Below are 72,089 nucleotides of genomic sequence, written 5' to 3' on the forward strand. Positions count from 1 at the left end.
GCTCCACCCCAGCAAGCTCCTCCACCTCAACAACAAGAACAACAAACTCAAAGTGAAAAGATAAAGGTGCCTCCCTACCCCTTTCCCTACCAACCTTACAACCATCCGAATCCCTTCATCCTCCCCCGTGACGACTTTGTCACGGGAATCTTGCAAGACTTGCACTACCGTCAATATGAAACCAAGGTGGACAACTATTATGCTCTCTACCCCCAATACCACGACATGGTTCAAAAGGGACGGATAAGTGAAGAAGGAGCTTTTCCTTCATGGGCTCAAATGGAGTTGCTCTTTCCTAACTCGAACAAGGCCAATGAAGGGGCAAATGGTAAGCAAAGGGAGGAGAGTGGGGACTCTTGTGGAGGTGATACAGTGAAGATTGAGAGCGAAGAAGATGAATTCATGGATCCAAGCTTGAGTGATGCTTCTAGGGATATTTGGGATACCGATATTGAAGGAGATGATGCCGATATCTAGGAGATTACTTCATCACTAGGTGGAGCGGGCAAGAGGCACCCACTTTAGTTCAAGTGAAGTTTTCTCATCTCTCCTCTTTATCTTTATTTTTCATGAAAAGAACTTTGCATCTTGTTTGTTTGTATTTTATTTAACTTTGACTCATTGTTGGTTTAGTCCTAGCAACATCAAAGGACTCACACCTCGGTTCCTTTGAGGTGTTCTTTATTGTTCCCACTTTTGTAAAATCCAAAATGACAATCTAGTTTCATGCATAGCATTGCATGTGCATGAACTCCCCCATGCTTTGACATCAGCAATAGTGTCTTGCTTGGTTTGGGGAAGTTAATGCATACGCAACGGGAGGTAATTTAAATTATCCTCTCCGTCATAACAAAAACCATGCATCATGTAGTATAGCTTAGTGTGGAATTGCATTTAGTATAGAAATCATGCATCATTCTTTGCATAATTTCCATCATTTTGGCCATTGAGGACAATGCCCATATTAGTGTGGGGATGGGAATTCTAACTCTTAACTTTTATTCAAAAACCATAAAAATTGAAAAATTTCAAAAATCATAAAAATTTGAAAAATTGGAAAAAACCAAAAACAAGTTCATTTCCTTTGTATATATTGTCTTGTATATATTATGTTTGTTTCATCCTTGTTCACTTTGATTGACTACGCCACATCCGAGACATGAGGATATTGAAGACCGCATGGTATGATCTTTCCAATCTCCTTTTTCCTCTTTATGTTAATGACTATGTGGCTTTATTTTGATTGATGCGGTAAAACAATGTGAACTTAGGACTTGCATTTAGTTTATATGTCATATTAGTTGGTAGAATCATTTGCATTAGGATGTTTATATGTTAGTTACATCATGGCATGTAGTTTGCATGTTAGAAAAATTTTGCGAAACCGTCTACTTGGGAAGCTTGACAAGTGTATATAGGCCCTAGTAGATGCTTTTTATTCTTAAGACTTTGCTTGTTAGAATGCTTGTAAAACACCCTAGGATGTGTCATGCTAGTATCCTTTGACCCATGGTTTAAGGCCTAGTCAAGAGTACCTTGTGGTGTGATAACTCCTTGGCTACCGTTTATTCCAAGGTGACCCTTGAAACCATGCATACTTCTATCATCCATCCATATTCTACCATACATTTTTGTCATCAAAGGGAATGGGCACAAAAAAAAGAAATTGATTTGAGTTCAAAGAAATGAAAAGTGAAAGAAAGTTTGCAAAAATGCATCAAAAGAAAAGAGGAGCAAAAAAATAGAACTCCTAAAGCTTCAAAAATAAGGCACCCTCGTTACTAATTGGGGTGACTTTGAAAATGTTCAAAAAGAAAATGCAAAAAGTTGTCAAGTATTGAAATGCCAAAAATCAAAAAGAAATGGCAAGAAAGTGTTCTCAAAAAGTCAAATGCCAAAGAAATTTGGGGGGGAAAACAAAAACAAAAGCAAACTCCCAAAAGTGAAACTCAAATATCTATCGATCCCTTTATCCATCGTATCCATTTTTGTGCATGGTAGAGAGGGGACGACCCTTCTTCTTGTCTAGGCAAGATGGGGAATTCCGCGATCCTCCAGTGTTTCTAACACCATAGGGAGTCTATTCTTGACAAAAGCATTTAACGATTGAGGACAAAGGTACCCTAGCTTGACACAACTTGGAGGTGATTTATTGGTATCCTTCTAGGCTTAGTAGTTTGAACAAATTGCATCTATGAAGGATTGTGCACCCTTGAATTGCTTCCCTTGTAGATAATTTCCGCCACTTAGATGAGGAAAGTGGCTATTATTTTTGTAGATGCATCCATTATGTGATTTTGTGTGCTTAATGTTTGGATGTGTCGCCATTTTGGCAAGACCCACCTTGCCTTGCAAGAAGGCATCCTACCTCATGGTTGTCTTGTTGTGAGTTGAAGGGGCGGAGTGAGACCCGCTAATTGTCTCATATCGGCTATTATTATTAGGTTAGGTTAGTATTGGTCCTAGTCTTTGTCACCTCTTTACTCGGGACGAGCAAAGGTTCGGTTTGGGGATATTTGATGCGACCATAATTGGCGCATATTTAGCCCCCGAATTACCATTGTTTCTATGCTTTTTAGTGCCTATTTGGGTCATTTCTTATCTTTAGATCTTTGTTTTGCATATTCTTTGAGATTTTGATCCCTTGGTAGGAAAGGAGTAAGAATCTTGCATTTTCATGGCAAAACAAGGCTAAATTGATCATATTCAATGACCAAGCATCAAGGAGAGACAAGACTAGAAGGCCTTTGTACATAGCATAGTAGAAGAGCATTGTTGAGAAAAGGATCCTTGAGTCCCAAAGGAAATCCCCAAGGAATTCATGAAGAAAAGGGAAGAAAAAGAAGAAGGAAAGTCTTGAGCTACAATCCGAACGGATTGTAGAAATCCGTCCGTCCTCGCCGATCCGAGCGTCCTCACCAGGAATCCGCTCGGATTGCCCATGCCCAGTCCGTGCGTCTTGTTCCTTGATCCGCTCGGATTGTCCATCCCAGATCCGGCCGTCCCGACTCCCAGCCGCACGGATCACAGCACAGCGCAATTTCGTTCTTCAAGCTACGAAATGAAGAAGCCCTTCTCTCGGACAATCCCGGAGGCTCCTTGCTCAACTTAAAAGTGTAATTACTAGTTTAGCCCTTAGTTAACCCTAATGCATCCTCCCTAATTCTCACTATAAATACCCCATTAGTCTAATTAGAGGGGCATGTTCTTCTTATCAATAATTAGTGTAGTTAATATCAATCAAATCTCTCTTCAATATTGTAATCAAATATTAATCAAGTTTTAATCCAAGTTTTAGTTCCTTAATCTCTCTCTTGTTCTTACTTTATTTTGGGTAATTGAAGATTATTTGGGTTATTATTGGGAGATTGACAACCTCTCAATCTAGGATTCAAGTACTTCTATTATTCTTGCTTTATTATTGGAATCATTAGTAGGTATAATCTCTTAATCCCTTTTTAATTATTGCTAATTACTTTCATTTATTCATCATGTTTCATTATGTTAGTATGATTGACAACCTTTCTAGCATGATCAATATGATAATGAGTGAGTAGTCTCTTAGCTAGGGTTTAATGGGTGATTAGGGGAAACCAACATGGGGAATGATTCATGCTTAAATTAATATGCTTTCATATCTTATTTGCTTGCTTGTTTTGATCTTAATGCATGCACATGTTATATTTGATGAAATGCTAAGCCTATGAATCCTTGCATTTACTATCATCTTCTATCCTTTCAACTTGACTTGTAAGACATAACCCAACTCGAGTCTTGTTAGACCATGCATGTGTTAAGTAGGGAAGACTAAGTCGACTTGTAGGTGTTGTACAATCCAAGAGATTCGGCTCCGGGACCCAAACTTTCCTAGGATTGTAAGATATAACCCAACTCAATCCATCACAACAATAATTGCTTGCTTATAATTTGAGAACATGTTTGTATGATCATATCCCATGATTCCCCTATGAACCCATGACACCCTAGTGCTTTTAATCAATTGTTTACACCCTTATTTCATTTACCTTGATAGTTTATTTTCATTGCTATTTTAGTTTAGTAACCTTCTACATCAACCCAATTTGTGACACCCCTAGACACCGCTAGTTACAATAGAATCTTCATTTCAATACCCGTCCCTTGGGATCCGACCTTTACTTGCCTCTTTACTAATTGTAGAGTTGTTTGTGAAGTATAAATTGTGTTTTGTATCGACCATTGACCAACGACCACATATGCTTAATTGTGAACACCAAATGGCTCCGATCAATGAGGAGCGGGGATTTGGTGGGTACGGATGCGGTCCCCCACTGGCAGGGCTGGTCCAGTGGACAGCCGGTGATTGAGATTGATGGAACTGGTGTGATTGTGTGTGTGACGGTGTGAATATCTGTTTATCGTATTGTTGATATAAATATAGATTGTGTGATTAGTACTGACCCCGTATTGTTGTTTGTAAAACCTGCGGTGATCCATTCGGGGATGGTGAGCAGTCATTGAGCAGGTATGAGTTGAGTTACATGGGATAGCTGGGATATGCCACCGTCTGATGATAGAAGTCTTCCGCTGTAGCATAGTAGTTTTATAAACTTTGCAGTTAGTTGTTTAGACAGTTGGTTTGAGAACTTGTATCCGTATTTGGTACTTGGTTTTGATTTGTAAACCTTTCACTAAAGTTATACTATTTAAATGTTGTTTCGTTATTGTCTTATGATTATCATGCCTCGGGTAACCGAGATGGTAGCATCCTTATACCTGAGTGGTCCTGGTAAGGCACTTGGAGTATGGGGGTGTTACAAATGGTATCAGAGCGACGATCCTGAAACCTATAACCAATGAATATAGGGAGTCAATTAAAATGAACCCGGGGTAAAGGTTGTAGGAGCTAATGCAAAGGCTTGGGAGACGTCCTAAAGTCGCGAACTCGCCCTACAACTTTGAACCGGTCACATGGGATATGAGTCGGGATCGCTATGTGTTTACCTTGTGTATTGTGTATCTATATAGTAATGTGTGGTATGAACCAGTGGATGTATGATTGTGGAGAATGGGGAATGTGTAGATGAAGATGGTGACGATGTGATTTTGTATATGGTTGGTTGAAAGCATGTTGCATGATAATTGGTTTACATGTTGGTTGGAATCGTTGGAAAAGTATATGAGAATGATGAATGATGTGGTAGAAAAAGAAAGTAGTTCATATATGATAATATGTGATGAATAATGATGTTGCAGAATGAATGATTTATAATGAGGCAATCCTAATAACATGTGATTAGGGGGTGTGATAAGATTTGTTTTCATAATTTCGTTTGCATAAAGTTATATAAAAAGTTCATATAATTGTCTACTATCGTATCATATGCGCTTGTTAGATGAAGTGTGTGATTGAACTAAATGAATTGATTGGAAAAGATGAAGTGGCAATATCATGAGAATATGAATTTCTTGATTATGAAAGTGTTTATGTGATGAAGTGGATTTGTAATATTGTTGTATTAACAACATGGAAATAGGATTTGTAATGTATGGGTGTGATTTATGTTATGAAAAGTCATAAAAATTAAAACATGCGGGTAGAACATGATTGATAAGTTGAATGTTATATGAGCATGATAAATGTTAATATTTGGCTTTTGGTAAGTAGTAACATGTAGAAGAGGGATTCAAGGATATGTGTTTTGTATATCGTGGATGAAAAGCATGATGGTTGTTTATAATATGGCGCTTGATAACATGAAGTAGATTATTTTGTTGATTGTATGAGGAGTTGCGCAGATTTGCATGCGTAGTTGTAATTATAATGTGGAGATAATAATGAATGCATAGTACGTTGGGGTATGTGAGATAACATGCGGGTAGTATTCGCGAGTCTTCATGACTCGATCGAGTGGGTCTGATTCGATCGAGTGGGTATTTGACGTTTTTATGATCAGAACCGTGTTTTTGGGTACTCGATCGAGTATATAGGGGCACTCGATCGAGTAGGGGGGGCACTCGATCGAGTAGGTCAGAGATCAGAAGGTCTGTTTGGGTTCTGGAGTCGGGGCACTCGATCGAGCATGTTGAGCACTCGATCGAGTAGCCTCAACTCGATCGAGTAGGTTATGGTACTCGATCGAGTGGGGTCTGTGCAGGTCATATGCGTGTTTTGGGTCATATGTTTATCTTTTGACATTCGTTGCATATTATGTTTAATTCAAAGGTGTTGTATTACTTCTTTATGCATTATTTTACATGTATGTTGGTCCTGATACGTAAGTTACCCAATCTTATGGTGTAGTGAGTGGCACCTGTGGTGAGTAGGAGTTTGGTGGGAGGACATGAGTTATATGTGTTGTGATAGATAGTGGAAAAAGAAAAGGAAGATTGGTATGGTTTATTGAGACATAGAGCATGTTTTGTGAGATGAGATGAGCGATATGTTTGTATGTTGAGTAATGTAAAAGTAAATGAATGTGGGCAAGGGATGATGTGAGTTTATGGAACGTGAGAATGAAAAGATTGAAATGAGGGACGTAAATGGTGGCAGCTTGAGATGCGTAAAGAATCATGGAGGGGGATGGTTAGGAGTCGTGTGGGTTAAGAATATGCATAGTGAAAGTTTGTTTTAAAGGGGTTGAGAAGAGTGGTATATAGTGAACTTTGTGGAGACATGTCGCGAGGTGGATTTGTAGACAGTGAGTGAGTTTGGGGAGATTTGGTTTATTAAGAGGTGAAACTACTGTGGGATTTCCTTGGGCAATTAACGGTATGAAAGGAATTTTGATTTCTAGAGATGTACAAAGGAGATGCAATTTTCAAACAGTAAACGTTGATTCTATGGATGGATTAGTGGCAAGGGTGATTGATGGCATAATAAGAGAATATTTATGGTAAGAAAGAGTGAGATGATATCGATATGAAATAATGAGATGTGAGTTTTGGAGCAATGAGAAAGTAACCGGAACACTAAAGAGTTAGGTAGAAGTGATAAGGAGTTGAATGGTTAATTGATTTTGTTGAATGTGAAGAGAAAAGAAGAGTAAAAAGTAAGCTAAGAAGAGTGTTAACCGGAGTTATGTGATAAAGAAATAAGGAATCGTCGAGATGTGTGATATTATCATGAGGTTGTTAGTTAATGGTCATGTGGGAGCTTCAGGACAACATGATTAATCATGAGTTACGAGGAATTAAGGGAGTAAGAAGTTGGTAGAATATCTGCATGATATGAGATTTTGGTGGAGAGTTAGATGATGACACAATTAAGGATAGTATTGGGAAGAATGTTGAGGTAATGTTGTTGATGGATTTGATGTTCGTTATTTGGGATGCTAACCTCAGATAGGAAAGAAATCGTGATGTTTAGAGATGAGTGTAAGAGGTTTGATGCCCGGACAGTGGTAGTGTTATGGTTGTGACTAGTGGTTAAGGGTGACGGTATATTAGAAAGGCAGCAATTCTAAAGAGGTTGATTTTGTAGGGACCAGATTGATAAGTATGGTTGTGAGAGAGTATAAGATGTGGTTAGATGAGGCGGGTGCTAATAGTTGAGTAGTAATGGTATGGTTATACTTGGCATGAGGTGATGGTTATGAGAATGGGGGAATATGTTATGAGGGGCATACGAGTTAAGCTCGAGTGAAAGGTAACTTTTATCAGGTGGTAACTTACGTGATCAGGATTGACCAGGTGGATGTGATTACGGGTCTATGATATGTGTAAATGTTTGTGTGAGGTTTTGACCTCACAAGAAGTGGTATGGTGTGATAATTATAAAGTTGTTATATGATTGTTTTGTAATTTATGCTGGGTACGGTATACTAATGGAATGAGGTTCAAAAGGTAATAATTTGATTGATCTGGCATGGATAGTTAAAATTGTATGTGTATGGATGATACTTGTTTATTCCGTGAAATGGTAAGGATGATGTTCGTGAGATTCTTGTTAGTTTATTCCGTATAATATGTTGTGTTATAATCTAGTAAAACGGTTTTGAGTAAGTTTTTCTTGTCCGAGAAGTTATGTTGAGTCAGTGCTTATGGGATTGTGTAAGTTGTGATGACTATCGATGTGGTTGTGGCGCCTCGGGTGGTGATCCGGGCATGGTACTTCATGTTGTGATGCGGGTATTTTCGCACTACAGTGTGGCTGTTGGTGGCGGTGTTGCGATGCCGTCACCGGTTGTAGTGGAATAGGCGAGATGATTATGATGCGAGTTTTCGAAAGTACATACCAGTTAAACATAGATTGTTGTTTTATTTGCTGCTGTTCCTTGTGAGTTTTGGTTGAACATGTAGACTGTTGTTTTGTTTGTTGATGTTTCTTACCAGTTTCAGTTTGGGAATGAGGGTAGAGTATGGTAGGAAGGAGAGTTGTATATGTTTTCGTTGTTGTCATGGTATAGTGATATTCTGTTGATGGGACACAGTTGTAAGAAGTTGTTACAGTAATTTTGATCTTGTTTTAAGATGAGGCATCGGTAGTCATAGTCATGGCAAGTGATTCGTAGAACATGTGTGGTAATGATCTGATATATGCAGGTGGTTCATAATCCTTTGTTGAGACAGTGAGTGTAGGGTGTTGAGTAATTAGTGTCGTGTTAAGTTATGTATGAGTCTTGCGGTAATGAAAGAAAGGAACTTGAGGATCTAGTGTGAGTGTACGTAACGAGTGTGGATCGTGAGTTATGCTTTTGGGAGATAGGTGCTTTACATAGAGAGGTATGCCATGTTGCGGTAATGTGGAAGAGTTGGAGTATTGGTTATGCTAAGGGTTTTATGGTTTTGGTTAAATGGAGTGCAGAGTGAATTGAAGTATGAGAACTGTTTAAGTAAGAGAGTCTTGGAAATAGGAATGATTATAGACATGAGGTTATAGGCGGTTATCTTTGACATATGGTGGTGATGAGGATAATGAGATGATATAACTAAGAATTTAGTATTAGTGAGTTACGAGAACGTAACATTTGTTTTAAGAGGAGTAGGATGCGGTAAAAGAGAGTTTCATGTTTGTGCATGTTGTAATATAATTAGAAGTAGAGTGTTGGTGTAGCATAAAGAAGGAAGTTGAATATTTTGTGGTTGATGTTGTAAAAGGCCATGGTCGAGCTTGTAGTAGTGTGATGTTTAGGAGTGGGAGAATATTTTATATAGTGTTGACAGTTGGAGGATGATGTTATGAGTCTGAGTAAACTTCGAGGACGAAGTTCCTTTTAAGGGTGGTAGAATGTAACATTCCGTTTGATGTCTAAGAGTGTCTTGATATTGGATTTGATAGTGGATGATATTATGGAGCTAGTAGCGTTAGAGGATGGTAGTTGGTTATGTATGGAGTTGGTGTCGTGAGAGATATATATGTGGTAGATATGATATCGTGAGTCATGTTGGGGAAGTAAACATAGTTGGTGGAGTGGGTGTTAAGAGTTCATGTTTTATGTTTGGCCGAGTTCTTGAGTTCTTAGCTATGTTGTTGTGTCTTGATCGAGTTAGTATGGTTGTTTTTATGTATGGGATGAACTTCGGGGACGAAGTTCTTTTTAAGGAGGGAAGACTGTAATACTACGGATTTATGAGTCTCTGGGTACTCTATCGAGTAGGTACTCTGTCGAGTAAGGGTGAGTTACATTTTATAAAAGTTTCTGACCTGTTGGGTACTTGATCGAGTAACGCAGATACTCGATCGAGTAAGGGGGCACTCGATCGAGTACCTTAGCTACTCGATCGAGTAGCCGGTTAACGGGGAGTTATTTCTCGGGTTTTGTTAATAATGCGATTAGGTATATAATCTTTTCCGTCATTGTTCTTAAACACTTTTTCAAAACCTAATTACTGTCAAGAGAGAAAACAAAGTACGTTCTTCGCTTTAATCGCATTGTTAGCAAATCCCGGAGTTTGGAAGGTCGGATTTCACCTTTCGTTATACCGTTGAGATCCTTGCGTCGAGGGTAAGATCTATGTACCGTTTTTATAGTATTTCCTTTAAGTTGTTTAAACCCTAATATGGGGATTTGGGGGTTTTGTTGTAGATAATGATTGGTAGTGATTATGTGTATGTATGATAGGAGGAGGATTTGTAGAAGAGGCTTTTTGATACAGCTGTTGAGACCGTCTGATAGTTGTGCTTTCCAGGTAGGATTTCCTACTCAGTATTAGTCCCATAATGAGATGATTGTTGATGTGTTGAGATTGATTGTTTAATATCGTAATTGTATTGTGACGGTTGTGATTGTGATTGTTGTCTCTGGTTCTCGAGATGCGTTCTCGGCTGAGTGGAGTCACTTGCGGGAGTGGCTTCACGCCCTAGTTTCGCCCTTCGTGGAACCCGCCACGGAAGGGATGTGCACATTAATGAACAGGGAAATCGCTCAATATGAGGAGCGGGGATTTGGTGGGTACGGCTGCGGTCCCCCATCGGGGTGGTGGGTCCAGTGGACAGTCGGTGATTGAGATTGATGGAACTGGTGTGATTGTGTGTGTGACGGTGTGAATATCTGTTTATCGTATTGTTGATATAAATATAGATTGTGTGATTAGTACTGACCCCGTGTTGTTGTTTGTAAAACCTGCGGTGATCCATTCGGGGATGGTGAGCAGTCATTGAGCAGGTATGAGTTGAGTTACATGGGATAGCTGGGATATGCCACCGTCTGATGATAGAAGTCTTCCCCTGTAGCATAGTAGTTTTATAAACTTTGCAGTTAGTTGTTTAGACAGTTGGTTTGAGAACTTGTATCCGTATTTGGTACTTGGTTTTGATTTGTAAACCTTTCACTAAAGTTATACTATTTAAATGTTGTTTCGTTATTGTCTTATGATTATCATGCCTCGGGTAACCGAGATGGTAGCATCCTTATACCTGAGTGGTCCTGGTAAGGCACTTGGAGTATGGGGGTGTTACACAATCACCACACATATTATGTAAGTAATACTGAGTAGGGAAAACCCCTGCCTGGAATGCAACACAAACAACAGCTGTCTCAAAATTTTTCTTCTACGAATCCTCCTCCTATTCACATAATCATACAATCACTACTAACACAACAAATCATAAAAACCCCCAATTCCCAAAATTAGGGTTTAAACAAAGTCAGCCAACTGCTATAAAAATGGTACGTGGATCTTACCCTTGACGCAAGGATCACTATGATGCAAAGAACAACGAAATCCGACCTCTCAAGCTCCGGGATTTGTCAATAAAGCGGAAGAACAAAGCAACGTACTTGAGAACTCTCTTAAACAATGAATTAGGTTTTAGCAAAAGTGTTTTAGGAAGATGACGAAGTTATAATATATTAATACGCTTTATTAACAAAACCCGTCAATTAACACCCGTAACCTGACTTACTCAATTGAGTAAGTCTCGTACTCGATCGAGTGCCACTTACTCGATCGAGTGCCAAGGCTACTCGATCGAGTACCCTACAGGCAGAACACTATTTCGTAAATCAAAACACCCTTACTCGACAGAGTAAGGCCCACTCGATAGAGTACCCTGAGACTCATAAAACCGTAGTATTATAGTCTTCCCTCCTTAAAAAGAACTTCGTCCCCGAAGTTCAAACCACAACAAAATAAAAACACACTAACCCTCCCCCGACACAACAACAAAAATAAAGCTCAACATAAAACTCCCAAAACATACGTACCAACCAAACTCAACCCGACTCAAACAAGTACTAACTATATCAAAAGCAACACAAAAAGATGTAAAAATTCTTTGCGACCATCTCCTACCTCCCTAAAATAAACAAGGTTACGTCCCCGTAACCATACATACCTGATAAAAAAGAAACGGATAGCGCTCTCTCATGGCCTCTTCCGCATCCCATGTAGCTTCCTCAACCTCATGATTAGACCAAAGGATCTTAAGCAAGACTGTCTCACCATGTCTAGTCTTCCTAACCTTCTGGTCAAGAATCTGTTTAGGCACCTCAAGATAAGACAAGGACTCATCTAGCTCTATGTTCTCCACCTCTAACACATGTGACGGATCACTCACATACTTCCGCAGCTGGGACACATGAAACACATTATGTACCTTATTCAAAGCAGACGGTAAGGCCAATCGATAAGCAACCTCTCCAACCCGGTCTAAGATCTCATATGGTCCTATGAACTTCTGACTCAGCTTGCCTTCCTTACCAAATCTCATGACCCTACACATAGGAGACACTTTCAGAAGAACCTTGTCCCCAAACCGGAACTCTATATCCCGGTGATGTAGATCTGCATAACTCTTTTGTCTATCCTGGGCCGCTCTCATCCTCTCCCTGATCAGCTTAATCTACTCAACCATCTCATGTACTATCTCTGGTCATAAAACCACTGCCTCAGCACTGTCGTCCCAACAAATCGGGCTCCTACATCTCCTCCCATATAAAGCCTTAAATGGCGTCATGCCAATACTGGTGTGATAGCTGTTGTTGTAGGAAAACTCAATCAAATCTAACCTCTGTTCCCAGCTATCACCAAAATCCATCACACAAGCTCGTAACATATCCTCAAGAGTCTTGATTGTCATCTCAGTCTGACCATCTGTCGCAGGATGAAATGTTGTACTCATCTTCAATGTAGTTCCCAAAGACTCCTGCAACTCTTTCACAAACCTTGAGATAAAGCTCGAATCTATGTCAGATACTATGTCTTTAGGCACCCCATGCAATCTCAGCACATTCTTCTGATAAGCCATAGCTAATTGTGCCTTAGTCCATGTATCTTTCATTGGCACAAAATGAGCTGACTTGGTCAGTCGATCCACTATAACCCATATCATGTTGTTACCCTGTTGACTCTTTGGAAAACCCACGATAAAATCCATAGAAATGGACTCCCACTTCCACTCAGGTACCTCAAGAGACTTAATCTTACCTTGTGGTCGTCGCTGCTCCCCTTTAACTCTCTGACAAGTCAAACAACGGGCCACAAACTCAGCTGTTTCTTTCTTCATCGCAGGCCACCATAAAGTCTTCTTTAAATCCTTGTATAGCTTGTCACTACCTGGATGTACCGAGTATGGTGTACAATGAGCCTCTGTCATGATTGTCTTTTTCAGCTCCTCATCATTAGGGACACACCACCTCCCATCAAACCTCAAACTACCATCTGTTTGAATAGAGAATCTGGACACTGTCCCTTTCTCTACTCCAGCTCTCCACTCCACCATCTTGGGATCCAACTCCTGTTTACCGCGAATATCATCATAAAGATCATGCTCTACTGTCAAATCTCCCATAGCATCCCCTTTCTGGATCATATGTATCCCAAACTTTCCAACCTCATCTCTCAATCTTCTCAAAGATATGGCTGTGCACAAAGAATGTACACTCTTCCTGCTCAAAGCATCTGCAACTATATTGGCTTTCCCTTCATAGTAGATAATATCCATGTCATAATCGCCAATCAACTCCATCCACCTCCTCTGTCTCATGTTCAACTCCTTTTGAGTGAAGATGTACTTGAGACTCTTGTGATCTGAAAATACTTTAAAGGTCGCCCCATATAGGTAATGTCTCTAAATCTTAAGAGCAAACACAACTGTACCCAACTCCAGATCGTGTGTAGGATAATTCTCCTCATAAGGCTTCAATTGCCTAGAAGCATAGGCAATCACTTTACCATTCTGCATCAACACACATCCCAACCCATTCTTTGAAGCATCTGTATACACTTCAAAGTTCTCACTCCCTTCAGGCAATGCTAAGATTGGAGCTGTGGTCAAACGCTCCTTTAATGTTTGGAACGCCGTCTCACAACTCTCATCCCAAAGAAACATGTTGTCTTTCCTCATCAAAGCTGTCATAGGTCTAGCAATCTTGGAGAAATACTTCACTAACCATCGATAATACCCAGCTAAACCAATGAAACTCCTGATCTCAGCTACCTACTTTGGTGCTTCCCACATGGTAACTGCCTCAATCTTTGCAGGATCCACAGCTACCCCTTCCTTTGAAATCACATGCCCCAGAAAGGCAACTTTCTCCAACCAGAACTCACACTTGGACAACTTTGTATATAACTCATGTTCCCTCAAGGTCTGCAACACAATCCTGAGATGCTCCTCATGCTCCTCCTTAGTCTTAGAAAAGACTAAGATGTAATCGATGAAAACCACTACAAACTTGTCCAAAAACTGACTGAAGACTCTTTTCATCAAATCCATAAACACAGCGGGTGCATAAGATAACCCAAATGGCATCACTACATACTCATAATGGCCATACCTCGACGTGAAAGCTGTCTTTGGTATGCCCTCCTCTCTAATCTTCACTTGATGGTACCCCGACCTCAAATCAATCTTAGAAAAGACTGCTACACCACTCAACTGATCAAACAGGTCATCTATCCTTGGCAAAGGATACTTGTTCTTCACCGTCACCCTGTTCAGCCCCCTGTAATCTATGCACAACCTTAAGCTCTCATCCTTGTTTTTCACAAACAGAACTGGCGCTCCCCACGGTGATACACTAGGTCTAATGTATCCCCTCTCAATCAGATCATCTAACTGCTTCCTGAGCTCCTCCAACTCCTTAGGACCCATCCGGTACGGTGCCTTAGAGATTAACCCCATCCCCGGTTTCAGCTCAACACTGAAATCTATCTCCCTCTTCGGTGGCAACCCCGGAATCTCCTCTGGAAAGACATCTGGGAACTCCCCCACAACTGGTATCTGCTCAACTGTCGGACTCTCCATCCTGTCATCTCTCACATGGCACAAGATTAACGGGCACCGCTTCCTCAGATAGGACTTCATGGTCACAGCTGCAATCAACTTAACTTTGGGTTTGACAACAAACCCACGATAAGACACACTAATTCCCATAGGACCTCTCAGAGAAACTTTCTTTTGATGACAATCTATCTTAGCTTTGTACTTTCCTAACCAATCCATCCCAACTATCATCTCAAAGCCCTCTAAAGGAAACTCTAGCAAGTCTACAGGTAGCTCAACTTGCCCAACTATCATGGATACATCTCTATACAACCTCCCACATGATACATACTCACCCGAAGGTATGAAAACTTCCCCTCTTACAGACTCATACTCTTTCAGACCCAACCTTTTAGCATGACTCGAAGATACAAACGACTGTGACGCCCCCGAATCAAACAAAACAAAGGTATAAACACCATTAACAAGAAAAGTACCAGTGATAACATGAGCGTCGTCCCCAGCTGCTTTCTTCTCCATCATAAACAGCTTTCCACTGGTCTTCTTCTCACCTCCTTGGACAGTACTAGCTGAGGTAGTCGGCTTAGCACCCGACCCCTGGTTGTTGTTGGTGTTCGTAGCTGGCTTCTGATAAGAATTACCGCCATTGCGGTTACCTCCACCGTTGTTGCTCTGGCCTCCCCTGTTATTCCATGACCCAGCCGGTTTGTTGCTCGCATAACTCTGTGCAGGACCCTGTGAAAAGCTTCCCTGTCCCGGCCTCTGGAAACCCCCACTCACCGCACTGGTGCACTCATGTCTCCTGTGGCCTACACCGCCACAGTTAAAACAGGTCATCCCCCAGCTACTGCTACCACTCCCATGGCAACGCCCATAGGAAGCCCCAACACTAAACCCCGAACAAGATGAATATGCTCTTCCCTGAGTGTGGTTGCCCTTCTTATAATTGGATTGGCCACCACCCTCGCTCTCAGTCTTTCTTTTCTTACCACCTCTCTCTCTGGTCATCTCCACCAACCTCTCAGCCCTCCCAGCTCTCTCATAAGCTTCCTTAACATCTGTAAGGACTCCCACAAGTAGCTTCTCCATTATCTTGGGGGTCAACCCCTTCTCAAACCTCAAAGCTAGGTTCTCATCACTCAAACCCTTATCCTCAGCGTACCTAGCCTTCTCGTTAAAATTACTGTAGTACTCAGCCACCATCATGCTAGATGCCATCTTAAACTCATCGAACTCCTCTCTCAGCTTACTCCTCACATGTTCCGGTACGAACTCTCGCCTCACGGCTCTCCTAAACTCATCCCAAGGTATAGCAGGTAGCCCCTACTTCATGTACATCTCCCTAGAACTCACCTTAACCTTATCCCACCACTCACCTGCCGCTTCCCTCAAGTAGAACGCAGCTTGTTCTACTTTCAACTCATCCGGGCAGTGCACCAACTCCAGGATATTCTCTATCTCTCTGTGCCAATTATCTAGAAGAATTGGCTCCCCGGTCCCCTTATACTCTTTCGGGTTGAACCTCGCTATGTGGATGTTGATCTTTGAATGATCAACCTCCTTATCCTTTCCAACTCTTTTCAACGCTTCCATAAGAGCATCTTGGTGCTCCAACATCTTCACTATATGATCGATATTCATGCTCTGAGCTCTAACATATAAAGCGGTTTTCATTGGCGGCATCTTCTAACTATATAAGAAAACGTAGATATAAACACGCATACTATAACCCAAAACACGTATATAACCTGCAAAGACCCCACTCGATCGAGTAACAGAACCCACTCGATCGAGTTGAGGCTACTCGATCGAGTGCCCAAGCTACTCGATAGAGTGCCTCGACTCCAGAACCTAGTCAGACTTCTGCCCAAAAACATACCCGACCGAGCTGACACGCCACTCGATCGAGCGGCCCCTACTCGATCGAGTGCCCCTATGTACTCGATCGAGTACCCAAAAACACGATTCTGCCCAGAAAAACACTAAACTACCTACTCGACCGAGTCACACCCACTCGATCGAGTACCTCACCTACTCGATCGAGTGCCCCGCACTCGATCGAGTCATGCAGACTCGTGTATACTACCCGCATGTTCATCTCACTTTCCCAATATTATATGCAACTACTTATACTTTCAATAAGATAACAACAACTACGCATGCATTTCTACGCATCTCTTAATGCAATCAACAAAACGATCTATTCATATTATCAATATGCCACATCATAAACATACATCATGCTTTTCATCCAATTCAACATACGATTCACACATCTTTCAACTTCTACTCCATACCTCCAATTTTCCACATTCAACATCCAACAACTCATTACACATGACACTATGTACACATATAAACCAAAAGACAACACATACGACCCTGACACATACCCCATGTGACCGGTTCAAAATTGCAGGGCGAGTTCGCGGCTTTAGGACGTCTCCGAAGCCTTTGCATTAGCTCCTACAACTTCTACCCCGGGTTCATTTTAATTCTCTCCCTATGTTCATTAGATTCATTGGTTACAGGTTTCAGGATCGTCGCTCTGATACCACTTTGTGACACCCCCATACTCCAAGTGCCTTACCAGGACCACTCACGTATAAGAACGTCATCATATCGGTTTCCCGAGGCAATGATAATCAAATGACAATAACGAAACATAATTTAAATAGTAATAAAGTTTAAGTGATTACAATTCCAAAACCAAACTAACAAAAGTACAATAGATGTTCTCAAAACCAAAAGTCTCAAACTACTAAAGTACGACAGCGGAAGACTCTAATCAGCTCGTGGTGACACATCCCAGCTAGCCCAAATGCCTCTAATCAAACCTGCTCAATAACTGCTCACCATCCCCGAATGGATCACCACAGTTTTACAAAACAAACACTGGGTCAGTACTAATTACACAACATAAATCACAATAAAACAAGTACCAAACAGCTCAATCGTCACATCGAATCCCAACTCCATAATAGATCTCCTCATAACTGACTACACACTAAAGTGTGTAGCCCTGCCAGAGAACCCATCACAACAGGTACTCCACACCGCCAGTGGGGGATCGTAGCCGTTCCCACCTAAGCCCCGCTCATCTCCATCGAGCGATAAACCCAAGTCCATTAATGTGCACATCCCTTCTGTTGCGGGTTCCACAGAAGGCAAATCATGGGCGTGAAGCCACTCTCGCAAGTGACTCCACTCAGCCAGGGACGCACCCCGAAGAACACAGACAGATAAACAATAACCATAACACCCAAATCAACAGTTGTCTGAACCAATCAACAATATACAATCACAACCGTCTTAATCAATCAACAATCACTAACTACAGCACAATCACCACACATATCATGTAACTAATACTGAGTAGAGAAAACCCTACCTTGAATGCAACACAAATAGCTGACGATCTAGCAGCTGTCTTAAAATCTTTCTTCTACGAATCATCCTCCTATTCACATAATCATACAATCACTTCTAACACAACAGATCATAAAAACCCCCAATTCCCAAAATTAGGGTTTAAACAAAGTCAACCAAATGCTATAGAAATGGTACGTGGATCTTACCCTTGACGCAAGGATCACTATGATGCAAAGAACAACGAAATCCGACCTCTCAAGCTCCGGGATTTGTCAATAAAGCGGAAGAACAAAGCAACGTAATTGAGAATTCTCTTAAACAGTGAATTAGGTTTTAGCAAAAGTGTTTTAGGAAGATGACGAACTTATAATATATTAATCCGCTTTATTAACAAAACCCGTCAATTAACACCCGTAGCCCGACTTACTCGATCGAGTAAGTCTCGTACTCGATCGAGTGCCACTTAATCGATCGAGTGCCAAGGCTACTCGATCGAGTACCCTACAGGCAGAACACTGTTTCGTAAATCAAAACACCCTTACTCGACAGAGTAAGGCCCACTCGATAGAGTACCCTGAGACTCATAAAACCGTAGTATTACAGGGCATCGGCTTTGATCTTGCTTCTTTGGCTTGATAACAAAGAGGTTGGAAACTTCTTTGTCACCATGTAATTCACCAAGTTGGCGCACCATGGCTCCATCATCCTCAAAGAATAAAGAGATTCATGAGGCAAACTCCCATCAACGACTCCCATTCTTTGCATTTGTTGATCATTAAGTTGTAGTCGACTTAGGTGGTCGACCACAACATTTGCCATTCCCTTTTTCTCTCTTATCTCGATGTCAAATTCACTTAATAGGAGAACCCACCTCATAAGCCTCGGTTTGATGTCCTTTTTGCTCACAAGTTGAGTGATGGCCTTATGGTTGGTATAAACAATCACTTCAACTCCTAACAAGTATGATCGAAATTTCTCAAGAGCATATACTACCGCCAAGAATTCCTTCTCGGTTGTAGTGTAATTCCTTTGTGCGTCGTTGAGAACGGAGGAAGCATATTGGATCAATAGGAAGCTTTGTCTTCCTTTTGCCCCAACACGGCTCCAATGGCAAAATCGCTTGCATCCGTCATGATCTCAAATGGCCGATCCCATTTGGGTGCTTGGATGATTGGGGCCGATATAAGTCTCTTCTTCAACAAGTCAAATGCTTCCCTACAATCATTAACAAACACGAACTCCACATCCTTGTGCAAGAGTTTGCACAAGGTATTAGCGAATTTGGAAAAATCCTTAATAAATCTTCGATAAAAACCCGCGTGTCCCAAGAACGACCTCACGTCTCGAGTATTAGATGGATACGGCAAGGTTTTAATCATATCCACCTTTGCCGTATCCACTTCAATCTCACTTTTCGACACTATATGCCCTAACACGAGTCCACTACTCACCATTAAGTGACACTTTTCAGAATTTAGAATAAGGTGAGAGTCTATGCACCATGATAGAACCAAGCGAGGTGGTCTAGACACGAGTTAAATGAGTCTCCTTGGATAGTGAAGTCATCTATGAAGACTTCCAAAATACGCTCTACATTGTCTGAAAAAATGCTCATCATGCAACGTTTGAAAGCGCCGGGAGCATTGCACAATCCAAAGGGCATGCGGCGGTAAGCATAAGTACCAAATGGGCAAGTAAAGGTTGTTTTCGATTGGTCCTCCAGGTGTATGGGAATTTGAAAATACCCGGAGTACCCGTCCAAAAAATAATAGTACTCTTTTCCACCTAACCTCTCTAGCTTTTGATCTAGAAATGGTAGGGGGAAATTGTCCTTCAAGGTGACTTGGTTTAGGCGGCGATAATCAATACATACCCTCCATCCCGTTTGTAACCGGGAGGGGATCTATTGTAACACCCCCATATTCCAAGGAGCCTTAATAAGACCTTCCCTAGCATATATATAAGGGCGTTACCGCCTCGGTTGACCGAGGATAGCAATCATCAAAAGTCGATAAAAGAACAATTACAGTTTATTACAAGGTTAAATAAAACTACTGATATAAAAGATACAACTCAACATCCTTATGTGAACTATCCCTATCGTAACTCGTGAAAGACCCATCCCTGCCAAGACTCCAGCTAATATCCAAGACATCACCTGTTAAGACTGACAGCTCACCATAAGGGATCACGACAGACATAACAGAAGCAAATAAGAAACAACCACACAAGGTCAGTAACTGCGGACAAACATCAAGGACACCCAACTCACTACAGACACAACAAAATACACACACACGCCACAACTACTCCAATCAATCACCATCACCGACTGTCCACTGGACCAGCCCTACCGGTGGGGGACCGCAGTCGTACCCACCAAATCCCCGCTAATCACAACGAGCGATAAACCCATGTCCATTGATATGCTCATCTCCTCATGTGGCGGGTTCCACAGAGGGAGAATCAATGGCGTGAAGCCACTCCCGCAAGTGACTCCACTCAGCCAGGGACGCGCCGCGAAGATCACAGACAGCTATACAATAATCACAATCACGTCAACCGAGATAACGCAACACCAACCGATTATCACAATCTATCAATCACATCGACACGACATTAACCAACTCATTTCAAAGACAGACTAGACACCCAACAGTACTTAGTAGGCGAACCTACCTCTAGCTAAGCGCAGCAACTCCGAGTCCGATCACGCGATATCAATCAACTAATCAACACACCTATACAAGCAGTACAAACACCTATTACTATCACTACAACCCTAACTGAAACAACAACGACAACGATGATGATGGTGACATACCTACGCATAACATACCGGCGTCAAGACCGCTACCCGACTCAAGCAACCCATCCCTATGGCACAAGCATCCTCGAAGGCCTCCATGGAAGGAACTAGGGTGAAAGGGAGAAGGAGAGACGACTTTTAGGTTTTTGGGAAGAGGCGCAAATGATTTGCGATTCCACCAAAACACGATTATAAATCCCCGTTGTAAACACGCTACTCGATCGAGTAACTAACTTACTCGATCGAGTGGCCTCCACTTGATCGAGCCTCCCCTTTACTCGATCGAGTGGCCTCGACTAGATCGAGTACCACACACCCAATGCTTACCATGACACAAGATATCTCTCGTAAGGTTTCTCAAAGACCAAGACATGTCACAAAGGTCGGTCAACGTCAGTCAACGGGTCCCTAAAAGGACGGGCATTACAGTCTTCCTCCCTTAAAAAGAACTTCGTCCCTGAAGTTCGACTCATCCTCCCCCGAAGTACACGACACAGAGATCAAGGCTTTCACCACCGTTTACCCGACATGGGTTGCCATAACTGTTTAGAAATATTATTCCCCCCTGTGTGCGATCATCAAACATCATCATCGTCGTCCACTCTAACATATGACCCACACACGGCCCTCAACTAATCATACATACCAACCATAAGGACAGCCAATTCGACTATCACTTACACCACTACATCACCCTATTCAAACATGTACTAACACAACCACGAGACTATACTTTCATTCATCACCGGTCAGCAATTACCACTTACAAAACACACAACCCAACGGTTTTGTCACACATTCACAACAACACATGTTCCTGACTTACACCACATATGTTTCATTATACCCGATTACTCTGACCTTACAATACAATTCTGCTAATAACATTAACTTCTCAAATCATCATGATCGAATAACTACTGAAATAAAGTGTATAACATGCCATTTCATTCAACGATTGTAACCAATTGTAAATTCTTACCCAATTGTACTATTATTACTCATGAAGTTGGCCCAACACCCTTATAGAATTATTCAAACAACCATTCACGTACTTCAAAATACCACAAAATATTGCAAAGTTCTTGTAGATATGTCATTTTTCTTTTGCGACATTACTCTTCCCCTCTAAAAAGGAACTTTGTACCCGAAGTTCACCGTCAAACAACTTCCCTGTCCCTCCAACTGATACAGACGACATTACTTTGACATTACACAGAAACCACCAAACAAAATTGATTCATACCAACAGAACTTACGTTTTGACATTACTTAATTACAACTCATACAACATAAAATCAGAGATATTACGTAATACACTGTGGATATATAGATACAAAATAACAGCAAATACAACAACCATTTGTTATTTAACCATACCGACCAAGCGACAATATTATGAACAATGTATTCGATTTATCAAACTTGACCGTATACAGATTACAAAGTAACGTAAATACCACTAAAAACTGTATGAATTGATCAAAATGCATATCTGAATTATGATAGAATCAACACTTTCTAGACATTACTTAACCACGACCCACGACCCACAAGATATAAATATATATATATATATATATATATATATATATATATATATATATATATACAGAGATTGAATCATGTGAGGCACTCTTCTTAGGGTGAGGCGGCTGGACACCTTCTAAACCGTCGGATCTAACTCACCAGATGATGCCACGTGTCCGTATATAATTCTAACCAACACATTTTTCCCTGACCCTCAATCATTTACTTCGTTCATTTACTACGTCCTCTATCTCTCTCCTCAACTCGTCTTCATCATCTTCATCTCGTCACTCGCCATATTAAGGCTTTGCTACCGACCGCCATTACTACCGAGCTCCCGACCGCCATTACTGCCGAGCTTCCGACCTCCATTACTACCGAGCTTCCCACCGCCATTATCCTCCTCAACTTAGGTACTTTCGATTCAATAGGTTTCCTTTCAATTCATCCGTAATTTTCATTTCGTCTTCTCTGATTCATCTCATTTTCGCCATTATCACAGTCCTTTCAATACTAATTACTTTGTTTTCATGTAGGTTGTAATCGTCATTAATCATAATCAAGCACAATCGATTTAGGTACTTTTGATTCAATAGTATTCGTTTCAATTCATCCGTAATTTTCATTTCGTCTTCTCTGATTCATGTCCTTTTCGCCATTATCACAGTCCTTTCAATACTAATCACTTTGTTTTCATGCAGGTTGTAATCGTCATTGATCATAATCAAGCACAGTCGATTTAGGTACTTTTGATTCAATAGTATTCATTTCAATTCATCCGTTATTTTCATCCCGTGTTCTCCGATTCATCTCGTTTTCGCTATTATCACTGTACTTTCCTTCCGTATTTTTCATTCTAATGATATCTTTTCCAAATGAAATCATGTACAACCAAGTAACAACATTTATTTGACACTAGTACTAGATAGTAGATACTCTAGTCTCGCGTGAAGTGAGTTTTCGTTACGAACTCTGTCGATGCTCATGTTCTTTTTCAAGAAAATTTAACTTGGTTATGCTTCAAGTAATCAAGATTTGCTTTCTTAATGTCAATGACATGAACAGATATATGAAGCTTAAATCACCAATCAATCGCCTTATTTCATTCGTTACATTCAAGCTCAACTAGTTTCATTACTTATTAAATTATGAATCCTAGAGCTTAATTTGTGAATCCTAGAGCTTAATTTGTGAATCCTACACCTTAATGTTTTAAATTCTTAATTCGTGAATCCTATCGTTTATTTTGTGAAACTTGGACCTGTTTTAGTGAAACTTTGAGTTTAATTGGTGAAATTAGAAGGTAATGTTTGATTATTCTCTAGTTTCGTCGATTTTTCACCGTTTCTAGGGTTTTGAGATAAAAATGATTGATTCATTCTAACCTAACATTGTGAATTTTCGGTGTATCTAACAATTAACCAATTATTAGCTGTAATTTAGCTGTTAGAGGCTGATTATGATTGATTTCTAGGTAATTATTTGGTTTAATTAGGTTTTGCGCTAGTGATTAGCAATTATTTGAATTTGATTTGGAAGCTTGGGAAATGAACGATGATGCAAATGTTTCTCTAGGAATATGATTTTTGGTACGAGACATTTTGCGACGAGGTCTTTACGGATTTGTGTTTGGTATTAGGGAAAATTGAGGATTTTTGGCAGTTTAGGTGGAAATCTAACTCTAGGGTTTAATAAAGAATGTTTAATACATTGAAGAGCTTGATTCAGTCCCGTTAGTCGTCAAGTTGTTTGCCTTGTTTGGAGAGATACTGTATTTTTGAGAGTGTTTCTGAGCTATTCTTAACTTGTACTGTATCCATCTATTTAAGTGAGGTTTGTGATGAAGGCGACTAACGAGGAATAAGCTAGCTTGTTAGTCTTCTTTCAAAAGCAAGCGTAAGGGGTCTTGTTGTGTTCCTTGATATTTGTTGCTTGTACGAACAAGGATCGCAAAATTGTTGAGATGGAACTTTAATATATTAAGCGGTTATACAAAGAGCATTTTGCTAGCAGCTATTCTAAGTTGATATTGTTGCCCTTTGTTTGGATGGGGAGTTTGAAGGGAAAGGGACGGGAATAATTTCCTTTGTTTTGTTAGCAAATTTGAGTTGGAAGGGAATGTAAATGGATCTTCCTGTTTCCCTCCTATGCAACAAATTAAATTCCTTCCAATATAGGAAATAAAGGTTTGGAAGGTAAATGAGATTGTTCCATTTCCCTCTCTTTTCCTCTATTTTACATCCAAACAAAGAGTTAGAAAACAAGTTTTGTACAAGTTCGTCTTATAGTAGCACATGGAGAGACTTTCAGGATTTGGGACGAGTTCACTTTAAAAGCCACCCCTTAACATTAAATCCTTGTCTTAGAAGGACGGTCTTACTATGTTTTTGCCTTACAGCAATTAATTTGATTATTGACTCTCTGTTCGCAGAGGAGACCTTGTTGTGAGACGACAGTCATTGCTTCCACGGGTTCTTTCAGTATCAGAAGGGGCAGCAGTGGCAAAAAAACCATTCAAACCACCATTTGCTAAAGACTTCAGCACTAGCTCTGTGGAGCAACTCCAAGCATGGCTTTTGGCTCGGAAGAGGTTTGTCCCATGGGGCTCAGCAAGTCCGTTTGTGGTTAAGGTTCCAGAAATGAATACTTTGGAGCTCTCTACAGTGGACGAGAAAGATCAGCCCAAGGAAAATGTACCATTACCAACTGGTATTGAGCCGTTGATTTTATGGCAATCTGATGAGTTGTTGCAAGGCTCTGCATCTTCTTGCCTGGCGCTGATAATGGTTGATGACTTGCTTGTTCGTTTCCTTCGACCACATCAAAGGTATACATTCAAACCTATAACATTTTATGGTAGCCATGAGCTATCTTAGTCAGCATATACTAAATGATAGTTTATTACGAGTTAGCATTGTTTATCACGTTCCATCACGTGAATATTTTTAGAAGTTTGCTAACACAATTGCAGTTTGAATAGGTGAGAGAGAATACGAGAGAGATTTTTCATTTTTTATTACTATTTTTTTTTTAATGTTTTGTAAGGAGCAGCATGTTGAACCTTTGTTATTCATTTGGACAGAGAGGGTGTGCAGTTCATGTTTGAATGCGTTTCTGGATTGCAAAGTGCAGCTGGTATTCATGGATGCATTTTGGCAGATGATATGGGGTACGCATCTTACTTTTACCAAGGTAATGAACTTCTTATGTCAGTCCTATTAAATTCGTTTTCGCTGTTGAATGAACCCTTTTGCAGTTTGGGAAAGACACTTCAGTCAATCACTTTGCTTTACACTCTTCTTCGCCAAGGATTTGATGGAAAACCAATGGTTAATAAAGCAATTATCGTCACTCCTACAAGTCTTGTGAGTAATTGGGAGGCAGAAATAAAAAAGTGGGTTGGGGACCGGGTTCAGTTAATTGCCTTATGTGAAAGTAGTCGAGATGAAGTTGTATCCGGAATTGACAGATTCATAAATCCACATAGCAAAATACAGGTAAAACTTAATGCGGATGTTTGCATTATGTGATTGACATATGTTCTGAATACTTCCGATAACTATATATTGTTTCAGGTACTTATAGTTTCATATGAAACGTTTAGAATCCATGCTCCAAAATTCAGCCAAAGTGGATCTTGTGATCTTGTCATATGTGATGAAGCCCACAGGCTTAAGAATGACCAGACAATAACGAACAAGGTAAGTGGACATATGAATGGCAATCAGTGCTAGCCTTTTTAATGACTATAAAATACTTATTCTGATTCGTATTTGAATGTCTTGTCACACTAGGCATTAGCGTCACTGGAATGTAAGCGCCGCATCTTGCTGTCAGGTACACCCATGCAGGTAAGGTGGACATCATGTTAGATAATTTGATACAATTCAATTCAACTAGGTTTGTTGGTATAAAGCACACAAAGTTAAGGTGGACATCAAGTTAGTTTCTAGCAAGTGCTTACTGTGCAGAAATTAATTAATAATGTCAAACCCATATTAATTATGCTCTATTGGAAGGATTGGTTCCAAGATTAAGTCTGCTTAATCGTATTACTTTGACATTCTTGTTGTTAAGTTAGCTATTGAAATGGCAAGAGGGGATGTAGCAGTGAATGTTTTATAGGTTAGAGAATGAAATTTGAAATAGAAGTTGAAAGTTGAAACAACCATTGAGAAAGAGTAGTACCATGGATAAATGCGTTTGGATCAATCATGTAGAGAAATCGATTTTGGGTGATTAAATTTTGTAGGATAGGATTTTGTAATGTTTGCTCAGTTTTACAACTTATTTCATTATTTTAGGAGTAACGGGCAAGAGAAGGACCTAAACTATCATCGTTTTACGGTCTATGCCAATCAAATCTGTTTTGTTCAGCTATCTCGAGTGCGTCATTTACAAGCAAGTTGGGGCAGTCGGGTGTTTTTGCTGTCTTTTTGGTAGGTACATTCAAAGTATGTCCGATCATTTTTAAAATTCCTTTCTTTCTTCGCTGATTTTCGTCTTCAGTTTATCTTCTGGGTGCTTGATTTCTGAAAACCTAAATTTTTGTCTAATGTTTTAACGCTTTCGTTGATTAGTGTTTACTTCGGGTTTATTCCGCAATCAATTTGCTGTTGGTTTCATCTATTACAGGTTTGGGGAAGATGTTTCTAGCCAAATTATTTACTAAATTCAATCATGTTGTTGGTTGGAGTCATGACAAGTTCATATCTTGGGTGCGTTAGATATATATTTCCAGAGTAACTTTCAATTCAGTATGGTGGCTTGAGTGTTGACTATTGTGACTATAGAATCAATTTATATGCTCTGAGGTAAGTTCAGAATTTATAGACTTCTGCTAAAACAACAATTGATTGTATATTAATTTACGATTACTATCTTGAAAAGTGGTCTTAGTTGATTTGAATGTGAGATTAATCTTTGTTATGTACTCGTATATCTTAAGGCTATCTAAAGGCTATTTGTAACACCCCTAATTTCCATAATATAATTCTATAATTTATTTTCCCATATTTTATATTTTTTATTTTCGGGAAAATATCCGTTTGTTGTCTTTTGGGCTCATTGGGCTCGAAAAACGATGAAGACCCGTTTCCTCCTTGGGTCTCACGTGAATCTTGGTATAGATGGGTAAGTTTTGGGCCTAAACCTAGAATAAACCCATGAGCTTCTCTATAAATATAAGGGAAACCAAACCCTTGCTCTTCTTTTCTGATAATTCTCACAAAAACCCTAAACCTAGTTTCTCTCCTCCTCTCTTCCTCCTCGTGCCGCGCGCCACACCCTCACCTAGGGTTTCGTGCCGTCTTCCTTCCTCCTTCGTTCTTCATCGTTCTTCGTGCTTAGATCGATCCTACTTCTTGGATTTATCTATCTTCTTCGCGTGGAAGTTGCTCCTGGAGAAGACGTTTATATCGTTGAAGACGATCTCTAGGGTTTTATTTGCTTAATAAGGTAACTAGGTGTTTTCTTTTAATTGTGTTTATGCCAATTGATGTAATTTACATGATTTAATAATTGATTTGTGTAATTGGTATGTGTTTGATTATTTGTTATCATGATTAAATATGTTTCGCATGTTTGTATATGTTTTTACGCACTAATTATATGTCGTATATTGTTTACATGTTTATTATGGGTGTCATGAGCGCAATTAGGGTTTACTTAATCCAACCCTAGTGGCGGCATGATGACATACCAAGGGTTCTTTCCAAAGTATAGCTAAAGCTAGTATAACATTGATGATGATTCAAGTGTTATAGCTGAAGTTAGTACAACTTTGGGTAGTTACTCTAGTTATGGCTGTAGTAACTATAACGTTGAAGTACGAGTTAAGGTTATAACTAGAACTAACGTATCCTGAGATTTATGGCTCAAGGTTATGGTTGGAACTAGTATGACTTTGAGTTTCGTGTCAAGGTTATAGTTGAGGTAAGTATAACTTCAAGTTACTTATGTTGAAGTTATAGTCGAGGTTACTATAACCTCGCATCCAGAGTTCATGTTATGGTTAGGGTTACTATAACATTGAGTGGTTAATGTTAAAGTTATAGTTGAAGTTACTATAACATTGGTTATTTATGCTTGCTTCACATGTTGTGTTGTGTTCAGTTATTACATGACAATGTGTGCATATGTCCTTGGTTACTCTTATTCATATGTTGGTAGGGATGATCAGTTAAACTGTTCTATTGTGTTGAGTCGTGATGTTATTCACGCATGGGTTGTCTGATCAGTTAAAACGTGCATTTTCATGAGTTGGACGGTCGATTAAACTGTTCTTCCGAGTTGAGTCATGGTGTGGTCCATGCATGTCGTGTGCAGTCAGTTAAACTGTGCATTTGTTTGTTGGCTAAGTCGAATAGATGACGGTAGTATCAGTTAAATACTATCGGAATGAATCAAGAGCTGCTCTTCGGAGGTTTATTGGTCTATGTTCGGGGTGGCCAGATTCGTCGATTAAACGTTCGGGTCCCGAGTGTCGTTCGTGTACGATTAATGCATCGAGAGGTCTGGCCAGGTCTTAGGCATATAGGCAGTGGTGATACGCTATACATAGTACCGTGGAGTATCAGTTAAATACTTCACAACCGATGGTTCGTCAGTTAAACGTTCCATCTGCTAGTTCATCAGTTAAATGTTCTAGTGGCGTTCGCTCTATTCGCTATGCTTTGTTGCTAGCTTTGTGCCTTATGTGCTGTAGATCGTGTCTACTTGGGTTTTGTAGGTGTCCATGGTCTAGTGGTTGCATATGGTCTAAGTTCATATAGTCTCATTTGTCTAGTGTTATGGGTACCATGAGTAGTAAGTCAAAGTTTGATTTTCATGAGTATAGATGATCTCACATGTTTACCGTTTATGCATTTCAATTGTTATTAATTGTTGGTTATATTCAATTGTTGTAAACATGACTGGGAGAGCATCTAGTTACTCCCGACTGATTGTCGACCCCCTTTTCAGGTTGTTCAGTTTGATCTTTGTTTGGTTGATGCTTGCTTGGGAATGTGCGAAGCGAGCTTAATAATAAATTAGGAGTTGCTTTATGTTTTAAGAACCTTTGAATAATGTATTAGTTTGTTTGGAGTTAGTAGCGAACCGGATTTGGGCTTGGTGTTTCCGCCACCTTGACCCCTTTTATCAGTATCGTACTCTGATATTCATTTTATATAAGTTTTTCCTTTGTTTTATAATCCGGGTTGTTACAGTTGGTATCAGAGCGAACACGCTCCCAACTCTCGCTTAGTTGATGACTAAAATAAATGACCTAGTTAATGAGTGAGAGTAAATGGGGTAGAAACCAATAGGATTGGTTGGTTTTTCTTATGTTTGTAAAGTGTATGAGTAGTTGTTTGGAGTGGTACTTAGGTTCTACCACTTATAACGAGATTTCGTTCTTGCAGATGGTACGCAACGGAAATGGTGAGTCTGATGCCGATCGCATCAGGAGACTTGAGGCCGCTTTGGCATCTATGGCCGAAGGTTTCACCAATCACCTCAACAATAACAACAACAACAACAACAACCACCATCCGCAGCAGACTGTGTTTGATCGCTTTGCTCGTCACCGTCCTCCGACGTATGATGGTGCGAATGATCCTACTGCTTTGGAGGCTTGGATTCGAGAGATCGAGAAGCTGTTCCTTGCTACTGGATGTCCTGAGGATCAGAAGGTGGATATCGCCACCTATTATCTGAAGGACGAGGCCGACGACTGGTGGGCTCTCGCTAGAGCTGGTCTGGAAGTTCAACCAGGATATGGTTGGGCTGTTTTCTCTGAAGCGCTGAAGAAAAGGTTTTATCCTGAGGAGATGCGTTGGCAGAAGGAGCAGGAGTTCCTTCGTCTACAACAAGGTTCCATGACCGTTGAGGAGTACACCAACAAGTTCGTGAAGCTGTCACGTTTCGTTACTTCTGTAGCTATGGATGAGGTTTCGAGGACTCGTCGCTATGAGAAGAATCTAGCTCCTAAGGTCCGGACTGCTATGTCTGGCATTCCTTCAACTTCTTTCCAGCAGGCTTATGACCGTGCTCTTAGCATCTATGATTCTGTCCTTGCTACCGAGGCTGAGGAGAGTGCGAAGAATAAGTTCATGAAGAGGCCTTATGTTGCTCCCAGTTCTTCCCAGAAGAAGCAAAAGTATGAGGCTCGTCCGTATACCCCGCGAGATCAAGGTCAAGCTAAGAAGGATATGGTTTGCTTCAAGTGTGGAGAGGCTTACCACCCTGGTAAGTACCGCACCATCGGGGCGATCCGATCACTTGCTTCACTTGCAAGATGCCGGGACACAAGTCTCGTTGATTGCCCCGAAGCCCAAGGTTGATGCTCCTAAGGCCGATCTTTGCGAAGACGGACGAGTGTTCGTTATGAGTCGTGCTGAGGCAGATGCTAACCCAGATGTGGTTACGGGTACCTTTCTCGTCCATTCTTTATCTGCTTTTGTTCTTTTTGATACGGGTGCATCGATGTCTTTCATATCCGAATCCTTTTCCGTCCGTGTTGGACTCTCTTCTTCTTCATCCGTTCATACCTCTATATCCCTTCCTACGGGTGAGATAGTTTCTTGCTCCGTTCTTTTCAAGGACGTACCTGTCAGTATCGCAGGGGCGATCCTTCCTGCCGATCTCGTACAATTCAAACTCGGAGAGTTTGATGTGATTTTGGGTATGGATTGGTTATCTCGCTATGACGCTAGGTTCCTTTGTCGTGATCAGAAGATCGTGCTTAAGAGTCCTACAGGCTCGAGAGTTTCTTATCAAGGTGTGAGGGTTACACCTACGGTCAAGTGGGTCTCTGCTATGAAGATGGTTAACATGGGTAGAAAAGGTCATCAGATCTATCTGTGTAGTGTTCATGGTGTTTCAGTTGAGCCAAAGTTAGAGGATATCCCCGTGGTTAAGGAGTTCCCTGATGTCTTTCCTGAGGATCTACCTGGTATTCCTCCTGAGCGAGATGTAGAGTTCTCGATTGAGTTGCTACACCGGAACTGGTCCCATTTCGAAAGCTCCTTATCGTATGGCACCAGTGAGTTCTGAGGAACTCAAGAAGCAACTTGAGGAGATGATCGATAAGGGTTTTATCAGACCGAGTGCCTCGCCGTGGGGTGCTCCTGTTTTGTTCGTCAAGAAGAAAGATGGTAGTATGCGGTTGTGCATTGACTACCGTGAGCTGAACAAGGTTACTATCAAGAATAAGTATCCTTTGCCGAGGATCGAGGATTTGTTTGATCAGCTCCGTGGTGCTAGTGTGTTCTCGAAGATCGATCCGAGGTCCGGTTACCATCGATTCGAGTTAGGAATGAGGATATTCCTAAGGCGCTTTTGTTCGAGGTATGGCCACTATGAGTTCGTGGTGATGCCGTTTGGTTTGACGAACGCACCTGCCGTTTTCATGGATCAGATGAACCGCACTTTCAGCGAGCATTTGGATAAGTGTGTCGTGGTGTTCATAGACGACATACTGATTTACTCGAGAGATGAGGCTGAACACGAGCGTCATCTTCGTGTTATCTTGGAGATTAACGTCGCGAAGCGTAGTGGTATGCTAAGTTCTCAAAGTGTGAGTTTTGGTTAAAGGAAGTTACCTTCTTGGGTCATGTGATATCTGGCGATGGAGTTATGGTTGATCCGTCGAAGATTCGAGCTGTGGTTGATTGGGCAAGTCCAAAGAATGTAAATGAGGTTCGGAGTTTCCTTGGTCTAGCTGGGTATTATCGTCGGTTTGTACATGATTTCTCTAAGATCGCGAGACCGATGACTCAGTTAATGAAGAAGGAATCCAAGTTCTTTTGGACTGAGGCTTGTGAAGCTGCCTTCCAGGAGTTGAAGAAAAGGTTGACTACCGCTCCTGTGTTGACTCTACCAGAAGATGGCGTTGAGTTCGATGTGTTCTGCGATGCGTCAAAGTTTGGGTTGGGTTGTGTCTTGATGCAGAAGGGTAAAGTTGTGGCATATGCTTCCCGACAGTTGAAAGTTCACGAGACGAACTATCCGACTCACGATCTTGAGTTAGCAGCAGTGGTGTTTGCACTTAAGCTGTGGCGACACTACTTGTATGGGGTCTCTTGCAACTTTTATACGGATCATAAGAGCCTGAAGTATATCTTCACTCAGAAAGATCTTAACATGAGGCGTAGACGCTGGTTGGAGTTGTTTAACGACTACAAGATGGAAGGCTGATATCATGAGGGTAAGGCAAACGTGGTTGCCGACGCCTTGAGTCGCAAGGTGTGCCATAGTCTGAGATCTGTGTTGGTGTTACCTGATGACTTGAGTCGAGAGTTCCAGAAGATGAGCCTTGAGGTAGTTCTTCCTGGTACTTTAGATTTGAGTGCGATGATTGCTGAACCCGAGATCCTTCATGAGATCCGAGTTAAGCAAAGAGAGGATGAATACTTAGAAGGAGTTCGAGTCGCTATAAGCGAAGGACGTGCCAAAGACTTCGACGTTGGACCTGATGATGGTCTACGATTCCATGGTCGTTGGTGTGTGCCTAGCTGTGAGGTCTTAAAATGTAAGATTCTCAAAGAGGCTCATAGTACTCCCTATTCGGTTCATCCTGGTGGTGATAAGATGTATAAGGATCTGAAGCTAAAGTTTTGGTGGCCGGGTATGAAGAAAGAGATCGCCGAGTTTGTAAGTCGTTGCTTGGTTTGTCAGAAGGTTAAGTTCGAACATCAGAGACCTGGTGGTCTACTGCAACCTTTGGAGATTCCCACCTGGAAATGGGATTCGATTTCGATGGACTTCGTTATGGGTTTGCCGAGGTCGCCGAGAGGAATGAATGCGATTTGGGTCGTGGTTGATCGTTTGACTAAGGTAGCGCATTTCATCCCAATGAAGGAGACTTGGAGTCTCGAGGAACTAGCGAATGCTTATCAACGAGAGATCATTCGTCTTCATGGGGTTCCTAAGGATATCATCTCCGACCGTGATCCAAGGTTTTGTTCTCAGTTTTGGAAGAAGCTTCAGTTGGCTTTGGGTAGTGAGCTTAAGATGAGTACGGCTTTTCATGCTGCAACTGATGGTCAGACTGAGCGTACGATTCAGACGCTTGAGGATATGTTGCGGGCTTGTGCTTTGGAGTTTCATGTTAGTTGGGAGAAGAGTTTACCGCTTGTGGAGTTCTCCTACAACAACAGTTATCAAGCTAGTATTCAGATGGCTCCGTTTGAGGCACTTTATGGAAGGAAGTGTCGTAGTCCTTTGTGTTGGGACGATTCTAGTGAGGCTGTCGTTCTTGGTCCAGAGTTGGTTCAGGAATCGATTGAGCAAGTGAGGTTGATCCGCGAGAAGCTTAAGGCAGCCCAGGATCGACAAAAGACGTATGCAGACTTGCGGCGTAGGCCGGTTGAGTTTGAGGTTGGCGATAAGGTTTTTCTTAAGGTTTCGCCGATGAAAGGTGTTAAGAGATTTGGACTTAAGGGCAAGCTTAGTCCTAAGTACATTGGACCATATGAGGTGCTCGAGAGAGTTGGCGAGGTAGCCTATAGGTTGGCTTTACCTCCGAATCTGTCGAAGGTTCACGATGTGTTTCATGTGTCGCAGTTGCGTCGTTATCGCAGTGATCCTTCTCATATTCTTCAGGCCGATGTTATCGAGGTTGAGCCTAACCTGACTTATGAGGAACGTCCTGTTCGCATTTTGGAACGTCAGGAGAAGAGGTTAAGGAATAAGGTTGTACCTTTGGTTCGGGTTCTGTGGAGGAGTCAGAAGTTTGAGCAAGAGACTTGGGAAACCGAAGCGTCTATGCGAGAGAAGCATCCACATCTTTTCGAGTGAGGTAGTTCTCTTATCAAGTTTCGAGGACGAAACTTCTTTTTAGGTGGTTGGATTGTAACACCCCTAATTTCCATAATATAATTCTATAATTTATTTTCCCATATTTTATATTTTTTATTTTCGGGAAAATATCCGTTTGTTGTCTTTTGGGCTCATTGGGCTCGAAAAACGATGAAGACCCGTTTCCTCCTTGGGTCTCACGTGAATCTTGGTATAGATGGGTAAGTTTTGGGCCTAAACCTAGAATAAACCCATGAGCTTCTCTATAAATATAAGGGAAACCAAACCCTTGCTCTTCTTTTCTGATAATTCTCACAAAAACCCTAAACCTAGTTTCTCTCCTCCTCTCTTCCTCCTCGTGCCGCGCGCCACACCCTCACCTAGGGTTTCGTGCCGTCTTCCTTCCTCCTTCGTTCTTCATCGTTCTTCGTGCTTAGATCGATCCTACTTCTTGGATTTATCTATCTTCTTCGCGTGGAAGTTGCTCCTGGAGAAGACGTTTATATCGTTGAAGACGATCTCTAGGGTTTTATTTGCTTAATAAGGTAACTAGGTGTTTTCCTTTAATTGTGTTTATGCCAATTGATGTAATTTACATGATTTAATAATTGATTTGTGTAATTGGTATGTGTTTGATTATTTGTTATCATGATTAAATATGTTTCGCATGTTTGTATATGTTTTTACGCACTAATTATATGTCGTATATTGTTTACATGTTTATTATGGGTGTCATGAGCGCAATTAGGGTTTACGAATCCAACCCTAGTGGCGGCATGACAGACAGCCAAGGGTTCTTTCCAAAGTATAGCTAAAGCTAGTATAACATTGATGATGATTCAAGTGTTATAGCTGAAGTTAGTACAACTTTGGGTAGTTACTCTAGTTATGGCTGTAGTAACTATAACGTTGAAGTACGAGTTAAGGTTATAACTAGAACTAACGTATCCTGAGATTTATGGCTCAAGGTTATGGTTGGAACTAGTATGACTTTGAGTTTCGTGTCAAGGTTATAGTTGAGGTAACTATAACTTCAAGTTACTTATGTTGAAGTTATAGTCGAGGTTACTATAACCTCGCATCCAGAGTTCATGTTATGGTTAGGGTTACTATAACATTGAGTGGTTAATGTTAAAGTTATAGTTGAAGTTACTATAACATTGGTTATTTATGCTTGCTTCACATGTTGTGTTGTGTTCAGTTATTACATGACAATGTGTGCATATGTCCTTGGTTACTCTTATTCATATGTTGGTAGGACAGTCAGTTAAACTGTTCTATTGTGTTGAGTCGTGATGTTATTCACGCATGGGTTGTACAGTCAGTTAAACTGTGCATTTTCATGAGTTGGACGGTCAGTTAAACTGTTCTTCTGAGTTGAGTCATGGTGTGGTCCATGCATGTCGTGTGCAGTCAGTTAAACTGTGCATTTGTTTGTTGGCTAAGTCGAATAGATGACGGTAGTATCAGTTAAATACTATCGGAATGAATCAAGAGCTGCTCTTCGGAGGTTTATTGGTCTATGTTCGGGGGTGGCCAGATTCGTCAGTTAAACGTTCTGGGTCCCGAGTGTCGTTCGGTGTCTGATTAATGCATCGAGAGGTCTGGCCAGGTCTTAGGCATATAGGCAGTGGTGATACGCTATACATAGTACCGTGGAGTATCAGTTAAATACTTCACAACCGATGGTTCGACAGTTAAACGTTCCATCTGCTAGTTCATCAGTTAAATGTTCTAGCGGCGTTCGCTCTATTCGCTATGCTTTGTTGCTAGCTTTGTGCCTTATGTGCTGTAGATCGTGTCTACTTGGGTTTTGTAGGTGTCCATGGTCTAGTGGTTGCATATGGTCTAAGTTCATATAGTCTCATTTGTCTAGTGTTATGGGTACCATGAGTAGTAAGTCAAAGTTTGATTTTCATGAGTATAGATGATCTCACATGTTTACCGTTTATGCATTTCAATTGTTATTAATTGTTGGTTATATTCAATTGTTGTAAACATGACTGGGAGAGCATCTAGTTACTCCCGACTGATTGTCGACCCCCTTTTCAGGTTGTTCAGTTTGATGCTGTTTGGTTGATGCTTGCTTGGGGAATGTGCGAAGCGAGCTTAATAATAAATTAGGAGTTGCTTTATGTTTTAAGAACCTTTGAATAATGTATTAGTTTGTTTGGAGTTAGTAGCGAACCGGATTTGGGCTTGGTGTTTCCGCCACCTTGACCCCTTTTATCAGTATCGTACTCTGATATTCATTTTATATAAGTTTTTCCTTTGTTTTATAATCCGGGTTGTTACACTATTAGCTTAAGGTTCCCCTTATTTAATCTTTGTTATGTACTCGTATATCTTAACGGCTATTAGCTCAAATGGGAGAGCAATGTGCAAATCTTGCACAAAGGTATGAGTTCGAATCTCATATAGCCTAGTTAATTTAAGAATTTATTGTATTAAACTTAAATACAATAACATTGAGGATGAGTTAGCCAAATCCGTACTCAGCTGTGCAAAATTGAGGATGAGTAGAAGAAGCTCAAACTTAGATGTGCACAAACGGCGTGCATAAGGTATGAGATTCACAAATTAAGGTTTCAGATTCACCAAATAAGGGAAAAAGCAAAAAACGTGATTTTAACCACTTATGATGACCAAGTTTCACAAAACAAGCTCTAAAATTCACTGAACAATGTCTGAGATTCACAAAATAAAGTCTGAGATTCACCTAATAAAGAAAAGAGCAAAATAGGTGATTTTAACCACTTATGATGATCAAGTTTCACAAAACAAGCCTTAAGATTCACTGAATAAGGTATGAGATTCACAAAATAAGGTCTGAGATTCACCAAATAAGGAAAAGAGCAAAAAACGTGATTTTAACCACTTATGATGACCAAGTTTCACAAAACAAGCTCTAAGATTCACTGAACAAGGTCTGAGATTCACAAAACAAAGTCTGAGATTCACCTAATAAAGAAAAGAGCAAAATAGGTGATTTTAACCACTTATGATGATCAAGTTTCACAAAACAAGCCTTAAGATTCACTGAATAAGGTATGGGATTCACAAAATAAGGTCAAGAGCAAAAAAGGTGATTTTAACCACTTATGATGACCACCAAGTTTCACAAAACAAGCCTTAAGATTCACTGAATAAGGTATGAGATTCACAAAACAAGCTCTAAGATTCACAAAACAAGGTCTAGGATTCACAAAATAAGAACAAGAGCAAAATAGGTGATTTCAACCATTTATGACCACGTTTCACAATATTACCTTTTAGTTTCACAATATAAGCTCTAAGATTCACAAAACAAGGTCTAAGATTCACAAAATAAGAAAAGAGGAATATAGGTGATTTCAACAGCCACTTATGACCAAGTTTCACAATATTACCTTCTAGTTTCACAAAACAAGCTCTAAGATTCACAAAACAAGCTGTGAAATTCACAAAACAAGGCCTAAGATTCACAAAATAAGAGAAATAGCAAAATAGGTTATTTCAACAACTTATGACCAAGTTTAAGAATATTAGCTTTGCGTTTCACATAAAAAGTGAAATATAATTGTAAATTATGAAACTTTTGTGTGAATTGGTAAGTTACATCTTTTTTTGTTTTTTTTAGCTCATCAAATCTTTAATATATATTCCGTACATTTAATTTAAGAATATTAATGATGTCTTTTGATTTTCTTTATTTGTATGTCACACAATATGTAATGACATTTTTGTAAGGACTTAGTAGTCATTCATTTTTTTTAATAATTATATTAAATAACCAATAATCTAATAGTAATTAATAATTAATAATTAAATAATCAATAAAAATGAATAGAAATTAATGGGGTATAAAATATCATGTGGAAATAAATTAAATGCTAATGTCATGTGGAATTAAATTAAATGCTTTAATCTAGTCTTTTAACTATATTGTATAGATAAGTGAATTAAATTAATGCTCACTGAATAAGGTATGAGATTCACAAAATAAGGTTTGAGATTCACCAAATAAGAAAAAGAGCAAAAAACGTGATTTTAACCACTTATGATGACCAAGTTTCACAAAACAAGCTCTAAAATTCACTGAACAAGCTCTGAGATTCACAAAACAAAGTCTGAGATTCACCTAATAAAGAAAAGAGCAAAATAGGTGATTTTAACCACTTATGATGATCAAGTTTCACAAAACAAGCCTTAAGATTCACTGAATAAGGTATGAGATTCACAAAATAAGGTTTGAGATTCACCAAATAAGGAAAAGAGCAAAAAACGTGATTTTAACCACTTATGATGACCAAGTTTCACAAAATAAGCTCTAAGATTCACTGAACAAGGTCTGAGATTCACAAAACAAAGTCTAAGATTCACCTAATAAAGAAAACAACAAAATAGGTGATTTTAATCACTTATGATGATCAAGTTTCACAAAACAAGCCTTAAGATTCACTGAATAAGGTATGAGATTCACAAAATAAGGTCTGAGATTCACCAAATAAGGAAAAGAGCAAAAAACGTGATTTTAACCACTTATGATGACCAAGTTTCACAAAACAAGCTCTAAGATTCACTGAACAAGGTCTGAGATTCACAACGCCCACACCATACAAACAACTATCATCCGAAACCACTATATCTCTATACTGCCTTTGTTTCGTTATCAAAAAAATTAATTGAAGAGAAAAAAAAAACAAAGAGCTTCTTGAAGGGAAAAGTAGCAGCAGAACTTTACAAACCAAGCGCAAAGGCTTAGCACACTCCACTCGGCACCTAGCGTATCTCAAGTATCACACTTTTATCAACTATTCACATAGTAAGTCATAGTAAAACGAGGTTTGACGTGCTGTTAGTCAATTTCCAAATGACAGTCAAGTAGCAACTGTTGTCACTCCAGAAGAGCCAGATGAGGTGCTGGTTTCACCTTCAGCTGTTATAGCCTTCACGGACACACACTCACCAGAAGAAACAGGACTCCAACTGTTGTCATCGTTAAAAACATCTGATGCTTGATCATCAGCCTGTAGAGAGAAATATCATTGACATATATTATGCACAGCTCAACAAGCTATACTCCACACGAGCAATTCTATACTCTTAAAGTTATGCAATTCCAAATAATGTCACTAGCTTATATATACATGCGTATATAATATTGATACCATGGAACAAACTGCAGTATCAGTGACGATTCTGGTGACAATAGCGATATGTCAGCAGAGAAATGTAACAACTCATGAACATTGCAGTCACATTTTCGAACACGTATGTAGTACGTATCATCAGCAGATACACCTTCTACAAAAGATAACTTGTTAATACAGAGTAGTTGTTTTGATAAATCAAACATGACAAATTTGATATTGTACCACTATATATATGTATGTTTGGAGAGATTCATGGTGAAAGTTGACCATCAAAGTCAGAGGCAATATAACTATAGAAGTGCGATAGAGAGTAGTAGCACATAAAGTTGCAAACATATTCAGCCACAATAAAGAGCAACCCATAAACCAAGTTCAAATACCTCCCCTACCCTTTATTATTGTTCCATCCTTATACCTTCATTCTTACAACAAACAAGGAACCCGTACGGAAATGAGAACTGGTGATGAGGCTTAGAGGATAGAATATTCATACTTACTTAAACTGGATAGTTGGTCTCACCAAAAGACCTGAGCGTTTCCAAGCCAAATCTTGCGTAAAACCAAGTGCAAGTGATTTATCAGGCCATTGTACCATAGGAGTAACTCGCGTTCCCCATTTATTCTGAAAACATATGAAAATGAAGCACAATCTCTCAAAAAAGAATTATCTTACAGGCACCAAACATTATCATTAAGCCCCACAGGCCTGTAACAGAGTTTGCAATCCTACCTTACAAGAAAAGCTGAACCTCATCTCCCCGGGATACTGACCCTGAACTTGAAGAAGGCCACCACAGATAGGAAGGAAGGCACTAGTATTTAAGCCTTCCCCTGCCAGATAAACTACACTGTCAAGATTCGCAACAGTTACCACATATGCAACAATTTCGGGGGGAAAATTGAATTCTAGTAAGATTGAGCAATAAATGTTTTTCTGAATTTTGATTTTTCGGTTTTCCTGCGCTGCATAATACGGAGTATTCATATTAGACATCAGACAAGTTGGTAACGAATTACATTTACAGTAGCAGTTATAAGATACTGGCAGAACAGCTAATTACTCTTGCGTATTGAGTATTGCCTATTATTATTCTTCATATTATTATTGCTACTTCCAACAAAATCCAATCACAAATGCACAAGTAACACATAAGCAACGAAGTAGCAAAAATTACAACAACAACAAACATTCTAAAGCTTTCTAAGCAAAAATCCAATCACAGATTCAGAAGAACACATAAAAAACAAAATAGAAAAAATTAGGGTTAGGAATTTAAGAAAACATACATCAATCAAACAAGAAAAAGACCTCGTCGCTGTCAATCAAACGTCGTCATCGGAGAGTCGTCGGATGGCGGTGGGCGTTGGTGATGAGAGAGTCGATGTATCAGTGTTACTGTGTTTTTTTTTTTGGAACGATTTTATTTTTTTTATTTTTTTGGAACGAGTGTTACTGTGTTAGTAAGAGTAAGGGGAGCGTCGGGTGGGGTTTGGGTTTTGTTTGATGTAATAAAGGGCGTGTAATCTAGGAATTTGGTGAGGCCGGCCGCCTCGCCATAATGAGGTGCCTCACCGGATCCGGCCTCTATATATATATATATATATATATATATATATATATATATATATATATATATATATATATATATATATATATATATATATATATATATATATATATATATATATATATATGTTCAAATGAGTCCTTCATATGTTTTGAGTCCATGAGTCCTTTCCAAAACCCTTGGATCATGCATGGTGGAAGGTTGAGATTGAAAGCAAAAAACACACTTAACACTAATTAATTCACTTCTCTCTCTAGTTTTAGTAATACATTCACTAATTCATTATCATACACAATTAACACCACCTTTTGTCTTATACTTCAAAGTTTATGAAAATTTTGTTAACATTTTTCCTGTTTCGGTTTTTTTCGTTTTTTTTTTCGAGACAAGTTTTTAATTGCAAAAAGTGTAATTTTAATAATGTTTACGAGAATTTTGCGTTTTACAAGTTTAACTTCAGTCTTCTTCGAGGAATTTTGACGAATAATTTTCACGAGTGTAATTTTAATAGTTATTGTAATTTTACAAGTGTAATTTTAATAGTTATTGTAATTTTTGCATTTTACGAGTGTTATTTTAACGACAAAAAGTGGTATTTTAGTCCAAGTAAGTGTAATTTCAGTCCAATGAGATTGTTATTTTAGTCCAGAAGAATGTAATTTTAGTCCAAGAAAGTGTAATGTTAGTCCAGAAAAATATAATTTCAGTCCACTGAAAATGTAATTTTAGTCCATTGAGAGTGTAACATTAGTCCAATGAGAATATGACCAAGTCCATTGAGAGTGTAACATTAGTCCAATAGAAGTAAGTGTAATTCTAGCAGAAAAAGTGTAATTTTAGCAGAAAAAAGAGTTATTCTAGCATAAAAAAAGTATAATTGTAACAGAAAAAAGTATAATTTTAACAGAAAAAAGTATAATTTTAATAGAGAAAAGTGTAATTTTAATAGAGAAAAGTGTAACTTAAATAATATTGAAAAAAGTAACTTTAATAGAAAAAAGTGTAATTTTAATAGAAAAAATGTGTGATTTTAATAGAAAAAAGTGTGATTTTAATAGAAAAAAGTGTGATTTTATTAGATAAAAGTGTAATTTTAATAGAGAAAAATGTGTAATTTAAACAGAAAAAGTGTAATTTAAGCAGAAAAAACTGAAATTTTAATAGAAAAAAGTGTAATTTTAATAGAGATAAGTGTAACTTTAATAGAGAATAGTGTGACTTTAATGGTGAAAAGTGTAATTTTAATAAAAATAAGTGTAATCTTAACTTTAGGAGAACATAAAAATAAAAAAATAAAGAGAAAATCTGAAAAAAATAGATCTAACTTTTTCATTTGTTTTTTTTAAAACAAACTCAAATTTCCAATATCAAAACAAACTCAACACAAATCAAACGGAAAATTAAAACAAGATATCAAAAACCGAAAATAATAGATATAAAAAACGAAAATATTACAAAAAAAAAATCTCAGATCTGGAAAAAGGAAAAAAACGAGATATCAAAAACGAAAATTAAAACTTGTTCTCAGAAATTAAAAGAAAATGAAAAGTAATGGGTAAACAAAACAAGATGTAAATTTGAGATTGGTTTTCGAAAAAACAAAATAACAACACTAACCCGTAAAAAGTTGGATCTACCGGACGAAAAAAAACTAAAAAAAAAAAAAGAAAAAAAAACTATGTAATAGATCTGACCTCCCTCCACTGACGACCACCAAGAACTTAAAAAAAAAGAGTAAATCGAAATTTAAAAGAAAAAAAACAGATCAAGCAACCACAAATAAACACCAAACAAAAGTCGAAAAAAAAATGAAACTACAACCACCAACAACTACTCCATAAACTCCAGATCTGGAGGAAAAAAAAAAAGAAAAACAAGTTATGCTGTCGCGGGGGAGAGGAGGAGAGAAACAACAGAGGAAAAGGAGAGCAGGGGCGGCGGTGGGTGACGGGAGTGACGGTGGTGGGCGGTAGATCTGGATGAAAAAAAGGTAGGTGGTCGTGGTTGTTGGCGTGGACGGGTAGATCTGGCGGTGTGAGGCACGGTGGTAGGGGGAGAGGTGGAAGGAGGAGGAAGGAGAGTGGCGGATGGTGGGTGGTGTTCTTGGAGGAAGGAGATAGATGGATGGTGGTGTGGTGCGGTCATGTGGTACGGTGGTGGTGTTGTGGCGGTAGTGTGAGGCAGTAGAAAGGAGGGAGTAGGCAGGCAAAGCGTGGTGGTGGTTTGGCGACAGTGGAGGGAGGCGGCAGTGGGGGGGAGGGTTGGTGACAGTTCTGGTGGGTGGTGTGGTGGTGGTGTCGGGTGGAGAGGAGAGGTGACCGTGTAGTGGGTGTGCGGGTGCGGCTGGTGGGTGGTGGGATGGTGGGCTGGTGGGTGACGGGTTGGGGTGGGTGGTGTTGAGTGGGAGAGGGTGAATTATTTGGGGTGATTTTTTTGGTTTTTTTGGATTGTGATTTTTGTTGGGTATTTGATTTAATTGAGATTTTAGAGAGATAAATGGATGAAATTGTGAGGGATGAGTGAGAAATTATTGTGAGAAAAAATGTTATATAGTGGATTACTATTTAATTAATGTTGATTAGTAAAGTAGAGAGGGAGAGTGTTTTATTATGCATTAATCTCATTTTTTTTGTTTTCAATCCTATTCCTCCATCATCCTCATCCAAAGGTCCTAAAGAAGACTCATGGACTCACAAAAGTAAAGTAGACTCACATGAACCCAATTCTATATATATATATATATATATATATATATATATATATATATATATATATATATATATATAATTATCAACTTGAGACAATACCGCTGCGCATTACGGTCCCTTATTGATTTGTTTCATCATTCCGACCTACCTATACCACATCCAATTGAGAACTACGTTCATAAGACGACCACACACACTTTCAAAATCAACGGTGAAGCTAAACCATGTTATGAAACACCAACAATAAAGATTAATGTAAAATTATCCAAAAAATATGATGATTCAAACAATTCTAAGCTCCAAATGTGCCTGTAACAGTGACACTCGATCGAGTTGGTCAGGCACACGATCGAGCTGGCCCTACTCGATCGAGTTCATCAGCTACTCGATCGAGTAGCCAGAGATCAGATTCCCCCCCCCCCCCCTCCCCCAATGAGACACCTGCAGCTACTCGATCGAGTTGCCACAGGTCGATAAGTCCCCGAAACTTCAAACAAAAGGCATATAACCATATAAATACGAGTCGGGATGCTAGCCTGACCCCTACATCCTGCATAAAAGTCTAACAGTATTTAAAATACGGCCTTATGGCCAACCATACAAACCGAACATCCAAGAAAGTACCAAATAAAAACGAGATAAAATCAATTACAAATCATGAAACATAAGAAAAAGAATGGAGTACCATCACTCTTGCTGCTGCTCGTCCATCACCGCATCATCACCAACGCCACCTCCAGAAGTGCCTACGCCCGCCGCGTCATGACCTGCCTCACCACCTACTCCAGCATCTGCTCTCATGTGCAAAGTGGTCAAACAACCATAGAGGTACGACTGAGGCTCTCCCCAAGTAGACTTATCCACACCATACGAGTGGAAGACCCCACTGTCGTCCCCAACGCCTCTCCACCAAACTGGTTGAGGTCCCGTGGTCCCAATGCCCTGTACGTAGTCCATCACATGTAGGTTCCGGAGTGTTAAGGTAGAAGACACTCTCTATGTCAGGTAGCTCTCACACATCTCCGGGCTATCGAATGAAGGGTAACCAGGGAACTGGTACTGGGGCGGCACTGGCTGCTCCGGTTATACTGGCTGAGTCTCATCCATCCTCTCTCGCACTCGACGTTGCCCCCTCCCCACTCTAGTTCGGTCCTCCTCAGCCCTCACATTCTCCCCCTTCCTCGGCTTAGGCATCACCTGTAGGATCTCGGGGTCAATGAGGTACGTCTACCTCCCAGGACGCTCCTCCTCCTCCTCATCCTCGTCAGAATCGGCAGACACCACTGCCGCGGGTAAAGGCTCTGTCACTGGGAGTTGCTCAGGAGCTGGTATACGCATCCAACTCATACCCCACACTCTCCATGCCAAACTCCCATCCGCCAAGGTTCTCAACCATTTCTGGTCGAGGAAGTAGTCACGGTCCAAGGTAGGCACTGTGGTGGTCAAAGGAGTATAGGCCGAGGAGGCCTCAAAGGATGTCAACCTCTCTGCTAAACGTGTGGCAATGGCACCACAACTTAGAAAATGGGTATCAGAAGAAGCCATCAGGGCTAGACTGGCACACACCATAGCAGGGGCACTAAAGCTCACTCTCTGAGACCGGTCGAGGTTAAGGTACGCCATCAGCAATATCAACTCATGTGAGTTCAACTTACTCACATCCTTTCTCTCATAGAGAAGACGTCAAAGTACAAAGGAAGATCTTCAAAGTGACATGTTGAACATCATTAATCAACATATTACTCGATGTAGGAGCAGATTTCCCGGTAAGACAAGGCATGAGACTACTGACCCCACACTCGATTGGTATATCCCGAAGAGCTCCCTTGGCGGGTTTAGAAAGGCCAAGGTGAGTAGCAAACATATCCATGGTGAGGTAAAAGCTTGTGTTCATGAGGCGGAACTCAACGGTTTATTCCACCGCATCATACTTGAAGGAGCTCAAAAACTCGAGAGTTAGAAAGACATAGGAGTGCTTACAGAGGTGATATAACCCAGTCATCCCCAAGGTCTCAAAGATGTGCCTGACATCAGTCTCAATCCCAAGTCAGTCAAAAGGGTTGTATCTATACAACGAGTTGGTCTCATCTTACGGCTCTACAAGGCTACAAAATTACCCATTTGGGTAATGTCCACAAAGACTACAGACGGGTATTCGGGTACAACCGGGACTACTGATCCGATCCCCACTCCTTCCTCGGGCTCAGAAGCCTTCCCCCTCTTGCTCTGTCGGGTTCCCACTGTTGGTCTCGGCATCTATTTCAACACATATACTTAAATATACAACCACACATATACTAGAAAATCATGTAAAACACTCTTGTAGGATCATGTAAAGGAACAACTAAGTACACACTTTCACCAACAATCCAAATTTATGAGCATAAGTTCTCAAATTTTATTAGCAGACGGTCTCACAGCTGTAAAAATTTTGACATGTTTAGTATGAAATAACATCACTACTATTACTTTTGGGATTCAAACCTTCAAAACAACTTCATATACAAACCAATTTCACAACAATATGAGACGAATTTCAATTTGGGGCACTTTTAAGACAGAGTTTTAAGGCAAACTTTTGAGTGAAAATCACAAAAATCAACCCTAAACATGATATGTATGATATATATTACTCAGTTTTGTCCCTTTTACACCCAAAAGACAACCAAAATTCAACTCAAATTTTCAAACCCTAGAAAATCCGTGTCATATAAGCCCCTAATTTGATTCGATTTTTGCATAGCTAACAACAATAATCATCAAAGGGAAACATCTAGATCATATTACAACAGTTAGAGGCAAGATTTAATCCATATAAATCGTTTTCCAACAATTTCCAACATCTTACATGTTTCTAATTAAGTAAAAGCATCAAAATAGGATAGGCATTCATACCTTAATTGATTAGCAAGTAAAAGGAACGAATTAAGCAAAGAAATCACCAAGTTCAAGCACAAAATCAACAAGAATCATAGTGTTTTGAGAGAGATTAGGGATTAGGGTTTGCGGGATAGAAGAAAGAATAGGAAGAAAGAATTAGAAAAGGGTATATTAACCCGTGTTTCAATGGCACTGTAGCAGTTTACTCGATCGAGTAAGTATGTTACTCGATCGAGTGGCCTCCACTCGATCGAGTTGGAGCTACTCGGTCGAGTTTTCGCAGTAAATTCCAACTTTCTCGACGTAATAGCTTCCTAACTAGATCGGATGAGGTCTACTCGGTCTAGTAGGCACTCGTACTCGGTCAAGTAACGCTAGATACATGGTCGGAAATATAAGATTAACTAGAGATTCCTGCAAAACAGCAACGCGTGTCGATTCCAAAAAAAATGAATTCGGATATCGGCACAGATTAACATACTTATTCACATCGTATTACTACTACACAAGTACAACGTATCAACCCAACAAATACATTACCTCATTCAACTCTTCATTTTTAATCTATAACCACTATTACGCAACCAAGTGACCAAACTTTCAATTTTCTCATGCTCACTTTTGACACCTTTCTTTCACTTATAGGCATACAATTGTGACCTCAACAAAATAGCTTCTAACCATATTACTTTAATCATACATCTAACACTTACCACACACTAGTTTGATTACTAAACTGAATTATACCATACGCAGAAGCATTCAATCATTCATCTATCACATTTACTCCCATACTATTTTGATGGCCATTACAACAACTTAGAACTTACTAATCATCACTATTGCCACCTCTTACAAGGCTCACAAGCTTTTATATCAATTACTAATATCAACTATTTGGAACAAGCATTACCAACACCACATCATGCACACTATCTCGTATTGTAAACACATTACCCCTTCCGTTACTACTCAACCATAGACTTTCACAGTTTTAATCACAACGATACCCGCTTAGGATCCATAAAGACTCCGCTACAAACACCTCTACATCACTATCATACACACTAGGCACATAATTTCCGACACAATATCCCCTTAACCAGTAACTGGCTTAAGCATAATGGGGCCATGATTTTGAAATGAGGGAGCCTACTCACCCAAAATCTAGCATCAGCTGGGGCTCCCAATATACATACACTAGGAGCCTTAATAAGACCTTCCCTAGCATATAAGGGCGTTACCGCCTTGGTTGCCCGAGGATAGCAATCATCAAAAGTCGATAAAAGAACAATTACATTTTATTACAAGGTTAAACAAAACAACTGATATAAAAGATACAACTCAACATCCTTATGTGAACTATCCCAATCGTAACTCATAAAAGACCCATCCATGCCAAGACTGCTCACCATAGGGGATCACGGTAGACACAACAGAAGCAAACAAGAAAAAACCACACAAGGTCAGTAACTGCGGACAAACATCAAGGACACCCAACTCACTACAAACACAACAAAATACACACACACACACACGCCACAACTACTCCAATCTATCACCGTCACTGACTGTCCACTGGACCAGGCCTGCTGGTGGGGGATCGCAACCGTACCCACCCAATCCCCGCTCATCACAACGAGCGATAAACCCATGTCCATTATGTGCACATCCACTCCTGTGGCGGGTTCCACAGAGGGCGAATCAATGGCGTGAAGCCACTCCTGCAAGCGACTCCACTCAGCCAGGGACGCGCCCCAAAGATCACAGACAGCTATACAATAATCACAATCACGTCAACCGAGACAACACAACACCAACCGATTATCACAATCTATCAATCACACTGACACGACATTAACCAACTCAAATCAAAGACACACTAGACCCCCAATAATACTTAGTAGGCAAACCTACCTTTAGCCAACCGCAGCGACTCCGAATCCGATCACGCGATATTAATCAACTAATCAACACACCTATACAAGCAGTACAAACTCCTATTACTATCACTACAACCCTAACTGAAACAACAATGACAACGATGATGATGGTTACATACCTACACATAACATACCGGCGTCAATACCGCTACCCGACTCAAGCAACCCATCTCTACGGCACAAGCATCCTCAAAGGCCTCCATGGAAGGAACTAAGGTGAAAGGGAGAAGGAGAGGCGACTTTTAGGTTTTTGGGAAGAGGCGGAAATGATTTGCGATTCCACCAAAACACGATTATAAATCCTCGCTGTAAACACGCTACTCGATCGAGTAACTAACTTAATCGATCGAGTGGCCTCCACTCGATCGAGCCTCCCCTTTACTCGATCGAGTGGCCTCGACTAGTTCGAGTACCACACACCCAACGCTTACCATGACACAAGATATCTCTCGTAGGGTTTCCTAAAGACCAAGACATGTCACTAAGTTCGGTCAACGTCAGTCAACGGGTCCCTAAAAGGACGGGCATTACAGTCTTCCCCCCTTAAAAAGAACTTCGTCCCCGAAGTTCGACTCATCCTCCCCCGAAGTACACGACATAGAGATCAAGGCTTTTACCACCGTTTACCCGACATGGGTCGCCATAACTGTTTAGAAATACTATTCCCCCATGTGTGCGATCATCAAACATCATCATCATCATCCACCCTAACATATGACCCACACACGACCCTCAACTAATCATACACACCAACCATAAGGACGACCAATTCGACTATCACTTACACCACTACATCACCCTATTCAAACATGCACTAACACAACCACAAGACTATACTTTCATTCATCACCGGTCAGCAATTACCACTTACAAAACACACAACCCAACGGTTTTGTCACACATTCACAACAACACATGTTCCTGACTTACACCACATATGTTTCATTGTACCCGATTACTCTGACCTTACAACACAATTCTGCTAATAACATTAAATTCTCAAATCATCATGATCGAATAACTACTGAAATAAAGTGTATAACATGCCATTTCATTCAACGATTGTAAGCAATTGTAAATTCTTACCCAATTGTACTATTATTACTCATGAAGCTGACCCAACACCCCTATAGAATTATTCAAACAACCATTCACGTACTTCAAAATACCACAAAATCTTGCAAAGTTGTTGTAGATATGTCATTTTTCTTTTGCGACATTACTCTTCCCCTCTAAAAAGGAACTTCGTACCCGAAGCTCATCGTCAAACAACTTCCCTGTCCCTCCAACTGATACAGACGACATTACTTTAATATTACACAGAAACCACCAAACAAAATTGATTCATACCAACAGAACTTACGTTTTGACATTACTTAATTACAACTCATACAACATAAAATCACAGATATTACATAATACACTGTGGATACATCGATACAAACTAGCAGTAATACAACAACCATTTGTTATGAAACCATACCGACCAAGCGACAATATTATGAACAAAGTATTCGATTTATCCAACTTAACCGTATACAGATTACAAAGTAACGTAAATACCACTAAAAACTGTATGAATTGATCAAAATGCATATCCGACTTATGATAGAATCAACACTTTCTAGACATTACTTAACCACGACCCACAAGATATATATATATATATATATATATATATATATATATATATATATATATATATATATATATATATATATATATATATATATATATATATATATATATAGAATTAGGATCATGTGAGTCCGCCCTAAATATTTGAGTCCGTGAGTCCTGTAACAATATCACACATCATAGCAAACAATATCACGAGTTATAAGAAATAATATCAAGCTTTATACTAAATACACACCCGTAGTAAAGACTCCATTCTCTTCATCCCTTTCTCATGCATAAAAGCTTGTACCAAGCCCTAGTTCGCTGGTCGTTCTTCTAGCTTATATAACTTCGTTGCCACCATGAATTTTCGTGCCGTTGAGGTATGTTCATATATCTGATTTAACATCCTTGTGTATTTGGCACCTTCATGTCTTGCAGACTAAATAATACGATGTCGGATTTCGGTAAAATAATCATAGATCATTATTGGTTCATCGTGGCCATTTAAAGAGGTGTCTAGGGTGTAATATATGATGTTTTGGGACTGATTTTAGCGCGATTAAAGGGTTTGTCAGAAGCAGTTTTTGTACTCTGTTTTGGGTCGATTTTCTCCAAAATTCGACATTATCGTGCGTCTTGTTATAGCTCCTTTTGGTCTGAAACTTTCGGGAATTGTTAGTGTAGTTGTAAGGCATATAGAAATGGCTTATTATATTGAAAAATCCAGTTTACGTTGGGTTTGTGGAGCTCTGTTTTGGGCGCGTTTTGGAGTCGGGTCGTTTAACTTCGCTGTTGTTTATTTGTTTAACGATGAAGTGCACTTAAGAATGATCTTAATGAAAATTTTGTTGTTTTAATTTCGTAATAGGGGGTGGTCATAGGATTTTGTGTACTAGGTTTCCGATCGTTATTGGGGGAGCTTATTTGTCGAGGTGTGGTGTCGGGTCATGGGAGTTCATGTACTCTATTTGTTTGAAGGTGTGGTGTCGAGTCATGGGTGGTTGACGTCGACGGCTAGTTGTACACTTACGATATTCCAAACCTTTCTTTTTTAGTGTTTTTTATGAGTATTTTTCGTGATATTGTTTAGTAGAACATGTGATACTGTTTTGTATAACTTGTGATACTATTTTACTGGAGTCATGGACTCAGATACAATATCACACGTTATACTAAACAATATCACGGCTTACACTAAAAAAAATTCGGAAAAAAAAAATTCAAAAAATACTAAAGATTCGAGAAAAAAAAATAAAAAAATTTGTGATGTTGTTTTGTATAGTGCGTGATACATTTGTTGGACTCATGGACTCAAATATTTAGGTGGACTCACCGGATCCTACCTCTATATATATATATATATATATATATATATATATATATATATATATATATATATGTATATATATATATATCAACTTGAGACAATACCGTCGCGCATTACGGTCCCTCATTGATTTGTTTCATCATTCCGACCTACCTACACTTGAGACAATACCGTCGCGCATTAACCCGTGTTTCAATGGCACTGTATCAGCTTACTCGATCGAGTAAGTATGTTACTCGATCGAGTGGCCTCCACTCGATCGAGTTGGAGCTACTCGGTCGAGTTTTCGCAGTAAATTCCAACTTTTTCGACGTAATAGCTTCCTAACTAGATCGGATGAGGTCTACTAGGTCTAGTAGGCACTCGTACTCGGTGAAGTAAGGATAGATAAATGGTCGGAAATATAAGATTAACTAGAGATTCCTGCAAAACAGCAACGCGTGTCGATTCCAAAAAAATTGAATTCGGATATCGGCACAGATTAACATACTCATTCACATCGTATTACTACTACAGAAGTACAACGTATCAACCCAATAAATACATTACCTCATTCAACTCTTCATTTTTAATCTATAACCACTATTACGCAACCAAGTGACCAAACTTTCAATTTTCTCATGCTCACTTTTGACACCTTTCTTTCACTTATAGGCATACAATTGTGACCTCAACAAAATAGCTTCTAACCATATTACTTTAATCATACATCTAACACTTACCACACACTAGTTTGATTACACAACTGAATTATACCACACGCGGAAGCATTCAATCATTCATCTATCACATTTACTCCCATACTATTTTGATGGCCATTACAACAACTTACAACTTACTAATCATTACTATTGCCACCTCATACAAGGTTCACAAGCTTTTATATCAATTACTAATATCAACAATTTGGAACAAGCATTACCAACACCACATCATGCACACTATCTCGTATTGCAAACACATTACCCCTTCCGTTACTACTCAACCATAGACTTTCACAGTTCTAATCACAACCATACCCACTTAGCATCCATAAAGACTCCGCTACAAACATATCTACATCACTATCATACACACTAGGCACATAATTTCCGACACAATATCCCCTTAACCAGTAACTGGCTTAAGCATAATGGGGCTATGATTTTGAAATAGGGCGCCTACTCACCCAAAATCTAGCACCAACTGAGGCTCCCAATATACATACACCAGGTTCATTTTATTACACTCACTACATTCATTAGGCTCATTTATTACAGGTTCCAAAATCATCGCTCTGATACCACTTTGTAACACCCCCATATACCAAGAAGCCTTAATAAGACCTTCCCTAGCATATAAGGGCGTTACCGCCTCTGTTGCCCACGGCTAGAAATCATCAAAAGTCGATAAAAGAACAATTACAGTTTATTACAAGGTTAAACAAAACTACTGGTATAAAAGATACAACTCAACATCCTTATGTGAACTATCCCTGTCGTAACTCGTAAAAGACCCATCCCTGCCAAGACTCCAGCTAATATCCAAGACATCACCTGTTAAGATTGACTGCTCACCATAAGGGATCACGGCAGACACAACAAAAGCAAACAAGAAACAACCACACAAGGTCAATAACTGCGGACAAACATCAAGGACACCCAACTCACTACAGACACAACAAAATATACACACACGCCACAACTACTCAAATCAATCACCGTCACCGACTGTCAACTGGACCAGCCCTGCCGGTGGGGGACCGCAGCCGTACCCACCAAATCCCCGCTCATCACAACGAGTGATAAACCCATGTCCATTGATGCGCACATCCCCTCCTGTGGTGGGTTCCACAGAGGGCGAATCAAGGGCGTGAAGCCACTCCCGCAAGTGACTCTACTGAGCCAGGGATGCGCACCGAAGATCACAGACAGCTATATAATAATCACAATCACGTCAACCGAGATAACACAACACCAACCGATTATCAAAATCTATCAATCACACCGACACGACATTAAACAACTCATATCAAAGACACACTAGACACCCAACAGTACTGAGTAGGCAAACCTACCTCTAGCCAACCGCAGCGACTCCGAGTCCGATCACGCGATATGAGTCAACCAATCAACACACCTATACAAGCAGTACAAACACCTATTACTATCACTACAACCCTAACTGAAAAAACAATGACAACGATGATGATGGTGACATACCTACGCATAACATACCGACGTCAAGACCGCTACCCGACTCAAGAAACCCATCCCTACGGCACAAGCATCCTCAAAGGCCTCCATGGAAGGTACTAGGGTAAAAGAGAGAAAGAGAGACGAGTTTTATGTTTTTGGGTAGAGGCGGAAATGATTTGCGATCCCACAAAAACACGATTATAAATCCCCGCTATAAAGACGCTACTCGATTGAGTAACTAACTTACTCGATCGAGTGGCCTCCACTCGATCGAGCCTCCCCTTTACTCGATCGAGTGGCCTCGACTAGATCGAGTACCACACACCCAACGCTTACCATGACACAAGATATCTCTTGTAAGGTTTCGCAAAGACCAAAACATGTCACTAAGGTCGGTCAACGTCAGTCAACGGGTCCCTAAAAGGACGGGTATTAAATCAATGCCCCTTGGGTGTTTTTGACTACCGTCACCCTCCTTTCTTTGGCACAACTTGAGTAGGACTTACCCATTGAGAATCACTAATGGGGTAGATGATTCCCATTTGAAGGAGCTTGATGACTTCCTCTTTCATCTCTTCCATCATGGGTGGATTGAGTCTCCTTTGAGGTTGTCTCGCTGGTTTAGCCTCTTTCTCCAACCGAATCTTGTGCATGCAAGTACTCGGATTTATCCCCTTGATATCGGCTATGCTCCATCCAAAGGCTTCCTTATGCTTTTTCATCATTGTCACTAACCTCTCCTCTTGCTCTTCTTTAAGTTGGTTTGAGATAATCAATGGAAGAGTGTTATTCTCTCCCACGAAGATGTATTTGAGGTGATTTGGGAGAGGTTTTGGTTCATGTTTTAGGGGTTTTATGATAGAGAGCAGTGGTCTTTCAATATTGGCTTCTAAGGGAAGGAAGGGTGAAGGGAGCTTGTGCTCTTGATAAGCCAAAATTTCAGCTGCAACCCGAGGGGGACGCAGGCTGCGTGTGTAGATGCAGGCTGCGTCATTTGACGTAGGCTACATTGAATGGCGCAGGCTGCATCCAAGGCTTGATCGTGGAGTTTCATTTTTCTATTTGGACAATTCCTCCTTATCTTCAAGCTCTTCTTCCTTGTCCAAGTCTTCCGAATACTCCTGCACATCATGAGACGACACTACAAGCAAACCTTCTTGCTCCAAATCGTTAGTGAGGGCAACCTCAAGAGGGTTCCTTTGACACAAATTATACACTTGTGAGACAATTGGTTCAATGATGTTCCATGATATAACATGAATGTGAATCGCTAGGTTGTTTCATGGCATCATATATGTTATACGTGAGTTTCTTTCCATCAAATTCCATAGTAAGGTTCCCATTAGACACATCAATCTTTGTTTTAGAGGTTTTCATAAAAGGCGTCCCTAAAAGGATCGGAGTGGCCCTCGAGTCGGCTTCCATATCAAGGACATAGAAGTCGGCCGGGAAAGTTAGGTGGTCCACCTCTACCAAAATATCCTTCACCATTCCCTTTGGGTAAATACTTGAGCGATCCGCAAGTTGGATCACTACGTCGGTTTTGTTCAAAGGTGGAAGTCCTAAGGTCTCATAAAGGGTGTAGGGCATGACATTGATTGATGCACCTAGATCTAACATAGCATTGGTGAAACTTTTCTTCCCAATTGAGCATGGTATAGTGAACATCCCCGGATCGCCACACTTTTTAGGAAGAGATCTTTTAAAAATGGCGGAGACATGTTCACTTACCCTTACTTTTTGGGTTTCCTTCCTTGGGTTTCTCCTAGGCGTACAAAGTTCCTTAAGAAACTTTGCATACCTCGGAACACCTTTCAAAATATTAAGTAAAGGGATGTTTACTTCACACTTCCTAAAGGTTTCATAGAGATCCTCATCTTTTTCAAACCTCTTAGAATGTGTGAGAGCATGAGGAAAAGGTACCTCCACAACATGTTCTCTTACGATCTCCTCAATATGATCATTGGTGTTGTTGCTTCCTTTATTTCCTTTGTCATTTCTCAATGGACTCTTCACTTATTCTCCATTAGCTTTTGAGGGTGTCTATTTTTCCTTTTCAATCACAAGCTCTTCTTCTAATTGCTCTTCAATTTGAATGACCCTCTCATGTGACTTTGCCTTTCTCTTCTTCTTTGGGGGAGATTCTAGAATTCTCCCTTTCCTCAATGTCATTGCACTTGCATTTTCCTTTGGAGGAAATGTTGTATATGGAATTGGCTTGGAGTTCTTTTGATTGTTCTTGGCCATCTCTTGTGCAATTTGACCAAGTTGGATCTCAAGGTTCTTCACCCTTGCATCACTTGAGAGTTTATCCGCATCCATTTTGTCAAACCTCTTGGTTGTCTCGCCTTGCCCTTTCATAAGCATTTTAAACATCTCCTTGGTGGATAAATCGTCATCTCCTTGAGAGTAGGACCCCGAAAATTCTTGTGGTTGCCTTGGTGACCTTGGTTACCTTGGTTTCCAAATTGGAAGGATCCCCCTTTTCCTTGTTGAAAATTTTGGTTTCTTTGGTAATTTGGGTTGGGAACTTGTGAATTGTGGTTCCTCAAATGGTTGAATTGCCCATTTTGGAAACTCTTTGAGGTATCCCCCCCCCCCTACTAAGGTTTGGATTGTCCCTTGTCCCAATATTGTAAGTGTTGCCATTTGGATCATATTTGTAGTATCCTCCCCCGGTGGGATTTCTAGAATTATAGTTACCATGCATCATAGCACTCATATTCTCCTTGCTTATCCCTTGTTCTTCCATGATGGGACAAGACTCCATCGGGTGTGGATCTTGACAAAATTGCACTCTACATTGGATCCTTGTCCTCCACCTTGATTGTTTCCGACCAATTGAGCTACCATTTTGGTGAGATCATCCACGGTTTTCTCAAGCTTTTCGTTGGAAGAAGAAGGTGTTTCAATCGATTTAAGAGTCTTTGACCCTCGGCTTCTCCCATAGTTTCTTGTGCTAGCGGCCAACCTCTCTATGATCTCATTTGCCTCCACGATGGAGTAATTGTCAACCCCACCTCCCGTAGCGGCATTCACCATTATTTGGTATTATTGAGTAAGACTGTCACAAAAGTTAACCAAAAGATCATCACCACTTAGACCATGGTAGGGACATTGGGCAACCAACTTATTGAACCTTTCCCAATACTCATACAAGCTCTCACTTGCATCTTGTTCCAGAGAAGTGATGGCTTTCTTGGCATGGTTATGTCTTGAATCGGGGTAGTATTTTTTAAGAAAGGCCGCTTTCATGTCCTTCAAGTACGGATTGTACCTGGTTGAAGGTAAAACAACCAATCCTTTGCCGCGTCTTGTAGTGAAAATGAGAAGGCTCGCAACTTATATTGATCTTCTGTGACACCATTGGGGATGGCACCTTCGCACCTAATATGGAACTCGAAGAGATGAGGATTTGGGTCATCCCTCGCATGTCCATGGAACTTTGGGAGGTTTTGGATGAAGTAGCCTTTTAATTCAAAATTAGCATTAGCCCCCATGGGCGGGTAGGCTATACATAGAGGTTGAGGGTCGTAATTTCTTGTCCGGAGCTCCCTAATAGTTCTTGTATCATTCGCCATGGGAAGGTATTCCACTTCTATGAGGTCTACCAAAAGTGGTTCAACGGTTTCTTCTTCAAATTGGTCTTCCCTTTGTGGACTTTGATACCACGGATTTGTGAACAACCAAGAGTATGCTCCGAATGAGTCTTCTTCAACGGGAGTGAAATCACCACCTTGTTGGGAACTAGGCATAAACTTTGACACTACACAAAACAAATTAGAACTACCACTTACCTCTAACAACAATAAGGATATAAAAACAACTAAACATAAATTCAAAACTCAACCTTTTAGCTATGTTGCCCTTCCCCGGCAACGGCGCTAAAATTTGATAAGCGAAAACTAGGTGTCGTAACATACTAGAATTAACTATTAAATTAACAATTTATAAAGCCAAACTATACTCTAGATTACTCTAATGGATAAAGCAATATAGTGCAAGTAAGGGTCGATCCCAAGAGAAGTACTTTTAAACTAAAAACTTGAATTGTAAACTATTGGATACTAATTAAGACTCTAACTCCCAACTAAGACCCTAATGACAATTTAGACTCAACAAAATGAACTAATCACAAACAATGGGTATTAACAATGTTCAACTAGTGAGAAACATAGATGGAAAAAGGCATTTGATTGGAGACAACATAAAAATGAGTAAAAATGGAGACTTTGCTATTGTGGCAATACAACAAACACTTAATAGGCACAAGATAATAATGGGAAAGAACTTGGTGTAATCTTTTCTTAGTCACCAACAAATGGCAAAGCTTGACTCTTTTTACTCTCCTAAGGTTATCCACCGAATACTACAACATCAAGATATTAGCATAAACAAATTAAATCATCCATGTACCCTCTTCAAGTTTAGCCAACCACTGATTAAACCATGAAAGACAACTACACATGAGAATTAAGAACTTTTACCAAGATATTCAAGTTAGGATCAATTCTCACAAGATTAAATCATACAAATGAGAGAAAGACGTAAACTTTCCTACTTGTTATATGAATCCTTTAAATCAAATCAACATACAACAAGGATGCTTCAAATAATCCTAGATAAATTAAATTACTTCTCTAGAATTTGCAATAGTCAAGTAAATAAGATGCAAGGATGATCAAACCACACAATTATTCACTCAACATAAGAATTAAACACAAGGAAAGAGTATTAGATAAAAGAGATTAGAGAGTCTTACAATACCAAAGTTGATGACTTTGAAAGAAATTACACCAAGCAAAGAAGGATTTAGCCTTTCATAATCTTGTTACAACCCACAAATTGAAGAAAGATTAACATTCAATGTCAAAGATTGCAACTTTTTCCTAAATTACCAAATTTTCTTAACATACAAGTTTTTGAGATTATTGCCTAACAAGATGAGATTTAGGTCTTCAAAACATGAACTATATATAGGGTTGCACCCCCATATAGGTTAAACACGGAGTTGGCCTTCAACCAAAATGATTAAGGATGGTAGATCATTTCCACAAGGCCGAGGAGGACGCATGCTGCATCATCCACAGCAGGCCTGCGTCAACAGACGCAGGCTGCGTCCTTGACTGATTTCCGCTCCAAACTTGTTCTTCCTTTTCACGATCTCTTCAATACTCAGCCTCCATGCTTTTCACCAAGAAGTGTTGACTCCTATATTAGCTCATGCAAAGCCGTCTTCACTTGATTGCTTGCCTACGAATGTGGCTAGAGGCTCGTGCTCGGGATTCCGGGCTCTCCTCTCATAACAATGCTCCACATATGTGTCAAAGTTCATTAATCACAACAATCATTGGGACGGGAAGATTAACTCATTATTCCGACAAGAAGGCCCTTAATTAAACAAACTAGGCCTAAGAAGGCCCTATTGAATCGACACTTTTGACTCTATTAATGGATCTTGATGATAAATAACAGGTCGGGTCGGATTTACGAATATGGTAAAATTCCGCAGACCTAGTCCCTAGGCGGTAGTGACCAACTGCAAATCATGCCCTAGATAATTTGTGACACTTGATACGAATCTATACATGATATAAAAAGGCAAACCTAAGTAGTTTACATGACGGTCTCTTTACTACATAAATCCATGTGGCATCATTAGAAAGTCTCTTCTTAAAGACGAAAGTTAAACAATAAAAAAAGCATTCTTTATTTTTTACAAAAGACGTGTATATGGCAAATGCCATTAACACATATAAACTACTCCATGGTTACAGAACCTTATGCAAACACTAATCAAGGTTAGAATCTATTGCTAATGAATCATGATCTTCCAATTCACATAATCATATACTAGTGTAGTTCTCGTGCATTTATGCACGGTTTTATTAGATAAAAATATTATAACGATTATTTACTTACTTCATTTGTAATTTAATGATAAAATTTTTGATTATTAGAATTAACGTGTGCTCTTAGGGCACACATTAATAACCCATATATGGTAATATTTACAACATATTCACATGATATACTCAAGTATATTCTCATTTTTACCATATTTAATGAGAATATATTGTAAATATTACCATTTATGGTTTATTAATGTGTGCCCTTAGGGCACACGTTAGAAAAATTGTAGAATTATTTACAATTTAGTTTGTAATTTAATATCATCATTTATTAGTAAAAATAGAATTTTAAGGAAATAAGTTTTTTATATGTAGTAAGTAAATAAAGAGAGGATTAGAGTGAGATCAATTATTGAGAGTGAGGGCCATTTATAAGAAAGTGAATACATAGGCGGGAAATTTGAACGGGAAAATTTAGAGTTGTGTTATTCTTTTAGTATACTCCCTCATATTCTATATTTTCTTCCCTATTTCCTTATTCGGTTATTCCGGTTTTCTTCCCTATTTTCTTTTTTGGGATAATTTATGTGGTCCAAATTCATTGACATGTGAGGTAGTATGTTTTGTGTGGTCCAAATTCAGTTTGTTATTTCTTGTGTAAAAATAAAAGGGGAAGAAAATATAGAATAGGAGGGAGTATAAGGGATGTGTAATGAGTTTTACTCACCCTGTTTTATTATCTTGATCAGGGCTAGCCTTAAGGGATGGTTACATGGACAAATGACAAAGGCTCAAGTCTAGATGGGGCCCAAATCTAGAAGAGGCCCATGAGGGAAATTAGAATTCGGCTATATAGGCTTTAACTCGAGTCCTTTGTCAAATATATTACATTTAAATATCAAAATAAGTAATGTTTTTTTTATAAGGAAAGGAAACTAGGTTGATCCTCTGAAATATGACCAACCTATCTCATCATTTTGGATGAGGGAGGTGAGTGAGAGTTATTGGCTATCAGCCTACCTCGAAAGAATGGGACACGAATGTCCCAAATTGGCCATAAAGTCCTCTACTTTATTAGCCTCACGGAAACAACGGGTAAACTTAACTTCTTTGAACTGGGAGAGTTATTCAATTCTAATATCAGCAATAACAGATGAAATTTTCCAAGGAATCTTCCATGACTCACGCATGGAGTTAATAACACAAAGATTATCTCCTTCAATAGCTAGAGACGTGTATCCCAAATATTTAGCCGCGATTATACTTTCTCTAAGAGCAAGAGTCTCAGCTAGAAAAACACTAACATTGCCGCACGATTTACCTCCTAGTAGCAAAATGTTACCATGATGGTCTCTAATAATGTAACCTAACGCTGCATTATTATTATCTCATTTAGCTCAATCAAAGTTAATCTTGATAAAACCTTCAGGCAGTTTTTCCCAGACAACGTTATCAATGCATTTTTTATGGCAATAATCTCCACGACTAGGACACGTATCTTGATTATCTAGGTCTCTAAACTTTAAGTCAAACCATGAGAAAAAAAAAGTTCAAAATAACATGTGTAATCTTGTCAACATCCACCAAAGTGCTCTCAAAGATAAATTTAGTTCTGTTAAACCATACATTTCACCAAATAAAGAATGTTTTAATAAAAGACTTGGGGGGGGGGCAGGGTCTTTAAAGGCATTCGGTTTTTCTATAAAGCTCAAAGACTGATAATTCCTCTGGCGATGACAAAAAGGAAAATAAATCACCAACCCCAACAACTTGTCAAACATTAAGAAAAACAGGGATGTTAAAGAAAAAATGGTCTCGATCCTCTGTATGATGGTTACAAAGGATGCAGTGAAAAGGCACATGCACATGAGATCGCTGAAGTCTTTCCTTCGTAGGAAGACCATCTACACAAGTTTTCAAAAGAAAAAACTTAATCTTAGGCGGTAGATCACACTTCCAAATCCAGGCAAAAGGACTTATTCTATCATTATAGTTAAATACTCCCTACACAAGCCAAGCTGCAAACTTTATCGAAAAAGATCCGTCGACTAATAGTCCCCATCCCATTTCATCTGGTAAATCATTCCATGGAATAGGAATATCAAGAATTGTATTAACAATGTCTATATTGACAAAAGAATTTAATTTTGGGACATTCCATTGTTTATCCGATGTGAAAAACTCAGATACCATTAAATTATCGTCTGCTAAAATAATGTTATAGATATTTGACGAATGGGTTTTTGGAAGACCCATATAGTCTAGTGGTTATTATAACATTCCGTTTGACGTTTATGAGTGTCTTGATGTTGGATTTTCTAGTGGATAATATGTCAGTGAAACGGAGCTAGCGGCATTTGTGAATGGTAGTTGCTAGTGTATGGAGTTAGTGTCGAGAGAGGCTATAATGTGGTGGATACGATATCGTGAGTCATGTTGTGGAGGTAGACATAGTTGGTGGAGTTGGTGTTGTGAGTTCATGTTTTATAGGTTGGGGTTTTGTTTTAAGTTCTTAGTCGCGTTGTTGTGTCTTGATCGAGTTAGTATGTTTGTTTTGAGTATGGGTTGAACTTCGGAGACGAAGTTCCTTTTTAAGGAGGGAAGACTGTAATACTACGGTTTTATGGGTCTTTGGGTATTATATCGAGTGGGGCTTACTCCGTCAAGTAAGTATGTTTTTATACGAAACAGTGTTATGTCTGATGGGTACTCGATCGAGTAAGTTATTTACTCGATCGAGTAAGTTGGACTTACGGGTTATTTTTAGCCGGGTTTTGTTAATAACGCGTGATTAGTATAAAAGGATTTCCGTCACCTTTCTTAATCAGTTTTTACTTTTCTAAAACCTTACAAGAGATAAAAAGAGTTACGTTGTTCTCCTTCTTCGCGTTGTTAGCAAATCTCAAAGGCTAAGGTGGTCGGATCGTCGTGTTCTTTACGTTGTTGAGTTCGTCTTGTCGATGGTAAGATCCTTGTATAGTTTCTATGTTATTTCTTTGAGTTTGGTTAAAACCCTAATTGGGTAGATTTGGGGATTTTGGGTGATTCATGTGGTTATGGTAGTAATTGTATGCATGTATGTTATAGGAGGAGGTTTCGTTAAGGAAAGATTCTGATTAGCTGCTAAGACCGTCTGTGTTGTTTGCTTTTCAGGTAGGGTTTTCCTACTCAGTATTATTTACATAATGTGTGGTGATTGTTGTTGTAATTAAAGGTTGATTGTATTGTTGGTTGTTAGACGGTTGTTGATTAATATCGTTGATTGTTGTTGTATCTGTCTGTGATCTTCGGGGTGCGTCCGTGGCTGAGTGGAGTCACTTGCGGGAGTGGCTTCACGCCCTTGATTCGCCTTCTGTGGAACCCGCCACAGAAGGGATGTGCACATTAATGAACATGGGTTTATCGCTCGATGGAGATGAGCGGGGCTTAGGTGGGAACGGCTGCGGTCCCCCACTGGCGGTGTGGAGTTTCTGTTGCGATGGGTACTCTGGCAGGGCTACACACTTTAGTGTGGAGTTTGGTGATGGATACTGGGGTTTGATGTGTTGATTCAGTAGTTTGGCGTTTGTTTCATATTAGTTTGTATTGTGTAATTAGTACTGACCCCGTTGTTTGTTTTGTAAAACTGTGGCGATCCATTCGGGGATGGTGAGCAGTTGTTGAGCAGGTTTGATACGATGCATTTGGGTTAGCTAGGATGAGTCATCACTTGGCATTAGAAGAGTCTTCCGCTGTGTCAGACGGTGTCTTAGATGTTCAGTTTTGATAGTAGACACTTTTGGATTTGGATGTATTGGATTTATCAGTTTTGGTTTTGAACATGTAATCACTTAAACTATGTTTACTTTTAAAGTATGTTTCTTTATTGTCTTATGATATTCATTGCCTCGGGTAACCGAGATGGTAGCACTTCCATACCTTAAGTGGTCCTGGTAAGGCACTTGGAGTATGGGGGTGTTACAAAGTGGTATCAGAGCGACGATCCTGAAACCTGTAACCAATGAATCTAATGACCATAGGGAGTCAAATTAAAATGAACCCGGGGTAGAAGTTGTAGGAGCTAATGCAAAAACATGGGAGACGTCCTAAAGTCTCGAAATCGCCCTACAATTTTAAACCGGTCACCATTGGATTAAGCCGGGATCGCTATGTGTTTACTATTGTTCTTATGCATATTTTGGGTGAATATATTGGATGAATATGTTGGGTAAATAAGTTGAATGGATATGTTGGGTGAATATGTTGAACGAATATGGTGGAAGAATATGTGGTATGATGGATGAATTGGTGGAAAAAGATGAATAATCGTTGTATGATAATATGATTTATGATAAAGCATGTTGTATGATGGAAGTGACTTTATAATGTTGTTATGCTAGTAACATGTGAATAGGGGATTTGATGTTATATATTTGTGATTTTGTTTACGAAAAGTTATAGAATAAAAACATGCGGGTAATACATGCTTGGTAAGTTAAATGATGTATGTGTATGATGGATGTTTTTGCTTAGCTTTTGAAGATAGTAACATGTGGTTAGGGATACTGGTTTTATTAGTATTGAGTTGTTTTTGTTTACCTTGTTGTTGTTTAAGTTGTTTGGAAGTAAAAATCAAATAGTTATGTCGTCTGATTTCAGCAAAGTTGTCTTTAAACTATTATAACTTGATATGCATAAATTATTTTGAGGTGATTCTAATTTGAGGTGATAGCTTGTTCTTTTAGGATTCTAACGATAGGTCACACGTCCCAAATGACCAAGAAACGAGTGAGATATGACCGTTTTAGGAAAATTGGACAGTGCTGAAAAATGCGTAGGGTACTCGATCGAGTGGCCCTCACTCGATCGAGTGCACCTCTTGTTACTCGATCGAGTAAACCTTAATCTATCGAGTAGCTCTGGTAATTTCTTTTACGTGCCTCTGACCTTCACCTACTCGATCGAGTAAGTCTTTTACGCAATCGAGTGGCATGTACTCGATCTAGTGACCCCTGTTTTGGGTCATATGCTTATCTTTTGACTTCGTTGCCTATTATGTTTAATTCAAAGGTGTTCTTTTGCTTCCTTATGTATTGTTTTATGTATGTGTTGGTCCTGATGCGTAAGTTACCCAATCTTATGGTGTAAGGAGTGGCACCTATGATGAGTAAGAGTTTGGTGAGTAGGACATAAGTTATATGTGGTTGTGATAGATAGTGGAAAAGAAAAGGAAAATTGGTAAGGCTTAATCGAGGCGTAGAGCATGTTTTGTGAGATGAGATGAGTGATATGATTGTGTGTTGAGTAATGAAAAAAAAGGGTGAATGAGGGCAAGGGATGCTGTAAGGCTAAGGAACGTGAGAATGAATAGATTGAAAGGAAAGATGTGGATTGTAGCAACTTGATATGCGTAAGGAATTATGGAGGTATTTGGTTAGGAATTGTGCGGGTTAAGAATATATGTAATGAAAGTTCGTTGTAAAGGGATGGAGAAGAGTGGTATATAGTGAACTTAGTGGAGACATGTCGCGACGTGGATTGGCAGATAGTGTGTGAGTTTGGGAATTGGTATTATCAAGAAGTGGAACTAATGTGTGATTTCCTTGGGAAATTAACGGTATGAAATAAATTTTGATTTCTAAAGATGTAAAAGGGGAGATGCAATTGTTTGAACAGTAAACGTTGATTTTATGGATGGATTAGTGGCAAGTGTGAGTGATAGCATAATAAGAGAAGATCTATGGTAAGAAAGAGCGAGATGATATCGATATGAAATAATGAGATTTGAGTTTCGGAGCAATGAGAAGGTATCTAGAACACTAAAGGGTTAGGTAGAAGTAATAAAGAGTTGAATTGTTAATTGATTTTGTCGAGCGTAAAAAAAAACGGAGAAAAGAATGAGGGGAGTAAACTAGGAAAATGTTCACCGGAGCTATGTGATATAAATGTAAGGAATTGTCGAAATGTATGATACTATCATGAGAATTTGAGTTAACGGTTATATAGGAGTTCCAGGACGACAAATTAATCATGAGTTTCGAGGAATTAAGGAAAGTAAAAAGCTGGGTAAAGAATTTACACGATATGAGTTCTTGGTGGTGAGTTAGATGACGATACAATTAAGGATAGTATTGGAAATAATGTTGACGTAATTTTGTTGATGGGTTTGGTGTTCGTTATTTGGGATGTTAACCAAAGATAGGAAAGAAACTGTGATGTTTAGAGATGAGTGTAAGAGGTTTGATGTCCGAACGATGGTAGTGTTGAGGTGTTGTCACGAGTGGTTAAGGGTGATGAAAAATAGAAAAAATGATCATTCTAAAGAGGTTGATTTTGTAGAGACCCGATTGATGTGTATGATTATGAGTAAGTATAAGATGTGGTTATAGGAGGTGGTTGCTAGTAGTTTAGTATTAATGGTATGTTTATGTTTGGCAGGAGGTGATGGGTATGCGAATGGGAGAATATGTTATGAGGGGCATACGAGTTAAGCTCGGGCGAGAGGTAACCTTTACCAGGTGGTAACTTATATGATCAGGACTGACTAGTTGGATGTGATTACGGGTCTATGATGTGTATAAATATTTGTGTGAGGTTCTGACCTAACGAGAAGTTCTATGATGTGATAGTTATAAAGTTGTTATCTGAATATTCTATATGTTGGGTACGGTAACCTAATTGAATGATATTCAAAAAGATAATAATTTGATTGATCTGGCATGGCTAGTTATAATTTTATGTGTATTGATAACTCATGTGTATTCCTTTAAATGGTAAGGATGATGTTCATGAGGTGCTTATCTGTTTATTCCATATAATATGTTGCGTTGTGATCTAGTAAAGCGGTTTTGAGTAAGTTTTATTGTCCAGGAAGTTGTCCTGAGTCAGTGTGTATAAGAATAGTGTAAGTTGTGATGTCTATCGATATGGTTGTTGTGTCTCGAGTGGTGATCCGGTCATAGTACTTCGGGTTGTGATGCGGATGTTTTCACGCTGCGGTGCGGCTGTTGGTGGCGGTGTTGCGATGCCGTCATCGGTTGTGGTGGGGTAAAAGGGATGATTACGATACGAGTTTTCGAAAGTACGTACCAGCTATATATATAGATTGTTATTATGTTTGCCGCTGCTTCCTGTGAGTTTCAGTTTGTACAGATAGACAGTTGTTTTGTTATTTGATTTTTCTTAACAGTTTCAGTTTGGGAATGAGGGTAGAGTATGATATGAAAGAGAGTTGTGTATGTTTCCGTTGTTGTCATGGTATAGTGATATTATGTTGATGGGACACAGTTGTGAGAAGTTGTTACAGTAATTTTGATCTTGTTTTAAGATGAGGCATCGGTAGACATAGTCATGACAAGTGATTTGTCGAACATGTGTTGTACTGATCTGGACGCTACAAGTGGTTCGTAATCAGATTTTGGGCCAGTGAGTGTAGGGTGCTGGGAGTTAGTGTCATGTTAAGTTATGTATGAGTTTTGCAGTAAGGAAAGAAAAGAACTTGAGGATCTAGTGTGAATGTACGTAACAAGGGTGGATCGTGAGTTATGCGTTTGGCGATAAGAGTTTTATATAGTTTATATAGAGAGGAATGTCGCGTTGCGGTAATGTGGAAGAGTTGAAGTTTTGGTTAAGCTAAGGATTTTGTGGTATAGGTTAGGTGGTGTGCCGAATGAATTGAGGTGCGAGGGCTGTTTAAGTAAGAGAGCCTTGGATATAGGAATGGTGAGTGTTTAGGTATAGGCGGTTATCTATGACAGGTGGTAGTGATGAAGATAATGAGAAGATATAGCTAAGGATCTAGTATTAGTGAGTTACGAGAACATAACATTTATCTTAAGAGGAGTAGGCTGCGACAAAGAGTGTTTGGTTGTTGTACATGTTGTAGTATAATTGGAAGTAGAGTGTTGGTATAGCATAAAGAATAGATTTGTATATATTGTGGTTGATATTGTTAAAAGGTCATGGCCGTGCTTGTAGTAGTGTGATGTCTAGGAGTGCGAAAATATTTCGATGGTGTTGACAGTTGGATGATTATGATTATGAGTTCGATAGTTTTTCCAGTTGGATGATGATGTTTATGAGTGTGAGTAAATTTCGAGGACGAAATTCCTTTTAAGGGTGGTAGAATGTAACATTCCGTTTGACGTTTATGAGTGTCTTGATGTTGGACTTTATAGTGGATAATATGTTAGTGAAATGGAGCTAGCGGAATTTGTGAATGGTAGTTGCTAGTGTATGGAGTTAGTGTCGAGAGAGGCTATAATGTGGTGGATACGATATCGTGAGTCATGTTGTGGAGGTAGACATAGTTGGTGGAGTTGTTCATCTATTGACAGGTCTACCCCTACCACATGGTTGTGGCTAAGGGTGATAACGAGCCGAGCCGGAATACGAGTTTGGCCTTGCTCAGCTTGTACTCATAAAAGAAAGATCAAGCTCGAACCGATCTCGGACTTACCCGATCTTGAAAAAATTGAGCTCATTACCATGCTCGCTAATGTTAACCGGATCTCGAGCCTATATATAATTATTAAATAATCGTTTTTTACTTTTGATATTTTCACTAACAATATTCGGAGGTACATATAAAAATATTGGGGAAATCAATGATCGGGAACATTTGATATGGGTATACAAAAATATAACCATGATCAACATTTATATAAAATAAGAGGAAGATATTATTTTATTACACAAGTTCAAGCCGCTCGCGAGTTTTTCAAGGCGAGCCATCATTAGGTCGGCTTAAGTCATAATGATATCGAGTCGTGCTTGAGATCGAGCCAAGATCGCACTAACCGACCTTTGACCGAGTCAAGCTCGAGTTGTTCATAAGCTGTCCGGTCTCATTATCACCCCTACCTGTGGCAATGTGGCATAGTTTTGGAAAAAAAAAAAGGAACACGCATATGATGTACGTATTACATACATCATACCCTTTTAGCAACTGAGTTTACATGTATATTTTCCGTGTTTCTAAAGTTTAAAAGTTATCTTTTAATTTTTTAACGTCGAACTCAAAAATTACTGAATTTATATGTTATAATCACTATAGTGTTAGATATTGAGTTCTATTATAGGTTTTTTTTTGGCTTAATATTATGTATACGAGATCAGAAAAGTTATAGTAAAACCCATAACTTTTAATATAAAACTCGAGAACTTTATTATAAAACTTAGAAATTACACAAACAGTTGTAGTAAATTGATTTTATAATCCCCTGTTGGACCATATAGCTTATATGTTTATGTTTTGATGATGACAAGGTGTTTTACATTCTATATACTTGTTGCGTGTAATCGTTTGTTGAGTATCTTAGAACTAACTTATTACGAGCAACAAAGAGGATTGTGACAATTGCATGAGAAGTTCAAGCCTTCGTTCAAGATCAAACAATTCAAGATTCATTCAAGTATTATGTGAAGACGAAGTTCGTCTAAAGATTAATCAAGCTTGGATGATGACGTAGCCTATACTCGAAGATCTCCTTGAAGATTAGATTAGTATAGGTGATTATCTCGTAATGATAATCAAAGAATGAGTTTCTTGATTTAGTAAAGTTATAGCTTTGCAGCTATAACATTACTAGTAAAAGAGCTCAATGTTATAGCTCTTCTACTATAACATTGAAATGCTGAATTTTTATACACGACTTATAAATATTTCGAAAATTGTTTTATAATTGTTTAAAGTCTATTTTAAATATTTTAATGAAAGTATTTATTTAATAAAACCCGGTTTAGTGAGGAGTCCGGTTTTATAGTAAACGTTAATTGGTAGTTATGATGGATCAACTTATGAGGTGGACTTTACTACTAATTAGGGTTTCTATATAGCCTCTCCTAAAAACCTAAATTCTAATTATATATTAAGACTAGGGTTTGCACGATTCACGAGCTTATGGGCCGTGATATCTCGTGTTGCCTAGTAGATATTAGGTAAAGATTTTATTCTATAATAATATCTTTACATATCTTATATATCTTACTTAATATATTTATTTATGATTAAAGATATTCTTGTTTTAGGAAATCTTATCATAATCTTAGAATTTATAATAAAGATAATATTTGGAAAGATTATATTCTATCTTTTAGAATATTCTTTATTATCTTTCAAGGCTTTTAGGAAAGAGATAATAAGAAGATATAATTTGTAATTATATCTTATTATTTCGGCTATTAGGGTTTGTGCAAAAACCGTGTAGCCTACCTCTTCTACAACATCTAAGACAGGGACCTTAAGCATAAAAATTATTTTCATCTTTAAAAAGCAAACCGTGTGTTTTAAGCAGAAAAATCGATTTGAAATTTTGAAAGGTCGTGTGTCACAAAACTCGCATACTCGTTCTTCATTTATCGTTATAAGATAATAGTGCTTAGTTGAATTCTTAACTTGTTCATTAACGTGAACCTTTGTTAGAATCATTAGTGCTTTCTTATTAGCGTAAGTTAGTCACTCGAGTATTTAACGGTACTCATTGAGTTACAGCTAGAGTTAGTTGTACGAGTTGGGTTTGTAAATTTGTAATCCGTAGAAAGGTACTAAATTTATTAATCGAGAATAGTGGACGTAGGTTTCGACTTGTGAAACTGAACCACTTCAAAAATCCGTGTGTCTCTTCTTGTTTCGTTCTTTCGTTTATTTTGCTTATCATCGTTAGTTGATTAGTTTAAGTTTAATCAATAAACTTTAAATAATCAATTACATTTACAATATCGAAAAAGCTTTCAAAAAGTTTTAAATCCTCAATTCACCCCCCCCCCCTCTTGAGTATTTTGGATCAATAGACTCTTCAATTGGTATCAGAGCCTCGTGCTCTTGATTGCCTAACCGCAAAGAGGCTGATCTATCTTGTTTTTCATTTATCGTATTGTTTTATATTCCACTGCCTATCACGTGATAAATGGATTCCAAATATCTCAAGTGTCCCGTCTTTGATGGGAAGAATTATGGATTGTGGAAAAACATGATGACTCACTATGTGAAAGGACACGATTGGGAGTGCTGGAGGATCATTCAAAACGGACCGCATAAAATTCTTGTCGCATCCGAGGAAGGCACTACCTATGAGAAGAAAGAAGAGGACTATGTCGAGGCCGACTACAAGAAGGCCGAAAAGAACTCCAAAGCAATAAGTCTTCTGCAAAACGGAATGACTTCTACTGAGTTTGATCGGTTCTCTTCATGTTCCACGGCTAAGGAGATATGGGATGGGCTTGAATTAGCTTATGAGGGTACTTCCATTGTTAGGAAGCACCGAATAGATTTGCTTATGCAAAAATATGAGCTATTCATTATGGAGCCTAATGAGTCCTTAGATAGCATGTCTGCAAAGTTTCCAAGCATCATAAACGAACTGAAAAACCTAGGTAGGAAATTCAGTACAGAGGACATTGCTAGAAAGGTTCTTAGGAGACTTACTAAAAAGTGGCGTGCTAAGGTCACTGCAATGGAGGAATCACGAGATCTTGAAACCTTATCCTATCAAGAACTCATTGGTGCTCTCATGGCCCATGAAATTACTCTTAACAAGGATGACGCTGAACCAAGTCGCAATAAGAGTATGGCCTTAAAGAGTGAAGAAGTTGACTCTGAATTAGAGGATGAAACTGTTTTGTTTGCACGCCGTTTCAGAAATAAAATATTTCGAAACAAACAAACAAAATCATCTTTTAACAACAACAACAACAAGTCATTCAACAAAAAGGTTAATGACTCAAAGTCGCCTTTCGCAAATAGAGGTTGCTTTAAGTGTGGAGAATCTGGTCATATGATCAAAGATTGTCCAACATAGGAGAAGATAAAGGACAAGACAAAGCATGAGAAGACAAAGAGAGAATTCAAACAAGTTATGATGGCTTCGTGTTGGGGAGACCTTGAATCAGAAGATGACGAGGAATCTGAAGACGACGAAGTAGCTAACCTTTGTCTCAGCAGCGTTAGTCTTGACCTAATCTCCGATAGCGACGACGAAAGCACAAATTCTCATTCAAACTACTGCTTTCTCGGGGAATCAGACGAAGATGACGATGAAGAGGTAAGTTATCTTGAGCTAAAAAAACGTGTTAAGAAATTGTCTAAAAGTGCTTTAATTGAATACTTTGAACAATCTCTTGATAAGTGTCACGAACAGGATTTGGAATTGAAAGATCTAAAGGAACAGATTCTCGAAATCGCGGAAGAGAATCACACTCTCAAGACTAAAGCTAAGAAGTTGAAATCTAAAGTTATAGCTGAGAAAGCTACAACATTAGATTCAACTATGGCCGAAAAGAAGGAATTAGAGTCCAAAATTATAGCTAATGAAGCTATAACTTCCGACCTAAAGCTTAACATCAAGCACCTTCAAGCCAAAGTTATAGCTAATGAAGCTATAACTTTAGAACTTAGAAAAGTCAAAGAATTCTTGGAAACTAAGGTCACATCTAATGAAGAAGTGATCTTGGATCAAAAGAAAGAGATAGATTCTCTTTCAAAGCAATTGAAAGAATCTAAAATCGATATGATCAATGTTAAGAAACACCACACCGATGTTGTGTTCATTCTTAACAAACGATTCCAAGCCTTTCGTGACAACTTTAAAAAGGACAATGATGTAGATCACACGAAATGTCAAGAGGAAATTAAAACCCTAAAAGACCTTCTTCTACGCGCTAGAAAGGTCCATGATAAGTGGGAAGGTAGCACAAAAGTCCTAAACTTCATAACCGAACAATCTGACAATAATATGAAGATGGGGTTAGGACATGAG

The 72,089-nt window shown here is 39.3% G+C and overlaps 1 protein-coding gene and 1 long non-coding RNA gene across 2 annotated transcripts; both read left to right on the forward strand.

The window, feature by feature from the left end:
* Positions 1 to 22,628: 22,628 nt before the first annotated feature.
* On the forward strand, positions 22,629 to 23,151 carry LOC141646040 (uncharacterized). Its single transcript, XR_012545301.1, has 3 exons — positions 22,629 to 22,774; positions 22,898 to 22,939; positions 23,063 to 23,151. It is a non-coding gene; the product is annotated as an uncharacterized LOC141646040 (long non-coding RNA).
* A 908-nt stretch (positions 23,152 to 24,059) lies between these two features.
* Positions 24,060 to 26,486, forward strand: LOC141648941 (protein CHROMATIN REMODELING 25-like). Its single transcript, XM_074457646.1, has 8 exons — positions 24,060 to 24,093; positions 24,191 to 24,194; positions 24,793 to 25,188; positions 25,444 to 25,530; positions 25,618 to 25,858; positions 25,937 to 26,062; positions 26,156 to 26,212; positions 26,439 to 26,486. The coding sequence occupies exons 1-8, from the start codon at positions 24,060 to 24,062 to the stop codon at positions 26,484 to 26,486; spliced, it is 993 nt and encodes a 330-aa protein (XP_074313747.1).
* The last annotated feature ends 45,603 nt before the right edge of the window (positions 26,487 to 72,089 follow it).

This window comes from Silene latifolia, chromosome 3 (assembly GCF_048544455.1).
Source record: "Silene latifolia isolate original U9 population chromosome 3, ASM4854445v1, whole genome shotgun sequence".
NCBI classification, from domain to species: Eukaryota; Viridiplantae; Streptophyta; class Magnoliopsida; order Caryophyllales; family Caryophyllaceae; genus Silene; species Silene latifolia.

What these genes read in the sequence shown, in the direction of transcription:
- LOC141648941 (XM_074457646.1), top strand. Translation starts at nt 24,060, where the DNA reads ATGTTTAATACATTGAAGAGCTTGATTCAGTCCC. An exon ending in TTCCTTCGACCACATCAAAG is followed by an intron (nt 25,189 to 25,443) that starts GTATACATTCAA and finishes TCATTTGGACAG; the next exon opens with AGAGGGTGTGCAGTTCATGT. An exon ending in ATCCACATAGCAAAATACAG is followed by an intron (nt 25,859 to 25,936) that starts GTAAAACTTAAT and finishes ATATTGTTTCAG; the next exon opens with GTACTTATAGTTTCATATGA.